This window comes from Phragmites australis, chromosome 3 (assembly GCF_958298935.1).
Source record: "Phragmites australis chromosome 3, lpPhrAust1.1, whole genome shotgun sequence".
NCBI lineage: Eukaryota > Viridiplantae > Streptophyta > Magnoliopsida > Poales > Poaceae > Phragmites > Phragmites australis.
This window is the reverse complement of record NC_084923.1, coordinates 13,280,930-13,352,701: the sequence shown is the minus strand read 5'-3', so window position 1 is coordinate 13,352,701 and position 71,772 is coordinate 13,280,930. Positions and strand designations below refer to the sequence as shown.

At 44.5% G+C, this 71,772-nt stretch overlaps 3 protein-coding genes and 1 pseudogene across 3 annotated transcripts; 1 reads left to right on the top strand and 3 right to left on the bottom strand.

Annotated features, from left to right (window-relative positions):
- Positions 1–42,162: 42,162 nt before the first annotated feature.
- Positions 42,163–45,891, top strand: LOC133912265 (asparagine synthetase [glutamine-hydrolyzing] 1-like). Its single transcript, XM_062354923.1, has 13 exons — positions 42,163–42,335; positions 42,708–42,846; positions 42,944–43,042; positions 43,164–43,305; positions 43,498–43,688; positions 43,774–43,935; positions 44,019–44,099; positions 44,277–44,498; positions 44,606–44,740; positions 44,837–44,917; positions 45,025–45,111; positions 45,204–45,311; positions 45,401–45,891. The coding sequence occupies exons 1-13, from the start codon at positions 42,256–42,258 to the stop codon at positions 45,644–45,646; spliced, it is 1,773 nt and encodes a 590-aa protein (XP_062210907.1). The 5' UTR covers positions 42,163–42,255; the 3' UTR covers positions 45,647–45,891.
- A 51-nt stretch (positions 45,892–45,942) lies between these two features.
- Positions 45,943–52,373, bottom strand: LOC133912266 (probable xylan O-acetyltransferase 8). Its single transcript, XM_062354925.1, has 6 exons — positions 52,032–52,373; positions 51,582–51,879; positions 46,873–47,044; positions 46,587–46,786; positions 46,365–46,517; positions 45,943–46,276 (listed from the first exon to the last, which is right to left on the bottom strand). The coding sequence occupies exons 1-6, from the start codon at positions 52,153–52,155 to the stop codon at positions 45,943–45,945; spliced, it is 1,281 nt and encodes a 426-aa protein (XP_062210909.1). The 5' UTR covers positions 52,156–52,373.
- Positions 52,374–53,938: 1,565 nt separating this feature from the next.
- On the bottom strand, positions 53,939–56,196 carry LOC133912264 (protein PMR5-like). The gene is made up of 5 exons (XM_062354922.1): positions 55,447–56,196; positions 55,186–55,357; positions 54,924–55,102; positions 54,686–54,844; positions 53,939–54,490 (listed from the first exon to the last, which is right to left on the bottom strand). The coding sequence occupies exons 1-5, from the start codon at positions 55,773–55,775 to the stop codon at positions 54,160–54,162; spliced, it is 1,170 nt and encodes a 389-aa protein (XP_062210906.1). The 5' UTR covers positions 55,776–56,196; the 3' UTR covers positions 53,939–54,159.
- Positions 56,197–61,100: 4,904 nt separating this feature from the next.
- On the bottom strand, positions 61,101–68,643 carry LOC133912263 (increased DNA methylation 1-like; annotated as a pseudogene).
- Between the last annotated feature and the right edge of the window lie 3,129 nt (positions 68,644–71,772).

Genomic DNA, 71,772 nt, shown 5'->3' with positions numbered 1-71,772 from the left:
GAGGCAACTGCCGCACGTGGAGGTGCGGTAGGTGTGGGCGCATAACTTTGACAGGGAGATGAAGCTGATCGAGTCACTCATGCCACCAGCTTGTACATGTTATCCTCTCCCCCATTTATTTTGTTACTTAGGCATATATTTGATACAATGTAAATTGTACTATTTCATTCCATGGAGTTCATACGTGATATGAAAGCAAAGTTCAATGCCAAACTCAGAGTTGAAACTAACATTATTACAATAGTTCAAGAACAGAGAACAAAAACAGTTTGACTTAAAAAAGGTAGAGAACTAATATTAATGCATGTATGAACTAAAATTCTCTAAATTGTACAATAATTTTTTATTCATAATTCTACTAAATTTTAACAGGCATATAACATGACAACTCAATTTCATAGTTAATTGTCACCTTCTGGAATTCATATGTTGGTGCCGGTATCTTTGTAATCTGGACTTCCTTTATCACGATTCAGTAGAGAGTTAACCAATATGACAGCTAGTTTGGCCTAAAATTGGTCATATCCTTCTACGCAGTAGGATTGAAAATGAATGTTAGTGAGAGACTCCATATGTGTGCCACTTTTTGTTGATAGGAAATTAATTATGTAGGAATACTTGTGTAAAAATGGTAGATAATCTATTTCCTATCCAATATTCGAAGAATTTAAGCATAAATAGACCAAATGATATGCTGCATGATAAGTGTATATTTATTAGGGCACAGAGTTGTCAAAAAAACATATTTTGTTCAGAAGTAATCATTTCCAATGTTAATTTGCATTCGCATATGTACATATTCATACTTTGGCCAATCCATAACCGGGTTGTCCTTCCACTTGGTGTCTGTAAACAAATTTAGCCGAATGACGATGTTCAAATGCTTCTGCAGTCCTTGCAATTGTTTAGTGACCAATATTAGCAGTAAATGTAAAACATGTAATAATGTTAGGGAAGGAGAAGTAGGAAGTAGTAATAGATCACCACACGAGTTAGGTCAACGCGTCTGCTTCCAGTACCCATTGAGTCGAGTACCTGTATCTCGTGTTTATGGGCGTTGAAAACCGCTAGATACCAATGGGATTCATGAATATTAATTGGATAGAAAATCTGAACAAAGCACAAGTAAGCTATATACATAGATAGAAAAAAGCTTAAATTTCATAAGGAAGGATGCAAGTTTTACCGTATCATGCTTCAAATGCCCGCCTTACAATGAAGTCATGTTGAGTTTTATCTTCTTCGCCTATTGAAAAGTTTACATCTTGTCCATCTCGTTTTAACATGTTGGCAATGTATGCTGTCTCTAAGTAGACTTGTCCATCTTCCCTATTCTATAAACTAGCTACATCATTTTAGAAGGTGGATGTATGCATTTGCGGTCTGTAGTTCGAAGAAACATGGTTGACATGTAAAAAGATGTACATATCTCATTGTTAGATAAGTTTATGTTGAATTAGGACTTTTTGTAAAGATGGGCGTAACTTGCTGTTGCCGTAAGCTTCTAAATCTAGGAGACATTGCAAATTGTACTTTGTTGCTTTGTAAGTAAAGTAGTCCACCAAAGTTTTTTTTCTAGCGCTGAGTGTATATATTGAACAATCGGTAAGTCTTCAGTGGAAACCATATAGTCTGCAATGGTCAAGTAAAAATAGAAAATAGTGACATAATGGACTTAATGTAGGAAAAGAAAATGACAATAGCCGCATAGCAAATAAGTGTACCATATGAGGTAATTTTCGTTGATTTTGGCTCCATTTGTTGGTTCTTTTCTTTGACGATTTTTGCTATATTTTGTGTTGGCTTGTCGTGGTACGCTTCGTATGCATACTGTAATAGGTAAATTTGGCGTTTGATTCATGGATTGGCTTGGGTTCGCTTCCTGATGGAGGCCACTTTTGCTCGATGATGTTTGCGTTGTTTCTTGGTGTCTTCTGTTTGGTCTGGTCAATTTGAGAGATGTTGTTAGCATACGATGCATTATGTTGCTGCACATACTTGATATGAACAAGATTATGAATAAATAAGAAAATTGTTATAGAGGTTATACGGTAACATATTAAAGTGCATATTGCAGCTCTCAACTAAATTTAACTTGGGATGTAACCAGAAGTTAATTTGCCATCCATGCTTTGTGGTATGGCCTCCACCTCTTCTTCAATGACGGTGCACCTTTCGAAACAATCTTCTTTTGATCGAGAACTTTGCTTGTAGAGGGTTGGTTGACCCCTGAAAAGTGCATCGGCAAAGGCCCAACATATGTCGCCTCTATGCTATCTTGGTTCTTCATGTCTTCGCAGATGACATCATCAAAGACCTTCATGAGCCTCTTCGTAACCTACACACTCCTCGAAGCCTTGAATAAAGCAAGATTACCCTTCTTGCGGAGGGCATGAAAACAGTTCATTTGCTCTGACCACACCTCTATTTTGCTACCTTTCTCATACGAGAATGCTCTGCTCCCTTGCATCACCCACCTACGACTAACACAACAAGGAGGAATGGTGTCTATATGGGCGGACCTCATAACACAACATATGTATCTGCATGGAATGCCTACAATGTCCATCATTCAGCAATTGCAGCTAGCATTAACCAAGGAAGAGCCATCAAAGGAACATGTCACATTAACTGGGATTTCACCCTTACCTTTTGATGCAACTTCATACCTTACACATCCATTGTTCCACGTCACCTCTGTAACCTCCCATTTATATAGTCTACACATCTGCTCCCTCACCTTTGGGAACATCGCCGATGTGAAAATACGTGCAATCCTTTTCTCAAACAGGTTGGTAGTTATATCAGTGAAGGGGATAGAAGTCAAGGCTTTTGCATCAAGCTCAACCTCATCCCTATGTATGCTTGACACATAGGACTGGTAATGCTCAACTAAGTCAATGAGCAACATCTTCCGGTCCAGATGGTTATGAAGCCTTGAGTTAAGACTCTCACTCCGTTAATTGCTTTGCATGCCCAAAAAATGTCTCCCTTTCGTGTATGTCGCAGACCACTTGTTTCTAAAGCTCTTACATCCTCCACATCCATAGCTTATTTTCTTCTTTGAAAATATGGTTTGCTTTATAATCCACCCAACATCTCTCAAATTCATCTACATTCATTATATGGTAGATGAACTTTCCGAAGTCTCTAAACTTTTGACCACAGAGACGTTTAATCATGTTCTACTCTATGTGCCAACGACACAAACGGTGATTGGCCTCGGGCATAACAATCTCAATTGCTTTCGCCATTGCAACGTCCCCATTTGTGATCAATGACTTTGGGTGTCTCTGGTGCATTGCCTCCAAAAATGCTTCAAGCAGCCACACATATGAGACAATTATCTCATTAGAAACAATACCACATCCAAATAGAACAGTATTGCGATGATGATCAACTCCAATAAAAGGGATAAATGGAAGATTGTACCGGTTCATGCGGTACGTACTATCGAATACCACAAGGTCACCAAAGTCTACCTGCGATGGTGAATCTGACCAGAAAAGATTTTGAAGACGCCCTTCTTCATCTACATTGTATTTGAAATAAAACTCTAAATCTTGGCCTTGCTAAACTTACATATAATTCAAAACATAATCTGCATCATTTCCTTCAATTATTTCCTTCTTCTCCCTTGCAAAAAAGTTGTACAAGTTTTGTAGTAGAAAAGCTATCTCTCCGGGACAACCATGGCTCTTCTCCATGACATCCATTATCTAACATGGACAAAGGCCACCCAGTTCCAGCTGGATTGCCTCGGCTTTTAAGCATCATTAAGCCCACGGTGTGATCGCAATACAAAAACATGATTCGGTTTTGCAAGCGGGTGATAAAGGACATCCACAAAATCCTTAATCCTTAACATACCATATGCCACTCTTCTCACTCATCTGGACATCGAGTCTAGCCGCGCATCCATAACAGATTACTAAGTGTGGCTACCTTTTTTGATCCGTCCTTACAAAGTACTCCAGTGACCTATATCCTTTACATGAGAAAACTAATCTCCATATCACCTCCTCTGTGCGACTGTGTCTGGTCTATTCCTCATATTGTCCTTTCTAACACTAAACCCTTTTCTGTGTGCATAATTATTATAGAACCCATTGAATTTGTGTTCGCTCCTAAACGTCTGGTTTGCAACAAAGTTATATTCCTCACTTTTCTCCAGGCTAACGTACCCTTTCACCTTATCAGCCATAACCTATTCAAAACAGCTACTCAAAACCATTTCACTATTTTTTTAGAAAAAAAAAACATCAAAGTAACATGATTTCAATACATTACATTAACAACCAAAAAATGTCATGCAATGTGCATTAATAAGATGATTTTCAATAGTTACATGCTTACAGTACAGTTAAAGCAACCAAAACAATCTAAATCATGTTGATCAAATTATTGCTAATTGTTCATTTGTATGAAGCAGTATTTTAAGACATAATTGAAAGACATTTATCTAGATGATAAAGTCTATATTATTCAGTCTGAAAATATGGAGCAACTAAAAACATGTCCACTCAGAAATGAGGGGATCATAGTCACAAGCAGATCACACTGAAAAAGGTGATTTGTTTGCTTGTCAGGCAAAAAAGGAAGACATGTAATCAGCAAACAGAAAAATGTGGTCACAAATCAATTAGGGAGATTAAGGCACTACATTTTAAGACATGATGAATGGGATCTTTACTTTATATACGGTCCATTCCTCAAAGGATATGGCTTTTTTTTTGTCATATTTTCTTTTCATACATGCACAACAGTAAATAACCTTTAGAATGGAAAATTAAAATGAGACAAAAATTTGTCCCTTTTTTTAATAACGACATACAAGATTGGCAAGTTAAATAGAAAAAGCTAACTATCAATTCATCGAACACCTTATGTGCACAAATATTGCATTGTATCTGTAGAAATTATTGAGCCCTCCTTCGCTGATGACAGCACCGAGACGTGATTGCCTGAGCAACCGTGCACCACTTCCCTCCCCTCCCCACCTATGGTCTGGCAAGGAACACGCCAGACGCCTGCAACCATCCGGTGGCGGCACTACTTAGCAATGAACAGCTGCGCCAAGATGCCATGGCCTCGCGAGGGAGGTGTCACATCGTCATGCGGTAATGTGCTATGGGGAACACAAAGGGGCCCATGGCGCCGCAGCCTGCTCATTAAGCCATGGAGTCGCTTAGGTGATGGTGCTGAAGGGTTTGGCGGCTTTACAGGATGGCAAAGGAGGACGGCTAGGCAGCGGCAAGAATCGGCGACTAGCAGATGATCTTGCATCGCGCGTCGCCACGGGATTGCGTGTCTCGTGTCGCCGATCAGTGCTGTCGCCCCTGATTTCCCCGACGGCCACACCTAGATTACTTCCCCGGCAGCGGTAGATGGAGCAGAGAGGCGCGGGCTGGGAGGCAGGGGGAATGGCCGACTGGCAGATGGTGCATAGGGACACGGGTCGGTAGACGCCAAGGGATCACACGTCTCACGTCACCGGTCTCTGCTGCTATCGCCTGAGATTGTGCTTCCGACAACAACTGCCCGATCGGAAATAAGTAAATTCCTAAAATCGTATGACAATTACAAAAATATCCATACATATCAACGCACGGATTTACTCCATACTAGTGCCTCACTAGTATCAGGCACCATAAAGGTCCTCTAATAATGTGGTATGAAACGTCCGGTCCGTTTTGCCGTGGCGCATAAGGGTCGGATACGATCTGCAGCGCCGTGCTGATAGCGACCATTTGAGATCAGTTCATGGAAGAGTATCGCATGCTAATGAATCTTAGTAGTACTAATTTTATTGTCAGGCGTGCATGCGTCTGATCAGTTTTCTTAGCCGCAACTAACTGTGTAACTCCACGATCTAGCTGGTTAAACACATGGGCGAGGCGAGACGATGTTTAGGAGGTGTTGAGGTGAGCTTGGGGAGTACATGATCAGCACTCAGTAGGGACATACGCATTTGGCATTTGGTACGGAGAGATTGTTTCGAGTACTAAGGAATGTGCTAGGTGATTTTGCTGCTTGGCTCGCAAGGCTACGACGGTACAGTTCCTGCGACCACACGCATGGCTATATTTACTCAAGTTGACAAGGCTTTGCTACGGCGGTTGGTATCGGTCCAGGAAATATATGTAGCTGCAGAAAGTCATGCGGAATGTGCGTGTACGGATACTGAAAACAACACCTGAATCGCTTGTCGAATGCGATATCTCGGATTTCCTGCACGTTTGCAGAGGACGAACGTCCCAACATAATTCGCAGCAGGGCAAACGTTGCTGACAGAATGGTGTGCTGCAACGGCCGAACTAAATGCAGAAGATAGAATCTTGTTTTCAGAGAAAACGAGAGGATAGAAAATAGTACTAGTGCCCTTTCTTTGTCAAGGATGACACCGTTTTTGCATGCATTCATGTGATGACACCGTTTTTTCAGTAAGTCTGTAAGTGCATTGCAGAGAACTGTTCGAAGAAATATTGATTCCTCTGTCAGCTCACCTACCCATCCGTGTATAAGTGCATGTTCTACGATCCAAGGGAAAGTAAGTTTCGGATGAGTGAAAAGAGCGCTGTTTCAATCCAAGGGAAACTAAGTTTCACCATGGTGCAGATCTAGAGCTTAAGATCAAACAACTGACACAAAAACACTCTGACAGTACGGGATGCAGAGAAGGAGTGATTAGCTTCACGTAACATAAACTGTAGTGGTGTCTTATCACGCTCAAAAGCCCGTACCAAAAGCATCAAGTTATTAATCCTACTACAACTAACATGTCACTAGCAGGTGGAAGCTTGGAGCATGTGCAGGTCAAAGCGCAACCTTCACAACTGCTGCACTTCCACTGGAAGCGGTAACCTAAGCCCACTAGATGCATCTCAGGTACGCTTGTAAATCGGGCCCAACTAAAGGGAATCCAGGATAAGGTGTTACCGTCCTGCTGCTGGTACAACCTGTATCTTGTGTAGCCGGTGAGCCATGATTCTGTTCCCGTGTAGCAGGTAACAATAGCACAAAATGATGCAAAGTGTGACCCCAAAGCCTAGAAAGCTTGCGCGAGCGTAAGGTTGCAGTCGTAATGCAGTCCAGCAAATCTGAATGCCGAAGGGATCATGGGCATCGAGAATTGTTACGAGAGGAGACAGAGGCGAAAGGCCTTGTGATTTCTCGGCCCGGCCTTTCCAGCGGCAACACACGCATGTAGCCCACTAGTGGATCTATTTTAATTCAACTCAATCAACTAACTAGTTATTTTAATTAAATTAAAATAATTAATTAGTTAATTAAATTGTACTTAATATAGATCCACATATACTATCTCCATTTTTGTTACTTGTCACCAGGTTTTTACTGTAGCAATTTTGATTTTCTGTTTTTTTTCTACGAAAAAATTATAAATATTTAAAAGTATACAATACTAATGAACTACATTCGACAAATCTAATGATACAAAATTCTAAATATCTAAATTTTTCGTAGAAAAAATATAAGGTCAAAATTGCTAAGTAAAAAATTGATTATAAATAAATGAAAACGGATGTAGTATGTATTAGTGCACGGCGGGCTGCTTTTGGAGCGAGCTTTTGCCTGTTAAGGCAATGCGGACACCCGTGGAGATTATGCCATGACGGCCCAGCCCAGGACGTGTAGGCTCGGCTGGCCGGCGGAAGCCTCCTCGCCTCCTCCGCCGAGTGGTGCGGGGACAGCCCGGCCGAGTGGGGGTCACAGCTGTCAGAGAAATAACAACACGTGAACACGATTTGTTCAAGTCATAGCTTGACAAAATGCCCATCATTCGCCGCCGGCAACCAAGAATCAACTGCGGATATGCTCGACGCCGCCGCATCGATTCCACTTTTGCCGTGTCAACGCAGCGGACTCCAATGGCTGCGCTGCCGAAGGTGAGAAGGGAAGCTGCTCCTCTTTCAGTTCCTTACCTTCCACCACAAAAGGACAATCGAGGCAAAAGCACAAGAGCTGGTTCTTTCGACGACCTTTGAGCGGTTTCGACGACCTTTGAGCGGTTTCGACGGCCTTTGAGCGCTTCCGAGTCTTCGTGGCCACCTGCACGTTCAAGTGTCAGTCAAGAAAAGGCTCTTTTTCTTGCACCGTCCCCTAATAAACTGACCTCTCGCTGCCGCAGAGTTGGCACTTCGCCGCGTCCACGGATAAGTTCGATTAATCTGAATCGCACGTCGTCCTACTGCACATGATCACTCGGTATTTCACTTGTTATACTTCGATCGGCCTGCAGGCTGCAGCTCAGCCTTTACAGATGAAGTTCACATCGACCACATGACGCATGTACGCTGAATAGTCACAAACATACACACATTGAAAAATCAAACTATTGCGTATGCAAATGGTGAAGCAACGAAGGAGACATGTTTTAGATCTTATTTGATAGAGTTTCAGTTTCAAAAATCTTTTGTGCTAAGTATTTTTAGCTCTAAGAATTTATGAAACTAGATCTTTAGATATACTAAGAATATTTAAACGAGCTATCTTGATTCTATTTTAATTAAAAATAATGATTTAAGTCACTTTATTATAATCTACAACCTTAAAATTTGATGTGGAGTTGGAAACCAGAGCTCTGAGAAATGGAGTCTTAATCTCTGCCATTCCTTCTTGGACCCAACAGTGACCGTTGAGATGCTGAAATGAGCCGTTTCGTCGGAGCAGACCTCTGTTGGCAAATCATGAACATGCCTTCAGTCGCATTGTCTGCACGTTTCTGGAAGAGGCATAGCATCAGCGTGGGACATTCCTCCAAACAGATGCCTGCTGCACATGCATGTACTGGCGCGAAACTAACCAGACACACCATGCATGCACAGAGCTCACTCTGCAAGTTGCAATTTTGTGTTTCAAAGAACTCTGCAAGTTGAATTGCTTGATTGTGTCAATTGCACCCAACATGACATTGTTGTACATTACTATATGCTTCCATTAGACCTAATACGCTATGAAAGGTGTAGTAATACGCTATGTTGTATCAATTGGGAACCTATCGTCCCCATCAGAGCTTGCTCTTTCGTTGTCAGGCTGATGCTACACCACCGCATGCCCATTTTCAGATGATGCTTATTCGTGCATTTTGCATTAATTTAGCAAGCTGAGCTAATTTCTTGACTTGGAATGTTTCTCCTCCCATTATTGTATCTGAGGAGCTGAAAGTAATAAACGTAGTGTGCGATGCCAACGATGTCTGATCCAAGGCTCGACCGGTTCGCCCCATCTGCGCTGTCAGCGATCAGTTTGATATACCAAATTAAGGGAAGCGACTTTGCACTTTGCTTGTGCGACTCATAACTCGCATTAGATTATACTGTCGACCTGAACTAGTTTTTCTCTTCTTCTTGCAGAAAATGGTCGAAGTGTCAGTCATTCAAAGAGGCTCATGCGTACAAAGGATCGACTTATGCGTACCTGTGTGAAGTTGAGACGAACGGTAACTTGTTAGTGGAGATGCAGTACTCGAATCAGTTACGGTACCAATTTAGTACTGTAGCGATTATACTTACTCTATCAAAATATAGTACGTGTTAGAATTTAAAAAAGACTTTAAAATATAATTTAATCATTAATTTATTTTGCAATATACTATTAATTGCTATAAAATCAATATCGTATTAAAAGATCTATGAAATATGAATCTTTTGATATAACTTATATACATTAAAATATATGTATAATCTGACTAATTATTGATTAAAATTTACAATTTTGATTTTTTAAAATCCGAATACGTCCTATATTTTAAGACAGAGAAATACTATTTATAAAAGTGTTGTATTATTAAATTTTATTCATCCATCTAGGATCCGATAGTTTATAACATTTTGAAGTCGGAGGATGTCAATTCCTACTTAGGACGACAAAGGGCTCTTGCCCTTTGCTTCAATTTAATGGTTAAAACCAACTCGGTGGCCTCCGAACGGAGATATCAAGTGGCAGCGGAGAATATCTCAGTACATATGTCAACCATGAACTGAAGGCAGAGATATTTTGTGCATCTCGATTTTTTTTCACCGATTAATGTTTTGAAGTACACTACTCCTTCCGGTGACGAAAGAGTGTCGCTTTGAAGGTAACAGCTGCATCCTGCAGTAAGTGTATTCGCCACGAATACGAGCTACCTAGCTACCGAGCATAATTCAAGTGGATCTCTGAGCCTCTGACCAATGGAGATTTATTAGGTTTGTTCTAACAATTTCAGCAAAAGATTAGTCGAATCAGTATATCGTGATGCATTGATCGATTATTGAGTTAGATGCTTTGTATAATACCTATGGTCCTCTTGCTAAAGATTATATACGATCATCACAGTTGATGTTTGATTGCATAAATAATGCACGCGCGAACCTCGTGATACATACCACACACAGAAGGACAGCAACCACATGTAGATAGTTCACACGAGGCATGATAATTGATAAACACATACGCCAGTTGTCGACAAACAAGTGGTAGGAGATCGAAATTATCCATCATCGCGTATAGGTGAATGCCACATTGCCACTCATGGCCACTTCAGAAATTTTGTGATCGTTGAAAAAACACCCAAGTTGTCGGATCATCGTCGGCACGCTGACACACGCTCACCTTAATTTGATTAGTTTGATTTTGTAAAAGTATTCGTAATTCTGAATGAAAACAAAGAAGTTTTAGCTGGTTGTTTGCACTATAACTGTACCCATATTGTCCAAATCTGAATGAAAGCTCTTGATCTAAAGGGAAAAGGTTTAGTTTGTGAGGAACTACGTGGAGAAGTGTTTTGATTTATATGTGATGAGGTATTGACAACAGTTGATATATCTTAAACTTGATTAGCATATGTTTGTTGATACTTGTTTTGGTTTATGTCTAGCTCGAGTTGGCGGTGTTTTGAATCGGTAGATTCTTCTCTGTACGCAGAAAAATTACATAGCAAAAGTTCTGGTGTGAACATCAGATGTTCTGGTGTTCATCGAAAGTTTCAATGTGGGCAGTATGTACTTGCTGGACTATTTCTTGCAGAGAGAAATTTTTCGGGTGAATTTGGAGATCAATGCACCGAAAGGTCCGGTGAATGCGGTGGCTACACTGAAGGGTACCACCGGAGCATTTTTAGCGCTGATGCAGAAATGAAATCAAATACCAGATGGTCCGGTGATGGACTTTAAGAGCACCGGAGTAATTCCTGCAGAGAGGTTGCAGAAGTGTGCTTCAGTGGATTGGCATACATCGGATTATCCGTGATGAATATGAGATCATCGGAAGCTTCCATCGGACTTTTCTTGCAGAGAGTAAATTTTCCTAAAACAAATAGTGTTACACTCACCGAATGGTCCGATGTTCAGGAGTAGAACACACCGGAATATCCAGTGTTCACATTTTCTATAGGATGTGCTCTGAGTTGAAGTTTTTAATTTTGTGCTAACCTGAAGATCTTTTGGAGTGTGAAAAAAATGTGTTTGCTTGTTTCAATGTGTGCAGGTGATGAATGCAACTTGGCGGTCGACAGTGGATGATCGGGGCTAAGCGGGTGCTTAGTATCGGACGATCAAGGAGGGCTAGACAGAGTCAAGAGTGATCCTAGTTGTACACAAGAAGGTCAAGCAAAACACGAAATGTAGGATGAAGATGGCGTGTTAATAAAATCAAGCGAATAGGATATCGATGCAAATGACAAGGCGGCCCGAGGGATCAAGAGCATGAGACTTGCCGGCAATTAAGATCGCAAGACGGAGGACACACATCATCATCGGAGCACTTGCTTCAAGTGAAAGCAAGTGGCGGCTAGTCATGCTTTGAGAAGCGTGCTAGGGTTTCGTGGTTTGGTCTCAAAATCATGGGAGAAATGGAGGAGTACGTGGCACATCGGAAAGCTTGCATCGAGGTGAAGCTAAGTCATAAAGACGGCCGTCCGATGAATGGAGAAGAAAATTGATTAAAATATTCTCAATAGTAGGTAGAAGTGTACTACAAGAGATGAGTATTTTGGAAAAAAGCTAGGCAAACACCCCAAGTTTCCTAGGCCTATAAATAGAGGGTAGAGCTATAAGAGAGGATGAACCAGCCATTTGAGCCCCTTGTGTCACCTATATGAGAGCATTGCGCTAGGATTTTAGTGGAAAAAAGGATGAGTGCTTAGCCTATGTAACATATGAGAGTTTTGAGAGAAAAATCTTTATAATCCACCTAAAATAGGGCTGATCTTTTTGAGTCATGAAGTTTATGCTTTAATTCCCCTCCTTCTAGTTTCGCTCTTTTAGTTCTCTTGCCTTATGTGTAAGTTTTTTTTTCCAGTTTTGATTTTTGTTTTTATTTTTTGGCTGAAATTTTAGCACCTTACGAGATCATTCTTCTATTTGCTAGAGATATAAATTACACACGGTTATGTGATGGGGTCTTAAATCCTCTTGCCTCTAGATAATCAACTTAGAGAGTTTCTTTGCTCGGTGTTCATCTTTCTTGTTTCTTTGCTAGTTGTGATCTTTTGAGTGCTAAGACGTATGGATTGATTTTAAATGAAATCTATGGTTCATATACCATATGTGGTATCATGTTATCTCGATTTTCTCTTGTTAAAACTTTTCTTGATTTTTGCTTCCGCTTGAGTTTTGAGGTTTGTTGGGTGATCCAAATAAGACCATCGATTTTGAAAGAAATTTGTTGATGTACCTATTCACCCCCTCTAGTCGATAATCTTGTTCTTACAATTGGTATCAGAGCCAGTTTGATTACTTGTTGACCTTAACCGGCTTTATGATCCGTAGGTGACATGGAGAGAAGTGAGAATATTTTGCTGTTTGATGGGTGTGATTTTTTGTACTGGAAGGTACGCATGGAGGCTTATCTTCTAAGCCAAGAAAGTGCAATATGGGAAGTAGTTGATTCCAACTACGAGATCCCTACTACTCGCACGACTCAGGTTCAAATCGTATAGTATGAGGCCAATAATAAGGCTAGAAATATTTTGTTCACTAGACTAAGTCGGAATGAGTTGTTAGGATCCAGCACCTCCATACTGCTTGGGAGATCTGACATACTCTGTCTTTCATGAAGGCACTAATCAGATTAAAGCTAGACGCTAAAGCATATACAACTAAGAATACCAAATATTTGTGCAAGGTACCGGAGAGTCTTTGGATGTGATGTTTGCTCGTTTTGATGAGATTGTTAGCGATCTTTGATCAACTGGTGTTTTTCCCTATTTTGACCATGAGAGAGCAATCAAGCTTTTCTATGCTCTTTACAGTAGCATATGGGAAGTGAAGATCTCCGACATTGGAGAGTCTACAAGTTATGACATGTTGACTTGTGATGAGCTCTTTAGTAAGCTCAAATCCACCGAGATAGCCAAGGAGGCTCGGATTGGTCTCGAAAATCCCATATCTTAGAACATGGTGTTGGTTTCCGGACCTAATGGTGGCAATTAGTCTGCAGCTGACTTTTCTTGGGCTAACACTTCATTGAGTGGATTTGCTTTGTCATCCTTGGTTTATGTCATAGAGGAGCAAGTGAATGCGCTGGATAATAAGGACATTGCGCTGATCGTAAAGAAGTTCACCCACTTCTACAATAATCATCGAGATCGGAGGAGGGGTGGTTCTCATGCCTTCTTTGGGTGCGGTGATACTACTCACTTCAAGGAGGACTACCCTAAGCTCAAGAAGAGGGAGGACAATGACTACGACTACAACAAGCACAAGAAGAAGAATAAAAAACCCTTCTTCGAGAAGAACCATGACAAGATGGCTAAGAAGATGGCCAAGGTGGCTTCTAGGGTGTTCATGGCAACTCTCAGTGACATTGACACTTCTTTCAGTGATGACGAGAGCTTGGAGGAGGATGAACTGTAAGCAAAGAACAAGAAGAAGGCCATGGAGTTCACTTGGATCTTCTTATGCTCGATCTTGGATTTGACTTCTTATGAGTTACGCTTTGGGAGGAAGCCAAAAGTTTCACATTTGAGAGTTTTCGGTTGTCGTTGCTTCATCCTAAAGCATGGTAACCTTGACAAGTTTGAGTCGTATTCTTTTGATGGTATTTTCTTAGGATATTCTCTTCATGGTCATTCTTACAAGGTCTTTAATCTTGACACTAACACCATCATAGAGTCCTGTGATGTAACCTTTGATGAATCAACCATCTGTGCTAATTCTGTCTTTAAGTGTGCAGATGATTAGGAGATGATCGAGAGCATCTTTGTAGATAACAACCTTTCAGCTCTCAGTGAGGATGAGGATGATTCACTATTTCTCTCGACCACACCTGCTTCTGAGCTGGCACCTGCTTCTTTTACTCCAATAGAGGGTTCTGCCGCGTCTACTTCCACTTAAGTTGCTTTCAGGCCTACATCAACAGTGTTTGAGGGGGAGGTACACTCACAACGTGAGGCCCCTCAACACATTCAGCGGCGACATCCTCCACAAATGATGATCGATGACATCAATTAGAGGGTAACGAGATCCAAATCTAGTTCTAGTTCTCATTTTACTGATTCTGCATTCGTTGCTTCTTTTGAGCTCCATGATGTTGGACATACTTTATCTGATTCAAGTTGAGTCAATGCTATATATGAAGAGCTTGAAAATTTTGAGAGAAGCCATGTTTGAGTCCTTGTAGATCCACCCCCTAATGTTCACACCATATGCATAAATTGGGTTCTAAAAAATAAACAGGGGGAGGATGGGTCTGTAGTGAGATACAAGGTTAGACTAATGGCTCAAGGTTTTTCTCAGGTAGCTAGACGATAAGCCATTAGGATCCTCCTGACATTTGCGGCATCCCGAGGTTTCAAGTTGTACCAAATGAATGTCAAGAGTGCTTTTCTTAATAGTTTGATTCAAGAAAAGATCTATTTTGGACAACCCCTGGGCTTTGAGCACCTCAAATACTCATATAGAGTTTACAAGCTTAGAAAGATTTTGTATAGGCTTAAGCAAGCACTTAGAGCTTAGTATGATAGGCTTAGATCTTTCTTTCTAAGCATGGGTATGTGATAGGGTCAGCGGATAAAACTTTGTTCACTCTCAAGCATAGCAAAGATTTCTTACTTGTTCATATATATGTGGATGATATCATTTCTTATGGCTCTTCTCATGCACTTGTGGTCAAGTTTGTAGAAATTATGAGCAGGGAGTTCGAGATGTCGATGATGGGCGAGCTCAACTTCTTCCTTGGACTGCAAATCAAGTAATGCAAGTAAGTTACATTCATCCACCAGACGAAGTACACTAAAGATTTGTTGTAGAAGTTTGACATGAATGATGCGAAGCCCTTGGCAACACCAATGGCTATATTGACCGTGCTTGATCCAGATGAAGATGGTGAGGAGGTCGACCAGCGGGAGTACATGAGCATGATCAGCTCTCTTCTGTACTGGATGGCGACAAGACCTGACATCCACTTTGCCGTCTGCTTGTGTGCTTGCTCCAGGCTTCACCAAGGATATCTCACTACCAAGCGGTGAAACACATTTTGAGGTACCTTAAGCACACTCTCGAGTTTGGGTTTTGTTTTTCTGCTTTCTCTTCGCATTCTCTTTGAGGTTTTTCGGATACAAATTTTGCTGGTTGTAGAATTCACAGGAAAAACACCTCTGGTACTTGTCACTTCTTGGGTACTTCTCTTATGTGTTGGTTTTCTCGTAAACAGTCTAGCATTGCGCAGTCTACTACTGAAACTGAATATGTAGCTGTTGCTTACAGATTTTATGGATAGTTGCTACTTTGAAGGATTTTGGGTTGAATTTCAGAAGTGTGCCACTTTTGTGTGACAACACCAGTGCTATAAGCTTAGCCAACAACCAAGTTCATGATTCCAGAACCAAACACATAGATATGAGATTCCATTTTCTAAGAGGCCAGAATGAGAAAGGAGACATTGAGTTAAGCTATATAGATACCCAACACCAACTAGCTGATATATTGATCAAGCTTCTAGATGCTACAAGATTCGCCTATTTGAGAGGAGAGCTTGTGTGTGCTATCCCTATGGCATTGTATGAGGGGGAGTTATCTTTTGTACATACTTTATCTTACTTTTGTTGCATTTGCATTACATTTTATTATGTAAGATAATCATAGTAGTTGAGTTTTGATTTGTATGTCTTTAGCATTTTCGATTGCTAGAGTTGAATTTAGACTAAGTTGAGTAATTATGTGGAGCAATATTTTAATCTTAGGCTCTTCTTGATGCTTTAACATGATACATTTCAAGCAAGCTAGCTTTTCTTTAGATAAAATTTAATAATTTTATGAATCATATAGACTATAAAATGCTACATTCTTGATTAGCATGTTCGTAATTACTTTGTCTCAATCAATACTTGTGTTAAGGCTAGCTTGATGGATATCTTGCTCACGCTTCTTGATTCAAGATTATGGATTGAGGAATATTGCACTATATTTTCTGTTTTTATCAAATGTTTAGCTCACGATAGAAATTTAGGGGAACATGTGTTCCTTGTGTCACAAAGGCACTACTTAACTTGATCTTGTGACCATCTTGATAACTTGTGCGAATCAAATAATCATGAAAAATCAAGTCTCTTGTGCTAAAATGTGATTCAGTATGGTTGTCTTGAGGCCTCAAGGTGTTTGTCGTACCTAGTCGCGCGACAGTTTGCTTGGATAAGAGGCAACTTGACGATAAAATGACATTTAAAGAAACATGCCTAACTGTTTAATTCTTTTTAATCGCTTAATCAATCTAAGTCTTGGTTTTATATGTGAGCGTTTGCAAAGCCTATTGTCATGAATACTTGTTTGCCTAGTTTAATATTGAAGTTGGCTAGTTCTTAATACTTTATTGACTCGGCACGAGTGGATGCTTATGTGGTGGTCACTTTTAACATGATTTAGCTATGTGAATTTCAATGCGCCAATCAATACTTCGGGTTTAGCTTGTAAAGCTTCATGTTCTTGTGTCACTGTCTCTTTTTGAGCCTCTATAAGAATGTGAGCTCCACTTTCTATTTTTCAGAGCCTTTTGACGTTTCTAGCTTTTACAAATATTTTGTGGTATACTTGTGAAAGCTCATTAGATTTGCATATTCATGCATTCCATAATATTTTATCCTTGATATTTGCATTGCTAAAGGGAGAGAGCATATGCACAAAGATGAGAATATGCACAAATATGCTACGAAGGAGGAGAAATAAGAAAATTTGCAACAAACCTCAATAAAAAATGAAAAAATGTGCATTTTGTTTTTAAATTTTTGAGCTTTTCTTGATCTTTTGAGGTTTTGACTTGTCTTTGTCTATCTTTGGCCTTTATGCAATCTATCTTATGCCAAGTGATTTTTGTTTACTCTTTCTCAAGTTTTTGGTCATTTGGATGTGCTTCACTTCTTCTATCCCAAATCTTTGTGCTTTAAGGGTTTTCAATGCACTCATCAAAGGGGAGATTGAGAAACCAAGCAGAGAAGTATCTTGGTTTGTATGTGATGAGGCATTGACAATAGTTAATGCGTCTTGAACTTGATTTGCATGTATTTGTGGATGCTTGTTCTTGTTCATATCTAACTCGAGTTGGTGGTATTTGAAATTGACAAATTCTTCTCTATACGTAGAAAAATTACACATATCAAAAGTTCCAGTATGAACATCGGATGTTTCGGTGTTCACCGGAAGTTTCGGTGTGGGCAGTGTGTACTCGCCGAACTATTTCTTGCAGAGAGCTTTTCAGGAGAAATTGGAGATCAATACACCGGAAGGTCCTATGAATGTGGTGGCTACATCAGAGGGTATCACCAAAGCATTTTCAGCGCTGAAGCAGAAATAAAAGCAAACACCGGATGATCCGGTGATGAACTTTAAGAGCACCAGAGTATTTTCTGCAGAGAGGTTATAGATGGGTATTTCGGTGGATTGGCACACACCGGATTATCCGGTGATAGACATGAGATCACCGGAAGCTTTCACCGGACCTTTTCTTACAGAGAGCAGAGTTTCTTCTAGAAAAGATAGTGTTACACTTACTGGATGGTCCGGTGTTCAGGAGCAAAACACACCGGAACATCCGGTATTCATGTTTTCTGCAGGATGTGCTATGAGTTGAAGTTTTTGATTTTATGATAACCTGGAGATGTTTTGGAGTGTGAAGAAATGTGTTTGCTTGTTTTAATGTGTGCAGGTGATAGATACAACTTGTCAGTCGACGACGGGTTATCGAGGCTAAGTGGGTGCTTGGTGCCGGACTATCAAGGAGGGTCAGATGGAATCAAGGGTGATCCTAGCTGTATACATAAAGATCAAACAAAGTATGGAATGGAGGATGAAGATGGTGTGTTGACAAAGTCAAGCGATGGGGATGCCAGTGCAAGTGACAAGGTGACCCGAGTGATCGAGAGCGGGAGAGACTTGCCGACGGTCAAGATCGTAAGACGGAGGACACGCGTCATCATCGGAGCGCTTGCTTCAGGTGGAAGAAAGTGGCGCTTGCTAGGGTTTCGCGGTTCGGCCTCAAAACTGTGGGAGGACTGATAGAGTATGTAGCACCATTACGAAGTTTGCATCGAGGTGAAGCTAAATCATAAAGGCGCCATGGTCGTCCAATGAATGGAGAAGAAAATTAATTAAAATACCCTCGGTGATAGGTTGAAGTGTACTATAAGAGAGAAGTATTTTGGAAAAAAGTTAAGACATTTAGGGTGTCAAGTTTCCTAGACTTATAAATAGAGGAGAGGGGTAGGACAATGAGAGAGGACGAACCAACCATTTGAGTCTCTTGTGCTACCCATATAAGAGCATTATGCTAGATTTTTAGTGGAGAGTAAGATGGGTACTTAATATATGTAATAGGTGAGAGTTTTGAGAGGAAAATATTTGTAATCCGTCTATAATATGGCTGGTCTTGAGTCATGAAGTTTATTTTATTTCATATGCTTGGATTCCACTCCCTTTAGTTTCTCTTTCTTGATTCCTTTGCCTTGTGTGTAAGTTTTTTCTTTCTAGTTTTAATTTTTGTTTTTTTATTTTTGGGCTGAAATTTCAGCACATTGTGAGGTTATTCTTCTAGTTGCTAGAGGCATAAGATTCACATACACATGTTTATGTGATGTGATTTTGATTTTTCTTACCTCTAGATAATTAAACTAGAGAGTTCCGTTGCTCGGTATTCATCTTTTCTTGTTTGTTTGCTAGTTGTGGTTTTTCGAGTGTTAAGACACATGAATTGATCTTAAATAGAACCTATGGTTCATATACCATCTGTGATGTCGTGTTATCTCGATTTTTTTATTAAAACTTATCTTATTTTTTATTTTTATTTAAATTTTGAGGTGCGTTAGGTGCTCTAAATAAAAAAAGTTATCAATTTCGTAAAAAAATGTTAAATTACCTATTTACACTTCTCTAATCACTTCCTACAGTTTGATAGGTTTTCGTAAAAGTATTCGTAATCGAACTATTTCAGTATTGAACTTTCACGCGGACGCAAGCGCTAACTTCTCGAGCGTTACGGCATTCGTCGCCGCTTCACTAGAAAGAAGCGCATTTTGATCGGTTATTTGTATCTGACCATGGTCACTTTGGCCCTGCCTGCTCAAAGTCTCGAACAAGCTTGCTGCACGCCCAATGGTGGAGGGCACAGCATATTATTGGGACGGCAGAGTTGGAAGAGTTGGACGGGCTTCCGCGATTGGGCGGGCCAGGTAGACTGGGCAACGTTGGTTCGCCGCGGGGCTCGGTGTCCACGTCGTCTTGGAGTGTGGTTCCGTGAAGGAATCGGCCGCTGCCAGAGCGCCAAGAGGTTGAACAACTCTGCCGTGTTGCTAGGTGCTACACGCGCTTGCTCGAGTCAAATAAATTAACCCTAGCTTCCTTTTCCTTCTTGACAATCAGGGTACAGAAATATTCATTTTTATCGTGGAATTCTACTAGTTGGATGTGATACATACCCTATTCCTACAGGGAATGAAATGCATTTCTGCGACGAAATTAATTGGAGATGAATATATATACACACACTTGGAGGTAGAGAGAGAATGAAAAGGACAATGAATCAATGTGTTTTGTCGTTATTGTACTCGGGGAGGACCAAGTAGCTATATATATGCGTGTCGATCAAGCCAGTGATCTTGCCATCCATGTACATGTACTGCTGCTAATACAAGCTCGTAACGTGTATATAAAGACGGCCAATGTACTGTGTACAACACGAGATGATGATTCCTGATTCGAGTATATTCCTGACAGGAAGGGATGTGGATCTCAATTATTCTCTGCCAATATAATGTGCATGGACCATCTATCATTGCTCAGTGGTCGGTCATGTATTGAGCTAGCTAGGGCTCCAAAGTATAGGATGGGCGCCACCTTCACCGTTTCGTCATTTTGTCGGGTTTATGCTAGCTGCTTAGCAGATCAAACTAGCCGGATATTCATCCTTAGCTATACGCTAACGAAGTCTAGCCGGATAGATTTTTTTATGGTGCAAACGGAGAGGCACTTTTCGCACGAAAAAGATGGTTAACTATACGAAATTTATCAGATGTTGACACTATTAGTTTTTTAATAAATTCATAACATGCCACCAAACAACTGTCTAATCTATAATATATCTTCAATTGTGATGATAACATGTAAGATCTGAATCTTTATATTATCGACACAATAATGACATATAATGTTATTCAATAACGGTTAGTTTATTGGAAGAAACACACTCTCTGAATCGAAAAGCTAAAGTTTCACGTATTAAGAGTAGGGTGTCCACGTATCATCAAACATATATCCCAATAAGTTTTTGGGTGTAGACATATTTCCAAACTCTCTCTCGCAAGTGGCTAAAGTTGATGATAACATTCATGTTTAGGTGGAAATCTCTGTACACCCATTTTATGATTTTTATTAATTTAGAAAAGAACCTTTTTTTGATAAAGCTAATGAGGACGATGATTCCATAATAAATTGCCTTAATTTCTATTGGAGCACGAAAGCGTGTACCAAACAGATACGATGAAAGCTCCGCTCATAAGAAGAGGCTCAAGCTTGGAGCTGAACAGTGAACCGAGATGAGAGAACGAGAGAGAAATGAAGCCAGTGTTATAGGGAAACTTCTGGGGGCCTCCTCTCCTACTCTTTGAGCGCTTATTTATAGAGGGAACAGGCAGAGAAAATTACCAACCTGCCACTAAGATATTATGTTACAATCATGTATATAGAGAGGTATTTCGGGTATTTCACCCTTTTACATACCACATCATGGTTATGATACTATGATAGATATAGTAATAACATAGTGCATCATCTAAATATCTCTAGGTTAGGACGTTCCCCCAATTGTACCCCCTTATCCGCTGGTTCCGAGGTTCTAAGGGGCGAGAGGATACACCATGAATTAGCTCCAACCCCTCGAAGTCTAGATATCTGGGGTGGTCTTCTGTTGTTGCAGCGTGAACATCCTTGCCCAAGAGCGAGCGTCATGAGGTCCTCCGAGGTCACGTGACAAGTGGTGACAGTGGCGTAGCCTGATGGAGTCATGCCACCTGAAGCATCGCTGCAGTGGGGTTTGACGGGGACTGACCACCAAGACTCCCTCAGTGACTCTAGAGGTGGAGCTCGATGGTGTTGCCGACTGAGGGTGACAGAGGGCTAGCCTGACGGAGTTGTAGAAGTGGTTAACCACAGCGACGCTAAACAGAGGCAGGACCGTCCGGAGTTCCCGACGACGGTAGCTAGAGATAGAGTCAGCGGCGATGTTGAGGTAGGTGGTGCACAACCCCCTCAGTTGTTAGCCGTTGTGAGGCTGAACGGAGCAGGGCCTTCCAGAGCCCCATGCAACAGTAGCTAGAGACAGAGTCGGCAGTGCTGAGGGAGGTGGTATGCAACCCCCTCAGCGGTTAGCCACAACGAGGCTGAATGGAGTAGGGCCCACCGCGGTGGTAGCCAGAGACGGAATCGGCAGCGATGCTGCGGGAGGTGGTACGTGACACCCTCATGGGTTAGCAATAGCAAGGCTCAACAGAGGCAGGACCGTCCGGAGACCCTGTGGTGATAGCTAGGGACGAAGTCGGCGGCAATGCTAAGGGAGACGGTACGCGACCCCCTCATCAGTTAGCAGCGGTGAGGCTCAATGGAGGTAGGGTCATTCCGAGCCCCCCGCGACGATAGCCGCGGACACAGTTGATGGTGATGCTAAGGGAGGCAGTACGTGACCCCCTCATCAGTTAGCAGCGGCGAGGCTTAATGGAGACAGGGCCGTCCTGAGCCCCTTGCGGCGATAGTCGGGGATGGAGCCAGCGACGATGCTGATGGAGGCGGTCCACCACCCCCTTAGCAGTATCCGCGTTGAGGCTCAGCAGAGATGGGGCTATCCAGAGCCCCCCGCGGTGATAGCCGGGGACGGAGTAAACGGTGATGTTGTGGGAGGTGGTCCGCCACCCCCTCAGTGATAGCAACAGTGGGGCTCGACGGAGGCAGGGCAGTTCGGAGCCCCCCACAACGGTAACCAAAAGCGAGGTCAACGACGATGCTAAGGGGGGGCAGTCTGCCACCTCATCAACGGTAACTGCGGTGGGGCCCGAAAGAGGCAGGGCCATCCAGAGCCCCACGTTGGAAGCCAGAGGAAGAGTCAATGGAGATGCTAAGGGGGACAGTCTGCCACCCCCTCAGCGGTGAATGCAGGAGGTGGAGTTGTTGGCGAGGCCGACGGGAAAGTACGCTACCCCCTTAGTGGTGGATGCCAGAGGTGGAGTCGTCGGTGAGGCCGAGGGAGAAATATGATACCCCCTCAGTGGTAGATCTAGGAGGCAGAGCCGTCCGGAGCCAACATATTCCGAGTCCCGCTTAAGTTTGTTGGAAACTCAGCTCATGCATTGTTTCTATAATTGTTATGAAAACAATGTGTTTCGATAGGGATAGTAAAATTCTTCAACTTGTGCAGGATCGACCAAGCATTTTGGCTCCCTGACTCTTCGGCCCCCCTCGCACTTTTCGGCCGCGAGCGGGCGAAGGGCATGTTCTATTAGCGCTATTGTTATGGCTTTAGCTAAGGCAGGGAAGCTTCTAAAGCGGTTATACCACTTGTGAGTGTATGTATATGTATGCAGGTATGTATGTATGTGTATGTACATGTATGTATGGATGTATGAGGTGTGAATGTATGAGTATATGTATGCATATACATATGTATGTACGTACATATGTATGTATGTATGTATGAATAATATATGAATATGTATGCATGAAACTGTACTATGTTGACTTTACCTTTTTGCCTTACAATTTTGGTCGCACCAACGTTTCGCCTATCTCCCCTTTCCCCAGCCCCCTTGCATCTTGCGGCCGCTTGTGGCTAGAGGGTGTGATTCTTTAGGGGTGCTTAGTTGCGTTGGTTAGAAGAAAAAATAGCTTCTACATTGGCTAGCGGTTTGCCATGACCTGCGTATTTTTTGGAGCATAAGGTGTAGATATCTCCAGCACGGAGGCTAGGCCTTCAAGATACCTGGGATTCATACTGCTCCGGCACGGAGGCTCGGTGGGTTCACACCTCACCGGCACGTAGGCTAGGCTTTAAAGATGCCGAAGGGTTTATGTCCTCGCTGGCACGAAGGCTAGGCCTTCAAGATGCTAGTGGGTTCATACCTCATCGACCTAGAGGCTCGACGAGTCCATACCTCTCCGACACGTAGGTTAGGTCTTAAAGATGCTGAAGGGTTCACACCTCTCTGGTACGTAGACTAGGCCTTAAAGATGTTGGAAGGTTTATGTCCTTGTTGGCACGGAGGCTAGGCCTTCAAGATGCCGTGGGTCCATACCTCACCGCCCCGGAGGCTCAGCGGGTTCACACCTCTCCGGCACATAGGCTAGGCCTTAAAGATGTCGAAGGGTTTATGTCCTCGCAGGCTCATAGGCTAGGGCTTCAAGATGCTGGTGGGTCCATACCTCACCGACTTGGAGGCTCGACGGGTTCACACCTCTCCGGCACATAGCCTAGGCCTTAAAGATGTCAAAGGGTTTATGTCCTCGCAGGCACAGAGGCTAGGCCTTCAAGATACTGGTGGGTCCATACCCTGTCAGCCCGAAGGCTCGGCGGGTTCACATCTCTCCAGCACGTAGGGTATACCTTTAAAGATGCTGGAGGGTTTCTTACCTCTTCGGCACAGGGGCTATCACCTTCAAGATGCCGGAGGGTTTTCTTAAGACATCTCCATATGTGGAGGTTTTTAGAGACATCTTTGTTTGAAGAGGTTTTCAGACATCTCTGTTTTGTGGAGGATTTTAAGACATCTCCATTTTGTGGTGGTTTTCAAGACATCTCCATTTGGCAGAGGTTTTCAAAACATCTCCGTGTTTCGGAGGTTTAATAAAACATCTCTGTTTTGCAGAGGTTTTCAAGTGTTGTGTGCCATTTAAGCAAAGGCGTGACTTAAGTTTTACTTTCTACTATTTGAATAGAGATATAACTTAGGTTTTACTATCTACTATTGTCAGTGAATAGCTAATTGCAGCATATGTTATATCTATGTTTGACGGTTACTCTTAGCACATGCCAAACTAAGGCCCTTAGTACTTCATGTAAGGGTCGAAAGCAAACTGCAGTTCTAAACTTGAAGAGGGCAGTGGTCGGGCGTACCTTTCACGAATTGGCTGTGTGAAGCCATCCCAGATGACCATGATAGAAGCCAGCACGCCCATGTGCGGTGACACGACTATGGGAGGCCTGCGTGCTCTAGACGATCGTGATAGGCTAATCGAAGTTCAAAGCCAGTTGGCCCTCGCCTCCTGCGTGGTTAGTCTATCGAAGGGGTTGCTCCACCAGGGCCTCTGTGGTGGAGCCAGAGCCCGGTGGGCCTCCACCATAGGGGGATCCATCTGAGCCTTCGGAGAGGCCACAGGGTCGCAAAGCTGCCTTTGGCTTGGGGTGCCAACTCCGGTGATGTGGACTGGAGCGCGGCGCTCCACCATAAGAAAGCAGCCTCCAGGTCAGTCGGTGTCTAGTGCGAAACTCGGCCTCCTACATGAAGGTGGGCCCCAGCACGAGGTGGCCAGAGCGTGGCCTCCAGCACGGTGAGCTTGGCTTGCTGAAGGGATCAACCACACAAAAGAGGTGGACTATACACGTGTGTTTGAGCAATGAGCGTGGCCTCTGATTTGTTCTAGCTTCAACTACAAAACACACGCGTGCTACTCATAGAGAATATAAGTGCATGGGCATGCACGTGGGAATGGTAAGACAATATATCACCTTGGGCACAAGCTCACATATGCCTTCATGCAAAGCCCCCATGCGAAGTATGTCTAGCAGAAGGCCCTTGCAGATGACGAGCGAGATGAGACAGTGGAGGGCAGCTGTCAGTGACTTGGGAACCAGGGGTCCCCGAGTCCCGAGGCCAGGACAACAAATTCCACGTGGCGACTTCTCTCGAGGACCGTCTCCCCGAGGCCCGAGAAGACCCAGTTCCGGGAGGGGTGCTCGGAGCCATGAACAGTGGTCCCCGACTACCCGTAGTTCCCCGAGGACCCAAGAAGACACAGTTCCAGGAGAGGACGCTCGGGGCCATGAACAGTGGTCCCCGAGTACCCGTAGTTCCCCGAGGACCCAAGAAGACATATTCGTGAGAGGGCTCTCAGGGCTATGAACAGTAGTCCCCGAGCACCCAGAGTTCCCCGAGGACCTGAGAAGCCCTTTGCCGATGGACCCCACAAGGGCTCAGTGGTGAGGTGTCAATTGGTGAAAGGCCCGATGCTGCATTTAAGAGGGAGCGTGGCTTGTCACTTCCAACCACTCCCCCCACGCCTGTCGTACTGAGTACGTCAGTCCCTGCCACCGCCTGGTAGAAAGGCGTGGGGACATTTAATGCGATAGGTCCCATCGCACGTCACCCTGCGCGGCTTGGAGATATCGTCGCTGGGCTCGAGGTATATCGCCTGCCGCCTGCTGTGTCAGACCTGCCCTGACCGGGCGGGCATGCAGGGTTGCTCGATGGCTGCCCGGTGGGCCCCCCTGCTACACCCGCTAAAAGGTGGCTGTCGGAGGATGAACTCCTGTCGCAGGGATCCCGAGAGACCCCTTTTTAGAGATTCGGCCGGGGGGATGATCCTGAACGAGCTTGTCCGGGAAATAAATGGAAACGGAAATAAATGCAACGGCTGGTGGTGGGGGATGATCGATCTAGTGCAAAAAAAGAGATAGATGCACTGGGTTTAGACAGGTTCGGGCCGCACGGGGGCGTAACACCCTACTCCTGTGTGAGCGCTATATTTTTCCTTGAAGGGAATTCTTCAAGGATGTATCTGGTTACAAGGGCGTGTCGCCTACAGAGAGCTTGAGGCTCCCGTGTTCTAGCTCTGTTCGAGCTTGTTTGAGATGTTCTTGTTCTATCGTGTTCGTCGCGCTTCTTCTAGGTCTCCTGTTTGTGCTGTCTCGTCTGATCTGGACTCGACTTCATGTGTTCTCCATCCTTTCCTTTTATAGGCGCGCCGACCTCGACTTATCCTGAATGGGAAAGAGGGGGCGCGAGTGCCAAGGTGCCACGGAGAAAGGCGCCATCATTCCGTCTTGGCGAAGTGACAGGGGCGGTGGAAAAATGCGGCGTGCATCCGACCACCCGCCACTGTGGATGTCCTTCGACGCTATTAAGAGGGCCCACCGGGCAGCCATAGAGGCGCCTGGTGCGCCCACCTTGTCTTGTTCTTCTGCCAGGGCAGGGTGGCAGGCGGAGCGTTTCGATCCTGGCAACGTTATCCCGAGGCACCCGGATAAAACGGGACGGGACCCATGCATTTAATGGACCCACGCCCCCCTGCCAAAGCTTGGCAGGGTCTGACACTAGGGCGTGAGCAGCTGAGAATGTCAGAATGTCAGGATGTCAGGCCGCACGTGCCTATTAAATGCGGCATTGGACCTTTGACTGGCTGACACCCCGCCGGTGGGACCCTTTGGGTCGTCGGGCGATCTTGTGCGAACCTTCGGGGAACCAGGAGCTCGGAGGCGGCCACGTGCAGCCCCGAGCACTCTCTCCCGAGCACTTCGGTGAGACCTTCAGGGCACCGAGTCCTCGGGGGCTGCCACGTGCAGCCCCGAGCACTCTCTCCCGAGCACTTCGGTGAGACCTTCGGGGCACCGAGTCCTCGGGGGCTGCCACGTGCAGCCCCGAGCACTCTCTCCCGAGCACTTCGGTAAGACCTTCGGGGAACCGAGTCCTCGGGGGCTGCCATGTGCAGCCCCGAGCACTCTCTCCCGAGCACTTCGGTAAGACCTTCGGGGAACCGAGTCCTCGGGGGATGCCACGTGCAGCCCCGAGCACTCTCTCCCGAGCACTTCGGTGAGACCTTCGGGGAACCGAGTCCTCGGGGGCTACCACGTGCAGCCCCGAGCACTCTCTCCCGAGCACTTCGGTGAGACCTTCGGGGAACCGAGTCCTCGGGGGCTGCCACGTGCAACCCCGAGCACTCTCTCCCGAGCACTTCGGTGAGACCTTCGGGGAACCGAGTCCTCGGGGGCTGCCACGTGCAGCCCCGAGCACTCTCTCCCGAGCACTTGGCTGTTTGGATCATCGGGGGACTACAGTACTCGGGGGTAAGTGAGAACCCTTCCGAGCACTTTCTTCCCGGAACTTGGTTTCTTCTCATCCTGCAGGGTGGACCTCGCGGGATGGTGACACGTGGCGGATGGCCGGCCCGGTCTCGGGACTCAGGGACCCCTGGTTCCTGATACACCGACAGTGGCATAATGGGCGACAAGACCAGCCGAGGGCGTATTTTCAACCTCCCGTAACATCAAGCTGCAACCCCATGATGGTTGCTTTCCATTTATGGCTCATGGGAACTCGTGCCCTCCTTTCTGGGCACGCCAAGCCTCCCCCGACGGGATAAAAGGGGGGTGCACTCTAGAGAAGAACAGGGTCGAACGAGTTCGGACAAGCTGAAGTACAAGCTTTGATGGGTCAAAGAAGAAGAAGCTCTAGCACACAGTTAGAGGTCGGCACTTGAAGACCGAAGCTCTAGACTTAGACAAAAAACCTTGTAACACAAGAGATCCAGAGAAAGGCATTCCCAAAGCATTAATAGCATACACACAGGAGTAGGGTATTACGCTCCGGCGGCCCAAACCTGTCTAAAATCCCTCGAGCATTTACTCCCACTAGTAGACGATCATCTGTCCTGCCTACATCTCTCATACTCGCATTAAATCCACGTACGAGGTAGATTCAGAATCATCCCCTGGCTGAATCTCAAAGGGGGTCCCTCAGGATCCCCGCTTGAGAAGTCCATCCTTTGACAGTAGTGATGGCGTCGGGGAATCCCAAGATGCTATGCTGGAGTGGGGTACTCAGTTGGAGAGTTCTGTGGCCCTATCTTGGCAGGGACGTGCAGCCAGGCGGAGTTGGTCGGAGGGTTACCTCCGACACAGGGTGGCCCATGGTGCGGTGAGCTGATGGTTTCTATCCCTGCTGTTTCGTCCACCTACGTGCTTGCAGCCGCTCACGTGTTGCTGCCCACTTGCATCTGCATGCTGTCCGCATGACTATTCATTGTGCGCTGCTGAGTACCTGTTCAAAGACAAGCTGGAGGGTCTGGTTCGGAGCGGTGCCATAGGAGCCTCTAGCTCGGGTGGCTAGCAACGGGGAGAGGCAGCCCAGAGGGGCCGCTCGAGGCACGGCGAGCCAGAGGATCCGACCGAAGAAGCAGCCGGTAGATGGCTTCCGGCATGGAGATAGTGGGGGTTGTTCCAGAGGGCGTTGTTCTGGAGCATTGATTATGGATCGTGCGCTTTACACGGAGGTGGCAGGAGCTATTTCGGAGCACGCAACATGAAGGAAGTGGACTCTGTCTTGGGGACGGTCTGTGACATAGAGGTGGGAGCTCAGGCTCCAGAGCACGGGGTGGGCCAGAGGCCAGAGAGGTGCGAAGCGGGGTCTGGGGGTACGACCAATGACAGCAGTGGCCGGAGCCGCTCGTTCGTCTCACCGGTGCCACCCATGTTCGCGATGCTGTTATTGCTACCGGTGACGTTGATGTGGCTTGGTCCGGCCTACGAGCTATCGTGCTCCTTCTGCGGCCTCTAGCCGTGGATCGACCACTGCACAGCGTTGCTTCTGGTCGAAAACCTGGATGAGCTCCTGTAGCCATCCTTGTCATTGTGTCGATGTGCCTCTCGTCGACCTGTAGCGCACAGCTGGACTCCTCGTGCTCGTCGCGGGACACCAGGAGCAGGCCATCAGGGACTACTGTGCGGCAGAGCGAGCAACTAACATTGTGGTGGAGGCGGTGTTTATGTAGTCTATGGGGAACGAGTGGGTGCTGCTAACCAGCTTCTTGAGTCGTCCCCCTAATGCGAACTCGGTGAGGTACACAGCGCACTCGAGCGCCACTGATGTTGAGCGGGCGTCATGGTAATCGATGACGGAGAGTGTGGCGACGACGCTTGGGTCGAGCCCGCTGGGCAGGTCGGCCCCATAGTATGTGAAGAATGTCATGGATACCCGCTCCACCAGCTCCTTGAGATGTGAGCGGTGGAGCAGCCTCGACCTCGGATCGCCGTTGCGGAGTCAAAAGGATTGGACGGAGGGGTGTGCGCGCGGTTGAAAGCTCCAGAGACTGAAGCTATGGAAGTCGGAGTCTCCAGTGGCCGGAGTAGGTGAGGCCGACGCTATGGAGGCTGGAGTAGGTGAGGCCGGAGGCTTCAATGGCCGGAGCTATGGAGGTTGGAGGCTCCGAAGATCGGAGATCGGAAGCTCCAAAGACGGAAGCTACAAAAGACGAAGGCTCCAATGTTCGGAGGTCGGAGGCTCCGAAGATCGGAGCTACAGGGGCCGGAGGCTTCAGTGGCTGGAGTAGGTGAGGCCAGAGCTACAGAGGGCGGAGGCTCCGGTGGCCGGACGACGGCCTTCGGATAGTAGGATCTGGCTGGGAGGTTAGAGCACGCGGAAGTAAGTTGGAGGCTCCACAGAGCAGCCTCCTCCCCATCTATTTCGAGCTGGAGTGTGTGCTGTGTGGATGTATTGATTTTGAGCAAGGAGCTGGAGCGAGGTGGCCAGAGCATGACCTTTAGCGCGAGGAGCGTGACCTCTAGCATGGAGGACAGTCGAAGCTTAGGCCTCCGGTTACTGTGCAGAGGGGTTGGAGGAGGCTTGTTGTGCAGAGGAGAGCTGAAGGCTAGGCCTGCTATGCGGAGGTATGATACCTCACCAAAAGGAGCCCCTTCTCATCTAATGTAGACACCCGCTCTTGGCTTTTCATCGTTTACATGCATGGTGGGCCAACAGAGACAAAACGAGATAGATGACACCTAGTAACAATAAATACTCATGCATGTGGAGCCTAGACACATGTTACTATGGCCTGTGAAGAGCAGAAAGACTACCCATGCAAACGCACGCTAGGCCTTATTAGTAAAAAAGCTACTGCAACACGACACTCATCTATTAAGGCACAGCAAGGTGAGCCCGAAGAACGTGGGCATGCTGGGTTGTCATACTCTTATGCGCGTGCCTCTGCAAGCTTTTGCGCTACCCGTCGACGAGCCACGTGACCAAAACTACCCTTTGCATAGCGTACGGAGGACATCAGGGGACACCCAACGAGAGGCATCCCTGGGCCTAACGCGCATGGCGGAGGGTCCAACGGGAGAAGCCGTGCTCGTATGAGTGGAGTCGTGCTGTTGCGACCTCCCTATACTCGTTGTAGAGGCCGCGAAAGTCTGGCGCGCCTAGCTGCGTAGTAGTCAACTCTGAACTCGAATATTGCAAGGGTGTTAGATTTTCCTATCGTGCTTGCTTAGCATGCTCTCAACTTCTCCCCTCTCATGGTTTCTTGTGTCGAAGTCCCCACATACAGTATACTGTTGGAGCATGAAGCGTACCCCGAATAGATACAACGAGAGCCCCGTTCATAAGAGGAGGCTCAAGCTTAGACCTGAACAGTGAGCTATGATGAGAGAACGAGAGAGAAATGAAGCCAATGTTATGGGGAAAACCTCAAGGGGTCTCTTCTCCTGCTTTTTGAGAGCTTATTTATAAAGAGAAATGATATGAGAAATTACCAGTCTGTCCCTAAGATATTATGTTACAATCATGTACATTAAGAGATATTTTGAGTATTTCACCCCTTTACATACCACGTGATGATTATGATACTATGATAGTTATAGTAATAACACAGCGTATCGTCTACATATTTTTAAGCTGGAGCCCCCCCCCCCCCCCCTCCCTCCCATTTCCTTTCTAAAAGCTCCTAGCAACAAAGAACTAAGTTGTGTTACTTCTCTCTTCTCAGCCAGGGAAAAATGGAGAGAAATCCACAGCCTTTTAAATCGAAGCATGTCGATCCAAACTGAAACCCAGCAGCTAGCGGTAGCCCCACACATCCCTTTCACCGGAAAGAGGGCGTATAGTACATGCATCATGTATGTAAATCTTGCACGCCTTTGTTATAAACCATACGCTTTGGCTATTTCGGCGTGGATGCTTGCTGCCTCCCCTTGTTCTTGCAGCAGTACAGTGCATCGATCGCATTCTCTAATCTGTGCGACCCTACGGCAGCAAGCACAGTGACAGTAACACCCCCCCCCCCCCCCCCTTCTGCTAGCTCCCATAAAGCAAGGCCTTGCTTGGCCTGCTTCTCTTCCTACACAACCGTCCACCATGTCATGACCCGGCGTCGACCTCATCCGATCGAGCACCACCGTGAAACACAAACGCCGATATGCATGCACCGTCCAGTCGTCCACCTCGGAGCATCGTCGATTGCCAGCATGTGTGAGGCCAAAGAGCTGTTCATGCGGTACAGGCTTACAGTGATGGCGATGGCCGGCCTAAAACAACGCTCTACCTAGCCAGCTACATGTACACATGTTTCGTGGTGAGGACCAGGCTAGCTAGTACGCGATCGATCGAGGAAATAGACGAGGTGCGGCTGTCATCGCCGCGTACGGGGGTTTTGTCCGATTGTTAAGGAGCAGACGCATCGATCGAAGTCCTAAGCTTCGCCGACGGGATCGGAGGTCCTCAGCCTCGTCCCCGCTGAGGATTCGGAAATCCTAAGCTGTTGCCATGATTGGAGTGGTCACGACGTCAGCTGATGCGTTCGTTTGTGCTAAAATTGACGAGGTTAATTTCGTGGTTAACTTGGACGGTCTTCCATGGTTAACTCATTGGTGACGACCAATACTCTACTGGGTTGCTAAATAAGCGTTTGGTGATGACTGCGTGCACAGTTTGATCGAGCAATCTTCAGTTGATTAAAGAACCTGTTGGCAACTGTTGCTCCACATATCTGTGTATTAAAGTCGTGACATGCACTTATAAGTTCAAAAACGTCATAACATGCACTTAGAAGGGGGGGGGGGCTTGGAATTAAACTATGCAACCAATAAATGTCTATTTACATGATCAACGGATGATCTGGATATATAACGACAGTTGAGAATGTTGCCATCAAGTTTTTGTACGCGCAAACATTAAATCCAATAGATCAATAACTCTAGTGACTCTAGAGATAGAAAGATTCAAAGATAGCTCGAGAGTCAAAAATAAGGAAAAAAATGTTAGTATAACATGGGGACCTATATGTCAAGATACATATAAGCTTACATTTTTTTAGGCAAACGACTGGGGGAGAGCTCCCCCATCTGATTTTACCAAAAAAAAAAAACAGTTTAGTTACATACTGTACAAGATAAGACGTAGTCACGCTCTAAACTTACGGTTACATTTGTCTTCACTTCCAATGCAGCATCAAGCATGCCAGGATAGAAAAATATATGAAGAGAGGAGCTACCAGCCGCGCGAACGGGTATGGAGCCCGATGGTAAAGCCATAGGATGTGGCAGAGCACGCCGGTATACGGTCTTTAATAAGCATGTTTAATTGTTATTTTTGATAACTATTTTTTGATAAAAGTTTATAAAAATTAGGTGATGTTAAAGTATTTTTTTATGATAAACTCACTACTCTCATTTTTATATGCTAAATTCTAATAGTTTTATGTATATTAGTGATCAAAAATTTTAAAGCTTAACTAGACATATTCTAAAACAATATCTATTTAAGAACAGATGTACTAAGTAGTAGTTAATAGTCCAAATATGCTCTTAAAATTTTTTAATGACCACAAAAATTTGGTCGTCCATGGCCATTAAAGGCTCCATCGTTAAAAGAATTAACTACTACATACAAATTCCTATTGTTAATTTTTTTAATTACGGAAAAGTATGTGGTCGTTAATAATGAGGAAACAACTTTCACTTCTCTAACTGTAACGACAACAGTTGTTATCGTCAATAATACTACGCTGGCAACTATGAAGCATTAACGATGACATAGTAGTACTATTAACGACCACTTTTTGGTCGTACTGTATTATTGTTACGACCACAATTTTTTATATTTGCAACCAAACCATTTTTATTATTACAGCAATGTCCTTTATTGGAGTATTAACGGCCATGACCACTTTACAGCATAAGCAAAACCACACGCTTCATACATTAGCTTGGAAGAATGTAATGCATTCTTTATTGGATTAAAATCACATTATTACTGTGGAATGGTAGCACTGTCGTGCTTATACATAGCCAACATTATGCAAAATTATTCCTACAAAGTTTGTGCTCCAGCTGAAAAGAATTGACAGATTGAACGCCATATAAGGAGAGAGAGAGAGAGAGAGAGAGAGAGAGAGAGAGAGAGAGAGAGAGAGAGAGAGAGATTGCAGCGCACTAATAAATTGTGTTCCTCGCAGCAACTGCCCACTGGATGACTTTGTTAAATGGCTCCCCATATGTTGAATGCATTAGAAGTTACATCGCACCCACGGCTGATCAATGAAGAATTCATATTGCAAACTACAATAAAGGGACACGCCTGACCGCTGCTCTTTAACTTATGTTTGCCATTGCAAATAGGTCGAACAGAAAGAAAAAAAATCAGTTAAGTTATAGTGTTGTCACCTGAAAAAAAAATCAGCAGATAAAGAGATGGCTGTTGATCAACTAAAAACAAAGATGGCTGCAGCTGCTAATTTGCTGAATAAAATAACCCAGACATTAATCTCGGCTTGAGTCAGACAACAAGCATCTCCATCTTACCTACAGCGACTCCTTGGAATTTGTTGTAACTACCATTATACGTAACCCGAAAATTTATCTGCAAACCACGAAGTCGGATCAACAACACAATAGAGCTCCAAGAATCTAAAGACAAGGGTGAGAGCAACAAACTTTAAAATCAGAGTGCCTGCATATATTCACTGTGTCCCAAATCTTGTGCTGTATTTTCAGGGTGCCCTGATTAAGTACGCAGTCCTGTCACAGTTCCTTCAACAGTACACAAAGAATTGCACATGTTAGCATATATCTCTTGTCACACGTTTGATTTCGTGGAAAGATGTTCCATGACTCCTTTTAACAGAAACCCTTGTTTAATCTAAGATCACAAGGTGCAATGAATATTAGTAGTTTTGAGATTTTTACTGATAATAATATAATAAAGATGATAACGCACATCTGTATTACGTAGACATACATAATGTTGGGGTTATCATCAAAGGCCCTTGACGTCCTTAGGCTCCACCGGTCTAGGCCTAAGGAACATTCATCTCAGGATCCCTATGGGGCTCCATGGCTCCAAAGTGGTTTTGGACGCCATGCTTCGGAGTCAGATTCCCAGAGCCATCGGAACTTCAAAAAGATCAACCAAAAGAGAGTCCGTAGGGTTGCCCCCAACTTGCAGTTAAGTGACTAGTATTTAATATCCGTTAAGTAGTGGTCGCCTGACACGCTAGTGCAAGTGGTGATTGCCTGACACGCTGGTGTAAGTAGTGGTCGCCTGACACGCTGGTGCAGTGGGACATCGGAATAGACGACCAATCATTGGGACAACCATCTCACTAGCTGTAGCGATGATTTACGAGGCTATCCCTATGTCATGCTGTAAAAAAAGAACTTGTATGTCTACCGGCCTCATATGGACACGTTTGTACTTTCACACTCTAAGTATAAATATTGACTTTTGACCACCCAACCAAGAAAGACAGATTTTTCCTAAGATCTCTAGACACTCTTATCATCTCTACTTCTCTTTCAAACTTAGGTCACTCTTGTGAGTTGATTCTCGCTGTACTTTATTTGTGAAAGACATTTTCTTTCATCAACCTATAACCTAAAAAGTTTTAATGCAATGATGCTCCTTCCTCAGAGACTCGCTGATTCCTCATCTTCCTTCCGATAGTTTAACTTGATACCAAAATGAAATAACCTTGAGTGCGTAAAGATCTGGCTTATCGAGGAAGTCTTTCAACCCTCTAGTGTAGATGCAAGAACCAAACCGAGGAAGTCTTTCAACCCTCTAGTGTAGATGCAAGAACCAAACAGCAGGGACTACGAGACATGAGAAGGTTCAAATCTTTGGTGCGAGAAACAATAGTATTGAAACGACAAGAGTATCTGGTGGGCGCTACAACCAAAGAGGACATGTAGCGAGGAATCCACGTCCAACAACTAATTATAGTGCATCGCCGTGAATTAGCTCCTAGTTCTATGGACAGGGGTGAACCTAGTGTTATAGGAGTGGAGGCACAAGTCCTCACTTATTTTTGCTGGTTTAGTGGACCGTAGACACTTTTTTACTACAACTTCAATGTTACTGTAGCTAGCAGGTCCCTGCTCGATTTCTAGGCTATGTCTGCTCCTGTCTATGGAGAAAAAAAATAGGGCATGTGAAGTGCAGACTGATGAAGATGAGGATTCGAGGAACATAGGGCACATGAGAGCTCTGCGAACTGCACCACCACCTCATAGCCCGAAGCTGCACTGCATCCATCACAGTGGCGGTACCAGGATCCAAATCCTTGTTATCACACTTTATGAGAAACCAAGTAAGAATATATCTTGGTTTATATGTGATGAGTGATTGATAAGTTTGTGTGAATTTGGTTCAATGATTTTTAGATTGTTTGATCATAAATATGTCCGGTGCTCAAGAGGTGTACACGCTGGACCATCCGGCGTGCATATTTTCTGCGGGATATGCTTTCCATTGAGTATTTTGGTTTTTATCTAACCCATAATGGAATTGAAGAAACATGTTTGCTTATCTAATATTGTGCATGTGATGGATGCAACTTGGCGGTTGACAATAGGATGATCGGGGTCAAGCAGGGAGTTTAGTGTTGGATGATCGAGGAGGCCAGACAGAGTCAAGAGTGATCCTAGCTATGCATTATGGAAGTCAAGCAAACAATGGAAGGAAGGATGAAGATGACGTGGTGACAAAATCAAGCGAAAAGGATGTCAGTGCAAGTGATAAGGCGGTCCAAGAGATCAGGAGCGGGAGAGATTTGCTGATGGTCAAGATCATAAGACAGAGTATGTGTGTCAATATTGGGATACTTGCTTAGGGTCAAAGCAAGCAGCAATAAGTCACACTTTGAGAAGCGTGCGAGGTGGATTCGCGGTTTGGCCTCAAAACTATGGAGGGATAGAGTGCACGTGGTATCATCGTAAAGCAAGCGTTGAGACGAAGCTAAGTCATGAAAGTGTCATAGCCTTTCGATGGACAGAGCGTAAAATGGACCAAAATGCCCTGGTGGTAGGTAGGAGGCTATTGTGAGTGAGAGGTATTTCGGGAATATGGAAATTTGTCTGCTCGCTTCCAGGCATCACCAAGGATGTCTCACCACCAAGCGATGAAACATATTCTAAGGTACCTCAAGCACACTCTAGAGTATGGCATTTGGTTTTCTACCTCTTCTTCTCTTTCTCTTCAAGGTTTTTCGGATGCGGATTTTGCTGGCTATAGAATTGACAGGAAGAGTACCTCCAGTACTTGTCATTTATTAGGTACTTCTCTTATGTGCTGATCTTCTTGCAAGCAGTCTAGCGTTGCGCAGTCTACTGTTGAAGTTGAATATACAGCTGCTACTAGTTGTTGCTCATAGATTTTGTGGATATTTGCTACTTTGAGAGACTATAGGTTAGATTTCAAAAGTGTGCCACTTTTTTTGACAACACCAGTGCCATAAGCCTTGAAAATAACCTAGTTCAACAATCCAGAACCAAACACATAGATGTGAGATTACATTTCTTACGAGACCACAATGAGAAGGGATGTATTAAGTTGAGCTACATAGATACTTAACACCAGCTAGCTGATATCTTTACCAAGTCTCTAGATACAACAAGATTTGTCTATTTAAGAGGAGAGCTTGGAGTGTGCCATCCCTATAGCATTGCGTGAAGGGAGTTGTTCTTATACATACTTTATTTTATTTTTGTTGCATTTGCTTTGAATATCATGTTATAAGATAATTATAGTAGTTGAACTTTGACTTGTATATCTTTAGTATTTTTTATTGCTACACTTGAATTTGGACTAAGTTGAGTAGCTGTGCGGAACAAGCTTTTAATCTTAGGCTCATCTTGATGCTTTGACATGAAACATTTCAAGCAAGCTAGCTTTTCTAAAGATGAAATTTAGCAATTTTACGAATCATGTAGACTATGAAATACTACATTTTTTATCACCATGTTCATAATTGCTTTGGCGTAATCAATGCTTGTATTAAGGCTAGTTTGATGAATATCTTGTTCTAGGTTTCTTGATTAAAGATAGTGGATTTGAGAATAATGCACTATATTTTCTGTCTTTGTCAAATATTTAGTTCATCATAGAACCTTGGGAGAACATGTGTTCATTGTATTGCAACGGCACTACTTGACTTGATCATGTGAACACTTGATAATGTATGCAAATTAGAATAATTATGAGAAACCAAATTGTGCTAAAATATAATCCAATACGATTGTCTTGAGGCCTTGAGGTATTTGCCATATCCAGTCGCATGATACTTCACTTGGATAAGAGGCAACTTGAGAATAAAAAGAAAAACAAAGAAATATGCTTCAATGTTAAAATTTTAATCACTTGATCTAACTAAGTATTGGTTTCATATGTGATCGTTTGCAAAGCCTATTATCATGAATGCTTGTTTGTCTAGTTTGAGATTAAAGTTTGCTAGTTTCTAATGCATGTATTGCCTCAGCACGAGTGGATGCTTATGCGGTGGTCACTTTTAATATGATTTTTCTATATGAACTTAAATGCGTCAATAATTCTTTAGTTTAGTTTGTATAGTTTCGTGTTCTTGTGACAATGTATCTTTTTTAGCCTTTGTGCGCTTGTGAGCTCCACATTCTATTGTTCATAGCCCTTTGACACTTCTAGCATTTGCAAATACTTTGTTGTATACTTGTGTAAACTTATTAGGATTACATGTTCATACATTATATAATATTTTATTCTTGATGTTTGCATTATCAAAGGGGGAGAAAAGTATGCACTAAGCTGCAAAGAAGAATCTTACATAATGAAATGTGGAGAAAATCTAAATTTCTGTGCATTCATCAAGGGGGACCATTTGTGCATTTTTGAGCTTTTGAGGTTCTTGGCTAAGTCTCTGCATTTGCAATCTCTCTTATGCCAAGTGACATATTTGGTTATTTCTCGAGTTTTTTATTCACTTGAATGAGCTTCCCTTGTTGGTGTTGTTCAATCCAAATTATTTGTGCTTTGAGAGTTGTCAATGCACTCATCAAATGGGAGATTGAGAAACCAAGTGAAAATGTGCATTGGTTCATGTGTGATGAGTGATTGGCAAATTTGTGTGAATTTGGTTCGATGATTTTTGGATTGCTTGATCATGTATATGTACTGCAATGATAATCATGACTAACCAAAGTTGAAAGTGTACTGCAATGATAATCATGTATATGTACTGCAATGATCATCATGTATATGTACTTCAATGATCATTGGAAGTGTGCATGCTGGAGAATACGCTGGAGCATTTAGTGCAAAGAGGTTGAAGAAGTTGTTGGCTTGATGGTTTGCACACACCGGATGGTTCGGCGCTCAGGAGGTGTGCACGCCAGACCATACGGCGTTCATGTTTTCTGTAGGATTTTCTTTCCATTGAGCATTTTGGTTTCTAGACTAACTCATAATGATTAGAGAAGCATGTTTGCTTGTCTGATATTGTGCATGTGATGGATGTAACTTGGCAGTCGACGACAGGATGATCAGGGCTAAGTAGGGTTTGGTGCCGAACGATCAAGAAGGCTACGCGGAGTCAAGGGTGGTCCTAGCTGTGCACATAGAAGTCAAGCAAAGCATGGAAAAAAGGATGAAGACGATGTGGTGACAAAGTCAAGCGAAAGGGATGTCAGTGCAAGTGATAAGGTGGTCCGAGAGATCAGAAGTGGGAGAGACTTGCCGACAGTCTCGCAAGATAGAGTACATGTGTCGACATCGAAATGCTTACTTAAGGTCAAAGCAAGCAATAATGAGTCATGTTTTGAGAAGTGTGCAAGGTGGATTCGCGGTTTGGTCTCAAAACCGTGAAGGGATGGAGTGCATATGGCATCATCGCAAAGCAAGCATCAAGACGAAGCTAAGTCGTGCAGCTGTCACGACCGTTCGATGGACGGAGCAAAAAATGACTAAAATGCCCCGGTGGTAGGTATGAGGCCATTGTAAGCGAGTGGTATTTTAGTAACAATGAAATTTAACGGGTAAGACACCTCTCTAGACCTATAAATAGAGGGGTAGAGCTATAAGGGGGCCTTGAGCTAGCTATTTGAGAGCCTAGTGATAGATTTTGGAGGAGATTAGATGATAGGCTTAGCTTTTGTAATAGGTTAGAGCTTTTGTGAGAGGAATATAATTTATAATATGCCTAAAATAGAGCTGACTTCTGTGCTTAATGAAGTTGATTTTCTCGCATAAGCTTGTATTTATCTACTTCTAGTCTCTTTCTATTGGTTCCCTTGCAAGTTTGCAAGTTTTTCGGATTTTGGTTGAGATTTTCGTTTTTTTTGCGCTTATGCTGAAGTTTCCCACCCTTTTGGAGTCATTCTTCTCATTGCTATAGGTATAAAATTTGTGTACAAATATACACAATTGGATATTGAATTCTCTTACCTCTAAATCATCACATTGGAGAGTTTCTTCCCTCTGAGTTTATCCTTTTGGATCAAAGTGTTTCTTACTTCAAATTGCAATCTTTTGTGGCTATGACTCGTGAAACTGGTTTTAATGGAACCCAAGGTTCATATACAACCATGAGAGCTATGATTTTATTTACATTCTTGATTGCAACTTGTTTCTTTTCAGATTTTGTTTCTGTTTAAGTTTTGAGGTGTGTTAGGTGAAACAAAGGAGAAGATCATCCGATTCGAAAGAATTTGGTAAGGTGCCTATTCATACCTCCTCCTCTAGTCGTCATTATCGGTCCTACACTTTACAAATAAAACATTTATGTTGGCAGATTATATAGAAACATAAAATGACATACATTATTACAATACCCTTTATGCCAGCAACCCTTTGCGCTCATGCATAACATGATAGGTATGCATAATAGCATCGGCATTAATAGACTAGAATACATCAGTTTCAACATAGGTAATCAGATAATGATACCAAAAAATCATCACCTATTCTATTGCACAAATTAGACTTGATATATTTCATTTTACAAAAAGCTCTCTCAACTATCGCTATCACTACCGATAAAATCAATGTTATCTTCACCAAAAGAAATACTAGAGGAAAAATAATATGCTTCTTTGTCTCAACTAGTTTCGGCAAAGATCATCAATCCTTTTCAAATTGGAGAGTCTTGAGTCATTACAAATATTTTCAACAAAATTATCAAGTTGACAGCTAAGTTCTTTAATCTTGCTTTCACTTTTAAAATCATGAGAATATAAGTGAGCCGTTGATAATATTTTGTCATTGTTAGAGAACAGAGACAGAAGGATCCAAATAAGCCATCCCAAGAAGGAAGGTGGTGCTGCTCTCACTAAAACCATCATTAAGCTCTACATGTAATAGATCAATAATTAGGTAGTAATTCTTATTTGATATGGCATCAATTTTTACTCTACGCTTTGATTTTTATCCTCGAGGAACATGCATGTCGCTTGACATCACAGGATGTACGTGGCTTCGCCAACTGTACATTGGCCTCGGCTACGGTCGAGTCCATAGCTGCGCTGCTGGTAGACCTCCACCGCTGCCTCGAATGCACTGGTTCAGGCCACCGCGCACTATCGCCGAAAGCCCTAAGCGCAAATCTGCTTTGGGGAATAAGGGTTGCGGTCTCGTATGCTGTTCGATTGGGTTAATGGACTAGTAATATAAAAAATATATTTCAGTATATCAACAACGATGTTAATTTAACCACGGAGAATTAGTTTGATCGCCGGGTGGATCCACCTAGCGCTCGATGGGCCTAAAAATGCAGCTAATGAACAAAATCTTCCACCGGTCGTTAATTTCTGTTCGTTACTAGAAGCTATTCTTTATACTGAGCCGGGGTATAGTTAACCATTATCGTCGAGCAATTATGCAAGGGCTACTCTCATTCAAGCATCCTCCAGACCTCCACCAGCCCCCACCCTTGCCAGCTATTCACATTACAATAGCTCTTTTCGTTATTAATGTTGGAGGCTAGCGTCGGATAACCCATCTCCATTTTGGGAAAATATTCGGTGGAGTCCACTTCTCGATGAAATCATGAAAAATCCTAAAGAAAACATGTTTAGAAGTCTTGAAAAGATACACAAATAATTTGTCCTCCATTTCGTTCATTAAGTCAAACAGTGAGGATGTTTGAATTTTGGCAAATGCGGATTCTAATTATCAGCGCTGAAGATTAGAAATTACATTGGCGGATTCATCGAATCTCCCCCGCATCTGAGCTTACGTCTCTGGGTATATTAATCATATCCAAGATGCTCACAATAATTGCGGTCGCTTGCATCATCATCCGCGACAATATCTCCGCGAAGGAAAAGAAGCTTAAAGTAACCTGGCATCCTCTTATCAAAAAACAAAAAAATGGCATCCGGCCATTGGTGAGTCCGGCGGGTCCCGTCCGCTTAGCCCCACCACCCGGGCCCGCCGCAGGCGCTGCACCAAGCCGTCGATCAGATCCGACGGCCGGCGTCGGTGCTGACGCTGGCGCGGGCCCCACGCTGACTCGGCCGCGCTGCATCCCGAGCGGATAAGCTCCCGCCGCGCACGGAGCTCACCGAACCGGCACCCGCCGCGTGTCGGAGGGAGCGCGCCGCTGGGTCGCAGACGCGAGGCCCCGGAGCCGCGCGCGCCCGCTATAAATAGAGGGCTCATCTTCTTCCTAGTCCCGCAGCAAAACGCCAGCGTTCACCGTCTCGCTCCCTCCTCCCACGCGGTAGCCTTGTCCCAGAGCTTGCTCGCGTTTCTCCTCCCTCCTCCGTGCCATCATGTGTGGGATCCTAGCCGTCCTGGGATGTGCTGACTGGTCGCAGGCCAAGAGGGCTCGCATCCTCACCTGCTCCAGAAGGCAAGCATGCACCCATTGAACCTGCCACCCTCCAATTAGTACACCTTGCGATTCTATACTCCGTTTTGTTATTGATTCCATCATTTGAGTGATCTTGAGGTTCTGAGTCTGTTCTTGAACTTCCCGGAAAGAGCTAGCCATGGGAATCAAGGACTGGTAGCTGTTGTTGTTTTGTCCTTGTTGGGCGCTTTGTCTCTTTGCTGGAGGCTCGTAGTAATCATAATAATAAACAAGGGCAGATATAAAAAAAGAACACGAGAATATTCATTTTTCCCTAAGCTCTGTTTATGCGTTATTGTTTACTCTTTTAGTTGCTGGCACGACGAGTTGGGTTGATTTTTGACCGGCGGACGTGATCCATGTGGTGTGCAGGATGAAGCACAGGGGTCCCGACTGGTCGGGGCTGTACCAGCACGAGGGCAACTTCCTCGCGCAGCAGCGGCTCGCCGTTGTCTCCCCGCTGTCCGGCGACCAGCCGCTGTTCAACGAGGACCGCACCGTCGTCGTGGTGGTAAGGAACATTGAACGATCAGCTATCATGTCACGTTTCGACGGCCGGCGCACGTACGCATGTTCTGATCCATCCATGTGTCATCTGCTGATTCTAGTCCAATGGAGAGATCTACAACCACAAGAAGATCCGGAAGCAGTTCGCCGGCAAGCACACCTTCATCACCGGCAGTGACTGCGAGGTCATCATCCCTCTGGTGAGACAGATCGCTTCAGTTTCAAAGACCGATTTAGCCTTGCACGTCTCTATATATGAGCGAAAGACTGCGAGTTGATGCTGACCTTATTTGTTCTTGTTGCTGTCATCGTCGTCTCTAGTACGAGGAGTACGGCGAGAACTTCATCGACAAGCTGGACGGCGTGTTCGCCTTCGTTCTGTACGACACCCGCAACAAGACGTACATGGCGGCACGCGACGCCATCGGCGTCAACCCGCTCTACATCGGGTGGGGCAGCGACGGTAGGTCCTGCATGTGCCAAACCGCTCGGTTCCCTGTTTTTTGCGCACTACCCGTTCACGTTTCTGTATCCGTCCGCATGTGCGGCGGTCAGATTCAGAGCCTCGCAGTGCGGCTGCCAAGCATCATATGGAAGCTGTGACACGCTGACCGATCGATCTTTTCCTTGTCGTCCTTGGGTGATGTCACTGCAGGCTCCGTCTGGATATCGTCCGAGATGAAGGCGCTGAACGAGGACTGCGTGAGGTTCGAGATCTTCCCGCCGGGCCACCTCTACTCCAGCGCCGCCGGCGGGTTCCGGCGGTGGTACAACCCGCAGTGGTTCCTGGAGCAGGTCCCGGCGACGCCGTACCAGCCGCTTGTCCTCAGAGAGGCATTTGAGAAGGTGCGTGTACGACCACATGGTTGTTTTGGTGAGATGGTGACTGACACTGACCTGGCCATGTGCTTGTTCTCTACTGCGTTTCTAGGCGGTTATCAAGAGGCTCATGACTGACGTGCCCTTCGGGGTTCTTCTCTCCGGCGGCCTCGACTCCTCCCTTGTCGCCTCCGTGACCAAACGCCACCTCATCGAGACCGAAGCCGCGGAGAAGTTCGGGACCGAGCTCCACTCCTTTGTCGTCGGCCTCGAGGTTTTGCTCGATTATTTGCAAGCGTTGTCTTCTTCGACAACCATGAGGCGCTAACGTTTTGAGTTTGTGGTTCGACGTTTCAGGACTCCCCTGACCTGAAGGCTGCAAGAGAGGTGGCCGACCACCTCGGAACCATCCATCACGAGTTCCATTTCACCGTCCAGGTAAATCACAGAAATGTACTGGCAACGACTGGCTTGATCAGACCAGCCATAACATAAAAATTCGAACAAATTTTTAGACGAAGTGACACTAAAACCTGAAGTCACAAGGCTTTCGGCCATGAACTTGGCGGGTCAGGATGCTGATGAGTGACGGATCATTTGGCCTTTCTCTCCTAGGACGGTATTGACGCGATCGAGGAAGTCATCTATCACGACGAGACGTACGACGTGACGACGATACGGGCTAGCACGCCGATGTTCCTGATGGCGCGCAAGATCAAGTCGCTTGGGGTGAAGATGGTGCTGTCAGGGGAAGGCTCGGACGAGCTTCTCGGCGGCTACCTCTACTTCCACTTCGCACCAAACAAAGACGAGTTCCACAAGGAAACGTGCCGCAAGGTATCTATACACTCGGTCACACTAGCACCGAACGATCACTGAACACCACCTGTCAATTCCTTTTGTATTTGGCGCAAAACTGTTCCTGATTCCGACATAATCCGCAGGTGAAAGCGCTGCACCAGTACGACTGCTTGCGCGCCAACAAGTCGACCTCAGCCTGGGGGCTGGAGGTCCGCGTGCCGTTCCTCGACAAGGAGTTCATCAACGTCGCAATGAGCATGGACCCTGAATCGAAAATGGTATGTTTCAACTCTGGCACCGTCAAGAAGAAATGTCCGTTTCAACTTCATTTTTGTTGCTCTGAGTTTGCTGATGCTTACTGGTTGCGCATGCAGTACGACCCTAAACTGGGGCGCATGGAGAAGTGGGTTCTGAGGAAGGCGTTCGACGACGAGGAGCAGCCTTACCTGCCAAAGGTACCAGCACCAGTTTCTGGAGCTTCCCTTTCTGATATGCCCTGCCCCTGCTTGCTCTCTGTTCATATTCTGAGCTAAGACTGAATCAATTTTTTTCCTATCCGCAGCATATTCTGTACAGGCAGAAAGAGCAGTTCAGTGATGGTGTTGGGTACAACTGGATCGATGGCCTCAAGGCTTTCACAGAGCAGCAGGTGATTTATAACCGTTTCAGCTGTTGTGCAGCAGTTTGCATGTCCTAAATCACCAAATTTGGCCAGTTAACACTCTGTTCCTCAACATTCAGGTCTCCGATGAAATGATGAAGAACGCTGCCCAAGTGTACCCAGACAACACGCCCATCAACAAAGAGGCGTACTACTACAGGATGATATTCGAGAGGCTCTTCCCTCAGGTGATTCAGCCAGATGCTGACGGATTCTACAACGGTCGTGCTATTTTATTTGGAATCGTGTATGACGCGCTGCCCGAATCTTGATGCAGGACTCGGCGAGGGAGACGGTGCCATGGGGCCCGAGCATCGCGTGCAGCACGCCGGCAGCCATCGAGTGGGTGGCGCAGTGGAAGGGCTCCAACGACCCCTCTGGCCGGTTCATCTCCTCCCACAACGACTCTAACTCCAACAACACCGGCGGCGACCATGCCAACGGCAATGGGGTGGCGGTGGCGAACGGGCACAGCACGGTGAACGGCAAAGTCAACGGCAACGAGGTTGCGGTTGCGGTGTAAGCTAAAGCATAAGATGGAGGCTAGTAGGTGTGACGTGCCAACCAATTTCAAGTGCCATCTCATTGTGAGGTGGCACGTGCTACTTGTTATATGTTGTACTGTCACTAGCATACGTGTCCATGTATGTGTATGTGTCTGTGTGTGTGTGTGTGTGAGCGAGCGAGACCGCGAGCGATTGAGGCATGTGTGCCGATTGATGACTTGAACTCGACCTTTGAATTAAGCTATGGACCGATCTAAAATTATTCTCGTTGTTCCTCATTTACGTCTATCTTCTCCTTGAGAGTCGTCACAACTCACAAATGCACGTAGAGGATTTGGTTGAAGGTGTCCGGCACACCGGGCACACACCAGTGGATGCAATCCGTGTACGTCCACGGGTCGGCCCTCTGCACGTCGGTGAGCAGCTCGCCGCCGGTCTCGGTGTACACGGAGACGTGGGCATCGACGCGGTGCTCCGTGAGCTGCGTGATGTTGAGCAGCGTCACGGGGACCTTCATCCGGCCCAGCACACTGGACATCACCTCCATCATCCGCCGGTCCGAGCCGCTACCCCAGTACCCCTTCCGCATGATCGGCCACGTCTCGTTGTAGCACCGGATGCCGCCCTCCCTGCCCCAATCTTCGCTCCTGAAAATTTCACAAGTCATCGGCGCATGCGTGTTAAACTAATTGATTAGTTGGATCACGAATGGAGTTGGTAGAGATGCTCACGTGCCTCATGTGCGTGGTGGAGATGGACATGAAGAAGACCCTGGTGGCATTAGAATCGATGTTGGAGTCGACCCAGTTGGCCCATGTCTTGAGGCCCAGGCGGAACGCGACCCAGGCGTCCAGCTCCTCGTACCCGTCGTCCCCGAACGAGCCCCACCTGAAAGTTCATCGGATTACGCCGGCTGTGTGTAGAATGTAGTTGCTGCACGCGGGTCGGTGAACTCACACTGTCTTGATCCTACTGCCGGTCATCCACCAGACGTAGCTGTCAAAAATGAGGATGTCGGCGCCCTTCCAGTGCCTGGCGTGCGCCTCGATGGCATCGACGTGCAGGACCCGGCCGTCGGCCCCCAGCCGAATGTTGCGGTCCGAGTTGGACTCCACCAGGAACGGCTCCCAGTAGAACTCGATTGTCGCGTTGTAGTCCTGCAACGTGGGTCGTTCGGCGTTAAGCGTGCTTAACATGGGGTGTACGTGTGACGTGCACCGTCGTGGTTGGTTGTGCTACTTACCTTGGCGGTGTAGACGGAGAGGGTGCGGCTGCGCTCCATGGACCTGGATGTGTGGGGCACGACGGAGTTGACGAGGCAGACGAAGGAGAGCCACTGGCCCAGCAGCAGCGAGTCACCCACGAACATCATCCGCTTCCCCCGCAGCTTCTCCAGCACGGCCACAGGGTCAAATCTGCACGCACCGCACGCACAATTTCAGCCCACCGGTTAGCAACTGTAGAGAATCTATTACTCCGTATTATATTACAAATCCAAAAAAAAGTCTTCTCATTCGCTCTTAAGCTTAAAAATTACTACGTTAATCAGAGAATAAAGAAAACAAAGAGTCTATATATATGCTTATAAATTATCCATCGCTGTAATTAAAAAATAAACCCAAAAAACCCACTTCTCTGCTTCACACCCATGCCATTATTAAAAAATCAAGTCAAGTGCCGATAAAAAAAATAACATAATTTGATTAATGTATAAGTTTATTGCACCATGCAAGCATTTAAGAGTTCAAAGTTACAATTTAAATGATCTTTTGATGTAAAATATAATAGGAAAAAACTAGAAATATAACTTAATACGAGAGGTGTAAAAAGAAACAATACAAGTGGATGACCGACCTATCCAGATCGTGGAAATAACAAATGTCTACTCAAAGAAAAAAGAACATTGTAACATATTCTCTCTTTCTCCCGAACAACATAGATGGACTATCGGTTCAGTTGGCTAACGATGTTGCCCGCACTGCAGTAGCGAAAGAGAATGAATTGGACCTGTAGCATGAGGTCACGGTGTGTCAGCTATGTGACAAAGCAAGACATAGCCCGTAGATCACTGATGGTGAAATTACAACCTCTGCCAACGACAAGAAATGTAGACAAAGTCGTTGATCTGCAAAGCAGGATACTGGAGTGAAACGGTACAAGAGGATATGAGCTTCACTATATTAGGCTTGAACCGTGTAGTTCAAGATCTCAACGTTAGGAAAGCAAGTAGAAAAGACGTGATCTACAGAGCACGTAGTTAATAGAGCATGACCTCCTAACCCAAACAAAAGATAATCAATTAGAATAACAAAAGTGATTGCAGTGTGTAATCTACATGAAATAGAGCAAAAAGACGATATAGTGACCGAACAGATGAAAACATTTTTATGGTAGATCCAAATTCGAATTATGTCAAACAGGAGCATGCACAATAGTGTTAGAAAGAAAGAGGATGGTAAGTTAAAGCACAATTGATGATAAAAGCTAGGATGATACAATAATACATGCACAATTGATGATAAGGCCACGACGATACCCCGCTAATTGCAATTTGGCATGACTCATAAAGTAGCTCAGTTAGGGGTGTAAATGAGTTAGATATTTTCGACCGTCCAAAGGGGTTCGTATAACATTTCGGAGAAAAAAAAATAGATATCTGATAATTTTTCAAATATTAGAGTCGAAGTTGGATAGTTATATCGGATATCAGATTTGAATGTAGGGAGATAGGTATCCGTCGGATATCAGATATCCGAGAATAAAATCGAATATATCCGAAGATTATCCGAGTCTACCTTCTAGAGATTGTAACTTTTTTCATACGGAATTGGATGTAGACGAATCTTATATAAAAATTGTAGCTATTGGCGAGATCTACAACTTTAAAGTTAGGACTTTTTTATTTAAAATCGTTAATGTGTCTAAATAATTAGAAGAAGTTTCAACCAGCATATTAGGTACTAGTAACTTCTCCAAGTTCACTCAAATATGACTCTAATATTACTAATTTACATGTTGAACCGCTAATGTACTTGAGTTTTTGACATGTAGAATGGTCAAATGACCATAACATATGTGATTCGTATCAATCTGTATTCGTGACTAAGATTATCTGCATCCATATTTGTATTTGACACTATCCGTATATGGCTTTAACTTAAAAAATACGTGATAAGATATAGGATAAAATATACCCATCCGTATCCGGTTGCACCCATAAGCTCAGTTCATTGCATGAAACAGGAGGCTTTAATAAGAACACAATTGTGAGGACAATGCGCGGGCCGCCCTGCAAGTTGAAATTTGGTACAACTCAGAAAGTTGCCCAATCCATTCCAGGAAACGGGAGGCTTTAATCAGAACCTAATTGTGAGAACAAATTCGGCCCACTTCTTCAAAGTAACCCACCAGCATCACCCATAAGATCTAATACACAACCCGCAACAAAATCAACACATTCTCTATACATTATTAGGTCAACGTTTCTAGAGAGGTGAAACACTGAATCTTCATCAGTGTTAGTATAAGCAATTGCTTTTGCCGATGGCCTAAAGCTACAAATTTGTTTAATATAAGCGCCTGTGACAGTGAGTTTGTTTAACCTCTTTGCATTAGCTTCGTGCCTTGATCACAGGATAATCAAATCTATTCGGTCAGTATTCACGAAAAAATTGTATTCGGTCAGTATTCAGTTATTCACGACGGCGCAGACCTCGTCGGACGGGCAGCTCCGAGCCGCCGCGGTCGAGCCACTTGACTAGGTGCGGCATCTTGAATCCGATGTAGGAGTTAAAGATGGCGAGGAAGACGAGGTTGTGGAGGAGCTCGTCGTGCGAAATGGCTTGTGACCGGTCGATTCCAGCCAGGAAGGCCGTACTTCGGCGAGATTCGAGATGGCGCATAGTGCGTGGCTGGAGCCGGTCGGCTGTTCCTTCTCCTGCTGTTGCCTCTCTACGCTGTACTGTGGGGTGTCAGATTTGGGCGATGAGGCCGATGGCCATGGGCGCAGCGAGAGGTCAAAATGTAGTGTCGGCTATGGGCACGATGAACTCAGGTTGGGGTAGCAGCCATGGGCGAAGTGATCTTGAAATGCAACGTAGTCCATGGGTTCGGCGAGCTCTGGTTGTAGCTGATGCCATGGGCATGACGGGGAAATGGCCACTTACCAAACGTCGATCATTTGACTAGAGGAGGAAGACGACGAAGATAGGAGACTGGCGAGTGGGTCCCACTGCAATGTTTGATGACTGTTTTGCTACATCAGTTAAAAACCAGTCCACGTGTCAAAATCATTGACAAATCAACCTCACCTAGGAGCAAAACCACCTTTGAGTGAGATAAGGAATATTTTGACGAGTTGAGAGGGTTAATGCATGCACAATAGTTGAAGAAGACAGAATGAATTTTTCCATGCTTTAATAAGAACCCAATTGTAAGGTCAAATTCAGGCCACTTATTCATAGAAACCCACTAGCGTCACCCATAAGATCCAATACATAAGTCGAAACAAAGTCAAATGTGTTAAGTTAGTATTCACGAAAAAGATATATTCGGTCAGAAAATTATATACTACTAGTACATCGTTTAATCTATTTTTTAATAAAAGAATAAGATTATCTCAGCCTCTGTATTCTAAGATGGCATCATTTAATCTGTTATTTTTAATTCCCTAAAAATTATCTTCAGAAATTATATGCTACCAGTACATCGTTTAATCTGTTTTTTAATAAAAGAATAAGATTATCCCGGTCTCTGTATTCTAAGATGACATTGTTCAATCTGTTATTTTTTATTCCCTAAAAATCATTTTCACCCGAAATATATACTATAATTGAGCAGGAAAACAAAGCTAGAAACGCAGCCCATTAATTGCATTGTTAATGCCCCGTGCCTAGCTAACTAAGATGCTAATTTGCCGGCTTACATTTCACTACTCGATGAACAATTGAACGCCCTTGGAACCATAGGCGGTGACAGGGTAGTCCATGTAGGCCAGGACTACCCTGCATTTTAGGGGATTTTTGGGTTAGTTTGTTTCGGTCTTAGGGAGAACAACGGCAGGAGGTTGAAGCTGAGACCGGTGCCTGGTCCTGCGCTGCAGAGAGAAAAGAAAAGGGAGGCGCATGCCGGCCTGTGAGGCGGACGCGCGGTCGGACGTGGGCCAGCCCAGAAGGAGGAGGCAAGACGTGCGCAGGCCGGCGAGGAGGAGGGCATGCGCACGGGCCAGCCCCAGTGCCTGATGGGAAAACGCGCATGGACCGACGGGAAAGACGCACGCGGGGCCGGGGGAGGATGTTCCTGGGCTGGTGAGAATGCGTGCGGGCTGGCGGGGAGAAACCGTCAAGAACGCGCGTGGGCTTGCAGGTAGGAACTGATGGCCCATAGGGTGAAATAAAGACGGGCTGGGAAATTCGTTGCTTATTTCATCATCATTATTTTTCTTGTTGCTCTGATGAATGTTACGAAATCGCATCGTACAATGGCCACATGCAGCTAGTTAACTCCAATTCCAGCTCTTGTTCTCTTCAAAGATCACATCATGGCTGATGCAAACTTTGCCGCAACATGGATCATATAGTTTGTGTGCTTGCTCCTGCTTCGGTCACATCGTCAGCGGCTAAGAGATGCTAATGAGGGAAACGATGCCATCCAAGATGGTGTTATGAGGGAATGATGCCATTGTCAGTGTAATGTTTTGTTTTAACATGAATCTATGTAATAGTTTATTTTATATTTTGACTATTTATGTGTATTTTTTGTAAATTTCAAACTTATTTATTGCACTTACGATGTAATAATACTTTTAAATACATTTATATTGTATTTTTGGCAAATTTTATACTCCTGTATTGAATTTGCAGTCTTATAAAATGTTAGAGTGCACACCGACACAAAAATTATAGGTCCGCCGCTGCTTGGAACTGAAAGCACGACTGAGAACTGAGTGCTGACCTTGGGAGACTGCAGTCGTCGAGGTGCCAATCCCAGTACAGGTAGTCACTGTCCGGCCTGCCGTTCCTCTGGCAGGAGTCCTGCCTGTCGATGTACGGGCACGTCTGGTCCGTGTAAGGCAGCTTCTTGGACCTGTTGTACGCCCAGTACCCCTCCGTCACGCTGCACCTGCTCGGGTCGAACGCCATCTTCGCCGGCGGCGGCGTCACCTTCTCGCCCGGTCGCGTCAACGTCGACCTCGTCACGGCTGGTAGAGACGTCCTCCCCTTCTCCTTACCCTTCTTCTTCTCCATGATATCTGAGGAGAGCACCATTTAAAGTTCAAAAGCATACATCGTTACACAGAGCGCAGATGACGCTAGGCACAGGCGCAAGTGCAACGCAACGCAGTTCAGTACCGCACTGCAGCTGGACTAGAAGCGTTAGTACTACTTGTATATACTCGTGTACCAGTGAGTGAGCGGACGTCCTCGGTGAAGATGATGCCCGCCAGAGCCAGGCCGCCGATGATCGCCACCACCACTGACAGCGGGGCCCGCCCCTTCACCCGCTTCATCGCTGGTACCTGGACCATGAAGTACCTACGTGCATGCAGGCCGGCAGCAAAGCTTGTTGCAGATTGCAGCAGAGTGAGATGCTGCAGCTATTTTTAGTAGTAGCAGTGCATGCAGTTGCAGAGAACATATAGTCAGGGAGGGAATCATATGACTGCACTGTGGGGACAGGGCAGGTGCATTTGGCACTTGATTTTAACTGTTTGGTCTACTAACTTGAGTAGGAGTGAAGCAAAAGCAACGTTTGGGGGTTCAGCTGAGGCAGCCAATCTGAGCATCTTTTTTCACTTGTTGTCTAAAGTGCTATAGCCTAGGCTCCATGGGTATCCATTCAAAAGAACAAAGTGCAAAAGCTAGATACTGTTCCAACAAATTGTGTGCTCCACACTTGCATCAGGAACTGCCGATTGGGGGTCTGGGTGTCTGCCTTTTGCAGTGGGAAGCATCGATCATTTCAAGATGGAATGCTGTGAAAGCTGCAGCTGATCAGCTCATCGAATCATGCATGCACTCATACAGTAGTATGAATGTATGATCGTTCATTTGAACTGTATCATTGTTCAACTCGCTATGGAAGGCAACATATACTCTCCCGAATTTGGGTAGCGTCATCTGTCCTGTGCAGGCTAACCAGTAGTAATTAACATGTTGTCTTTTTGTACACTTCGTTGAGCTTATGTTAACTGAGAGCTTACTCATTTTCTTAGATCCCAATTTCAGAGCAAGGCAAAGGTTTCTCAAAAAGTACAGTGTGTTATCTGTAAACATGACTGACAGTTGCAACATGCATGAGCAGGAGATAGAAAAGAATACATGTAGTTTTGAGTTTTGATAAGATGTTTGACCAGTTTATTGGTTATGCTGTTTGTTTCGATGCTTTACTGAGAGGCCCCATTTTATATTCTATCGATCTTATGGAGCATTAATTATAATATGACAGATGGTGCATTGCATTACGTCGTAAGTATTTCTTTAATGTTATGGGATTGTTGGCAAACCAAAGTCCGGACAACAACACTTCACTGGCAAAGTGGCAAGCAGTTCGCGTTCATCATTAGAACCATCAATCTGGAGAAACTAGTGCTTAGGTTGCCAATCTGCAATTCTCACCAGATTATGCACACCTGCCATATAGCCATTCGCATGAAATTCGCTACATGCATCCATTTTCATTTTCTTCAAGAATCTTAAACGCTAGAGAACATGTGTCGTGCATCAGAACACTGAATAACTTGATCTTGACATGTCAGAGGTGAAATGGGTGCAGGTATATACTTGATGGGACTATGTTGGCCGGCCAATTGCTGGCGAGATTCTTGAAATGATGCCAGTCACACTGCACTTCAACGAGAGGTAAGTTGAGAGAATTATGGAAACCTAGGACAATATTGCACATGAATAATACTTCCACTGCAAGTAATGGATGATCACGACAAAGAAATTAGAACTGCCCGGCACCTAATCAAAGAAATCATTTGCCTTTTGTTACTCCTGCAACAGAAATTCAGCCCATGGATGATGGCATAAACAACGCTAACCGCAAGAATCTGTGCACACTTGGTACGGAATAGCTTCAAACCCAAGGCAACCACTAATCACTAAAGCTAACAAAACAAGTACTCCCTGTCGGTAACAAAAGAAGCACCCAAAAATTGTCATGTTAACACCTGCACCCACTACTGCAGCCATAAAAAAATATGCCAACTCCTCGATGATCACCGGTAACTATAAAAGTTGTAGGAGTAGTGCGTATATGACGTTCTTTGATTACCAGAATCACATTTATCACAAGCTAATCCAGCATTTGCAACAATTAAAATCATTAAGTGTAAACGTGCGTTCCGCAATTTGTCATTGCAAGATCAACAGGCATACACATTCTTCCCAGCCACTTATATACGCTACGCCTACGATCACCACGTCACACTAGAGGCAGTTTACACGCACCGAAAAGAAAACAAATAAATAGGCAGTGCAACAATATAGCTAGCTATCTGAATGGTGAATGAATCGTTGTATCACTACTATTTGTAGAAGAGCAGGGTGTAGAAGAGCTGGTTCCAGGTGTCCGGGAGGCCGGGGAGGCACCAGTGGCTGCAGTCCACCGAGCCGCTGGCGCCGGGGTTGGCGCGCTGCGCCGGCGAGAGGTCGCCGCTGTACACCGACGGGTGCGCGTCCTTGCGCAGCGCCGAGAGCGCCGAGATGTCGAGTAGACGGACCGGGCTCTTCATGCCCCGCAGCACGCCCTGGATCGCCTGGTCCTGGCCCGAGGCCTGACTGGTCGTGTTGAGCCCAGTGACCGGTGCCGTCTCGCCGTAGCAGTTCTTGGACACTGGGTTGGGCCACTCCTTCGAACTGATCGAGCCCATGGAAATAAAGCCCAAAACAAATTGATCAATTGGATGCCAAAAACGGCACGCGCGCACACGTGCCTGCACGTGCTTCCGAGGGTCGGACAGGGAGTGTGGAGTGCTCAGAGAGAGATGGGTCACGGAGTCATGGAGTCACGGGTGAGTGAACGAGGCCGGTGCACAGATAGCCAGAGCTTACCTGTAGTGAGTGGGCGACATGGATTGTAAGAAGACACGGGTCTTGGCTGGATCGACGTTGAGGTCCACCCAGTTGGCCCAGGTGGTGAGGCCGCGCTGGAACGCCACCATCCGGTCCATGTCCTCGTAGTACCGCCCGGACTCCCCCATGTAATCCCACCTGCATGCACGCAGATTCTCAGAGCACATTGACAAGAATCAATTCTACAAACCGGAGGAATTAACACGAATGTGCGTACCCCTGCAGCGCGCCGGTGTGCGTCCACCAGTGGCCGGAGTTGAAGGAGAGCACGTCGGCGTCGCGCCACGCCTCGGCGTTCTCGGAGATGTCGTCCAGCATCAGCACCCGTTTCCCCTGAACCACGTCGATGTCCACCAGGTACGGCGAGCGGTAGAAGGATACCGTCACCTCGTACTCCTGCTCGTACCAATGCAAGAACAGATGGATACGAATGTAAGTGATGAAACTTTTTTGACGTAATTGCGCACGTAAATACATACCAGGAACTTGTAGGTGTAGAGAGGGTCCTCCGAGACGAGCTGCGCCGGCGACTGCGGCGCGGCGGCGTGCAGCAGGCAGATGAGCGACTCCCACTGGTTGCGGCCCAGCGAGTCCCCCACGAACATCACCGTCTTCCCCTTCATCCGCGTCAAGAAGTCCGCTCCATTGAACCTAGTAGAATTACCAATTTAAGCATGCACGCACGACATGGCGAGCGCCATGGTTTCATGGCATGGGCCACGCTCACGTACGGTACGCACCTTGGTAGCTCGCAGCCGGCCGGCTTCCACCGGTACCGGAGGTACTCGGAGTCCGGCCGGCCGTAGAGCTGGCAGTTGAACTCCGCGTCGATGACCGGGCAGTTGTACCCGGTGTACGACGCTGCCGCCACCGAGTCGCCGTCGAGGACCCATCTGCCGCTGAAGACGTCACAGGCCGCCAGGCCGGACGTGGCGTCGCGCCGGTGGCGCGCCGCGAGCCCGACGGCGAGCGCGGAGGCGGGCAGCGAGAAGGCGTGGAGCAGGAGGACGGAGGAAGACAACGCAACGGCGGCAAGGACGGCACTCTTCCAGCAGAACGGTAGCATCATGGCGAGAAGGGAAGGAAAGGTGGAGCAAAGGCACCTCTTTGATGGCTCCTTTATACCACTGATCAATCAATCGATCACGAGGCCAGCTACGAGTAATCCGCCGCTATTGCAAGCAATTTAGCTGCGCTAATTATCCTGCTGTGCGAGGAATCAAGCGGCTTGTGGACAGGAAAGCATTATCACGAAGCCGATCCAGTAGGAAGTGTGCATCTGAGGGCAGAGTTGCCGATCAATCGATTGGAGTTCACGTGAGGGGTTGGAGATCATCTTATGATCGTAGTAGTTTGTGCGACTGGTATGGAATCTATGGATTCGTTGCCTTTGCCGGTTTGCCCTTTGGAGTACGCCGTCTTTGGTATATGGAAAGATTTTCAGCCTTGGAATTCGTGCGTTCGTAGAAATGGAATCTTGACGTTCGCACTCGGCTTTGGTTATGATAGTTCTGTCTGTTCGAGACAGCATGTCTGAGAGCTTCAAAAACAGGACGCGATCAGCCTGGCAAATCTGGCATATATGCACGCCTGCAAAAGGAAAAATCAGTAGCGTGTAAGACATGTTAGGCTGGATCGAGGTTGATAGGGGTACACATGTTGGATGCCGGATCGGGGACTGGCCGAAACAGAGAGGATATTGTTGCTTATTCCTTTGTCCTGCTATGGCCGTACTGGTGACTGGTGTTGGCGCGGTAACAATGCCGAGCACGAGCCACTAACCGCAGTAACGATTGATCGACGAGCTTCTTGATTCTACCGGGGCACCTGTAACAAGTGACAAGTTAGTCTTCTGATTTTGGAGAATAAAGAGGGGTCACACTATTTTGATTCTTCCTTTAAGGGTATGTCTTCATGAGGAAGATAGAACATATGCTATATTTTACAAAGGCGATAAGGACATCTGTGCTTTTCTTGCGGCAGGCAGGAAAATGGATGGGCTATCTGCTTATCTCCTCCATCCACAACTTTATAAAATCTCTGATCCCAATTCCATCAAAATCTGCTTCAAATGGGTCCGTCCATTGTTCTTTCAAAATTATTTGAGAAGTACAACAGGCATAGAGGTAATCTGGAGGCCCCTATTAACCATACTTGGAGTCTCGGATACACTAGAACAAGCCAAACTTTTTAAACTAGTACAATATTTTGCGGTTTACCCTTGCAAGCCCTTCCAACGGGTGACATGACGACGTGGTTGCCACCATGGCGGATCCGCGGATCCACCAGGGAGCAAGGAGGGCTCAGGTCTACCCTGAGAGCATTTGGGAGCCTTCCCTTCCCTTTCAATTTTTTGGCATGGAAAAAGAAGAAAAAGAGAAGAAAAGGAAGAAGAGGGAGAGCTCCTCTACTTAGTAGTTCTAGATCCACCATCGGTTGTCCATTTTTTTTACCGTTCGACCATAGACTCGCCACCCATTCTCCTCGTAGCGGGCGACAAAAGGCTATTCTTATGTTTTTTTTAAACGAATGCCTATTGCTCTAAAATTTGAAAAATGGAAATATATATAAAAAAAAGGCTATTCTTAGCGCGGGAAGCCCAAAATCTCGCACTTCCCAGCCCGCAGGCCCAAGATGGGAGCTGAAGGCCCATGGAAAGGCAATGAAACGCAAAGCGCTTAGTAGTTGGGTGGAGTGGAAACCTGAAATCCTCCACCTGGCGGTAGGTGTCGCGGCTACGCATTTGCGCAAAAGGAAAGAAAGCATTCCCTCCACCTGATTGATCAGGGATTGGATTAGGATTTCAATCACCCTCGCCAAAAAGGCAGAAACTGACCACCGGCCATGTTTATTCCCTCTAAGTGACCGAGTGTAAGGCTCCTCTGCTGCTCAATGAAATTAAATGCTGAGAATCAGGCAAGCTCAGGCTGAGCTCGATTGTACGATGAATAAAAATAAGTGCATGCAACCTATGAAAATAGATCGCGAGTCGAGACAAAGACATCGTAACGAGAAAATGGAAACAAGAGATTAGCGCTAGCGCGGCACATGAAGTAACAGAACCGAGAGTACCACGGAAAGAGGCTTCGCGAGACACCTTTCCCAGCTACAGTAGTCCAAGGCGAACTCAAGGGATCTTCAAATCCCGGCACCGATCCGGCCAATCCTCTCTCGTCCGGTTGCCTCTCCGACGCCAGTGAGAGAGGGGTATTGGTAGTTCGACGCGTGGGGTACCTAGTATGACAGCTTTGGAAACTGAAGGTATTTTTTAAGGATAGAATCTTTCTCTTATGCTTACGCTAAGGTGTGATATCTATAAAGGATAATCTGATTAAGCGTAATTGGTAAGAGAATAAGAAGTGTTGTTTTTGTCATCATGAGAAAACGATTAAATATCTTTTCTTTGAATGCTGTTTTGCCTGCGCCGTGTGATCTATTATACAGCGGCTTTATGACTCTTCCGGCCTCGTAGTGTATCACATATGCTTGGTACTTTGTTATGGGGTATTAGAAGGGACTTGAAACTGGAAGTCTTGTTGAGGGTAGCTGGTACTCGTTGGTCGCTTTGGTTATGCAGAAATGATATGATATTTGATAAAAAGATATTTCATCTCCTTTGCAGGTTATCTTCCTCTGTATTCACTAGGTCTTTACCTGGGTTATATTATAGAAACCAAATTATCGGAATACGATTACAACGATATGTCTGCATTTGGAGAGGATGGTCATGGAGTGTTTTACCAAGGTGTATTGATGGCAACCTAGTCTAAGGATTGGAGCGCCTTAACAGCATCTTCTGTTTTCACCTATGTAAAACTTTTATTTGCGTTCTCTTTTCTTTTCTTTTTGGTTGTGTGCATCTTGGCTATGCAGAGGCTCGGAGTGTTCTCAGTACGATTGTATCATATTGATGTAATTGTCCGAGTTCAATAAAAGCTTCCTTTTTCAAAAAAAGGGGGTGTAGTTTTGCTAGGTTTGGGATCCAATGGTGCCTACGTAGTGGAGGTACCACGCCGGATTTTGCTCTTCATGGTGGTTTCTGGCAACAACATCCTTGTTGATTTCGTCTCCGGCGACCCCTAGAGAGGTATGTGTGTGCGAGCTGGTTAAGATGTGGAGGGGGATGGGTTTTTGTGCTTGTAAGGTTGCCAGATTTCGATCCGGTAACGATGATTTTGGTTTTTTGGGCCTCTGTCTTCGACGCTGTTGGGGATGGTGGTGCCAGATGTTGTTTCCCTCTACTGATGTTGGCGTTAGAGTTGCTGATATTCTTTCACAGCGAAAGATGTGCCATGGAAGTGTTTCGATGGTGCGGGATGTTGCGGCTTCTGTTTGGGCTTCTTCGTTCCCATCAGCAGGAGGGGTGATTTGAGCCTTCATCATTTCGCCTTGCTTTGCGTCAGCTGTAGCATCTAGGCCCCTATGTAAGTTATAAGTGTTTTAATGATTAATTATAACCATATCATTGTGACTAACAAATTTGTTTTGAAGGGTATAAAAAATTTTAGTTCACAATGATGATTGGGTATTCTTGATCCCTAAGGCGATTATATGGACGATCAAAAGAGATATGCATCGAGATTAAGGATTTTCTAGTTCTAAGTGTCATAAGGGAGATGAATGACACTTAAAGTAGTATAGGTCTTCTTTTTTAGTCTTTTTGATTGTACTATAAAGAGAGGCTAAAAGTAGTAGTTTAACCTATATGAGTCTAGACTTGATTTCATGCACACTTGTGAATCTTTAGCGTTAGGTAGTTTATAGAAGTCCGTGGTTGAGATGTTGTGAAGTTAGAGCTTAAGAAAAGACTGAATTGGACTGGTTCAGTGAAGTTAGCCTCACCGGATAGTCCGATGGTGTGACTCTAGTTCTCACCGGAGCATTTCTCTTGGTTCGGATAGAAAACAAATGAAAAGTTCGGATGGTCCGGTGGTTAACTTGTAGGTATCACCGGAACCTTTTTTCTTTATGACATGTGTCCTGAATTTTTCAAAGTGTTGCATCAGATGGTCCGGTGTTACCCCCGTGAGGGCACCAGAGCTTTTTTTTCCGTAAAAGTAAATTTTCCAGGTGAAATTGAAGTTAAACTCACCGGATTATCTGGTGATGAAAAGATGGGAGCACCGGAGCATTCCTTGCAGAAAAGAATTTTTGGTTCCAGAAGAAGCTACACTCATCATATGGTTCAGTAAAGGTAAAGAGGAACCATCTGACTAATTTTTGTAGAGAATGTTGCAACGAGTTATCTGGGTTGGTTCTTCTGATCAGATAGTCCAGTGATGAACTAAGTCGCACCGGATGAATCCACTAGATTATTTTTCTACAGTAACGGCTAATAGCAGCTGGCACAGTGGGGCTCTGAAGTTTGTTCTCATCGGATTGTCCGGTGATTATAAGAGGATACTCACTAGATCATCGGGTGTTAACAGAAAAAATGGGTTATTAGGTAACAACTAAATTTGGATCTCTAGCATATAAATACCCCATCACTTGATTTTAGTTGGCTATCTTGCGACCCAAAAGAGCTTATACACTGTGTATGTCATCAAGAAGCAAAAGAGTGCACTTAAGTAAATTCCAAAGTTCTTAATTGAAGGTTAATGACATCTTTAGTGCTTGAAGAGTAGCAAGTGTGCATTTAGCTGTAGTTTAGGCTTGATTTTGATCATGTGAAGTTATTAGCTTGTTACTCTTGATGGTTGACAACACATAGTCGATCATTGGTGGTTAGAGGTGTCTCAGTAAACTCTTAGAGTTCTTATGGGAGCCTTGAAAAGAACTATGTGTTTGATTTGATACCCACTGATCTGAAGATGAAGAAACGATAATCATGAGTAAACACTTTAGACTTCATGACTCAAAAGAGTGCTTCAACGAGGACCAAAGAAAGTGCCAATTTGTCGATACCCAAAAAATAATAATTGTTCTCTTGTCAATCTCCTTATTTTCCCGTATTTACATTTAAGCTTTTTGTCAATCTCCTTATTTTCCCGTATTTACATTTAAGCTTTTTGTCAATCTCCTTATTTTCCCATATTTACATTTAAGCTTTTACTTACTTGTAAGTTTTACTTTTCGTATTTACTTTATATCATAACTTGCTTATTTTTATGCTTTGTTTGATCGTGTAGTCGTATTTCAATTCATCTAAGCTAAATATATTGTTTGTTATAGAATTCGATAGGAGTAAATTTTTAATAGTCCAATTAATTCCCTCTTGGACCTTTTGATCGTTTCATCAGCACAGCAAGAGGATGTATGGCTGATGGCATCCGACGTGAAGATGCCTCTAGGAGCCTCAATGTATTTCTTTTCTTATTATGCTTGTGTAGGCCTATTTGTAAAAGGGGTTGTACTGCTCATCCAATTTTAATATAAGCCCACCCCTTTCGCCAAAAAAGGAAAAAAAAACAGAGAGTACCTAAGCTTACGGGTAAAAGTATCTACAGATAGTATGCTAACAGCTTGATACTATTTTACACTATGAAGCAACGTACCATACAAAGTCACTACTTCCGTAGGTTAGTTTCAACTTTCAACTGACGCGCTGACGAGGCTAAGTCGATGGCTGAAAGTTTATTGCACAAAATTATAGCATCGTCCATCCAAAAATCCGCTGGATCCACCCTTGGTTACTTTCTGGAGACTCTAAGCCAGACATTCCTACGGCGAGCGCCGTTCTTGACCTGCTCGTAGCATTTTCCTGAAAACTGAGTTTATATTTCAATCCTGGAGCTGAGTTTTGCTGCAAAACATAGAGAGGATATGATTAGCTACAAGCAGCTACCTAAATAGTCGGGGAACTAGTCAGAGCATATATACGTACTGTTACAGGCTTAACCTCAGACGAAGTACAATTCTCGCTGCACTGATCTGCACAGGCACTAGAAATGGAGCACCATCAGTACCCAATAAGGGGAGAATGCTTATGTTTATGTAAAGATTGCGAGAACGAATTATTTTAGTCAAGTTACAGAGAAATTGGTGTAAAAGTTCCAGTGAAACTGTAAGTTGATATAAACAAGATACTGGCTCACCCTAGTGACTATAGATAGTAACGCAGATAGCAACTAGGAGAATGGGATGTCTGACAGGTTACTGTAGGTTTTGTTTTTTCCCATATACAATCATTAACTGGTTATTTGTCAGGACCAGCCAGGAGCAGTATGTCCTAAAAATGTCCTGATTGCAACACAGTTAGATTTAACGTTAAAAACACCTCGCAATGTAACAAAGTGATTGCAAAATCTTCAATGTTCACTCTTTGAGTTCAGTCAAACAAGCACGAGTGGACTTCTTTTTATAAGCCAATATCAATTGACCTTAATAGAAGAAACCATACCTGCCATATTGTTGCTCATGCCTGACCCCTGTAAAACTAACTTGACGGTCTGGCGTACTAGTCGGAGCATCAATGGAACAGACGCCCTCTTCACCGCTGTTATTCTGAATTTTCAGTAGCAGCTCAGGCTCCAGTTGCTCTGTGTCTTCCATTGGTACTGAAGTGTTTTCTTGGCCATCACTTTCCATTTTCTCACCAATCATGCTAGTATCTTCGAGGTGGTAGTCAAACCCTAAAAATTGTCAATAAGAACTGTATCAAAAAATGCAAACTGTAGGCACGTTTGTAGCAATTACTAGTTCATCAAATCATTTTTTTTGCATATCCAAATGCAGAGAAAGCATTAACAATGCAGAATGCTGTTTTTTTTTTTTGAAAAAATGAATACTTGTTTCAGAACTATTTTTCTGCTTAAAGATTCCAGAGACTAAAGTCCTCTAGAAGTGTGCTCAGATAACCAAGTAGCAAGTGCTCAATCAACAGAAAAAAAGTGGGAGAGAGACCATTTAATCCTTCTGGATGACTGTGCTCGTTGATTGAAACCGTCTGACATATATTGGTTCCCGGAGAACAGAGAATGGAGTTTTCAGCAAACTCTCTGTCAGAGCTAGACATCATTGCTGCATTCAACACTTCTGAATGATCGGATGCATTATTTACAACCTTGTCACCTATAGTGGTTCTGTCGAAACTAACAACGTTGTTCTCTGCCAACCCTATTCTCTCAGAGTTAGGCATCCAAGGAACACAATAGTCTTGTGGATTGTTGCATGCAACATTTAAAACTTTCTGACACATGGTGGTTCCCTGGAAACTAAGAATGCCGTTCTCTGCCAACTCAATCCTGTCAGAGTTCGACATCACTGTGAAACCAAATGATCCTGTCCATGTTTCCAGAAGCTGAGGAACTGCCGGTAAGAGAAGCCTTTCTACCCCTAAGTCCGAAAGCAACTGGTAAGTGAAAAAGGAAGTGAATTAATCAGCACACACCAAGAAAATGGCAGGAGTATTTGTGAAGCAAATGGGAACGTCTTTGTTACAATATCCAAAGTCAAATATGACTGCCGATGGTTTTAAATATATTTAACAAGTACAAACCTTTTCCAGTTCATTCATCAGAAGTCGGCACATTCCTTGTCGACGATACGGAACTCTTGTACCAATCAGAGGCAGCTCAGCAAACTTCTGGCCACATACCCTAATCAGAAGAAAAAAAGTAATTGAAATGGAGAAAAATGCTTCACAAAAGGATTCAATTACTGTGGAGGGCCACTGTGAAGGCTATAATACCTAAAAGTGCCGACAGATACTAGTTCACCACCTTTCTGTAGAAGTATTGTGTAGAATCCCCTAAAATTTAGACGTCTGAGCTCCGATCTGTGGAGAATAGATACAAAAATTACTCAGAGCAGTCTCCATTATATCAATAAATAATGGCCAAAGAAACATCAAACGTACATATATGTATAATCCGGACATAGATGTATAGACTAAAAACAACAGGTATTTCAGACAAGGTTCCCAGACTGTGGGAGGTGAAAAAAGGGAAAGAAAATAAGTCAACAGAGAATCAGGGGTTGCTGACTAGCCATTGCAAAACTGCAGTGAGTGTAGCTCTATTTGAGCAGTTCAGTAAAATATTGAGAAGCAGGGCAGGAGCTCTACCAATCATTAATAGAAGGAAAGAGTAGCAAAATACAATCACGCACGATGCATAACCACAGCTTGCATTACCTTTAGTTTTTTATCCAGTGAAATATGTAGCATTTAATAAATGGTATACTGTTTTGACTCTTTGCAAATTAAAATTCTTTGCAACTGTGCAAATAAAGTATCTGCTAATGCTTTCCAGAATACTTTCAAGTCGATACACAAAGAGTAGTGAAAACAAGCATAATGGAAAGTAAAATAAAAAGAGACACGGAAATGATTCAATAGCAGCTCTTACTCTCTGTTGAAGACAATATCTTCAGAAAGATCACTCTGTGTGCGAGGCTCAATAATAGTAACAAAGCATTCATGAAGAACATCAAGCCCAATGCACAATTTGCCATAATGTTCGGCCATTGTCACATCATCATAATCACCATGGTTGCCCCCATTTTCTCTATAAAATCTCAAGATAGTACATGATAAGCCTTCAATTGGAGTTGGAACTGATTTCCCAATGAGCTTTTGTAAATGTTGAAATATCTGCATAATAGAATGGGACATCAGAATCAACCATTTGGTGTCCAAAAGACAGCATAACAAGCATGAATCGAGTTCAAATTTAATCAAGTAATATCGTACCTTTGAGCATCCCCTACTGCAAAGCCAACATCCTTCCGGTCGGCAGATAAGCTGATGGTCCCTATTTCGAATGCAACCAACATGATCTACCAAAATAAGATGAACAAGAAATCAGCTATCTAGAAAAAAAATTGGCATATTGTATTAATAAGTGTTGAAACAAGCATACATTCCCGTTCACATTGATCACAGTACACTATAGTCTTCTCAGTGAATTGGCTGGTATCAGGATCATAATCACTCAAGTTACAAACACCGCATCTGCAGGATGGGCAGTACCAACTTCCTTCTGGAATGGCCTGCAAAAGCAGAATGTAACTGAAATATCATTCTTCAAACTAGTGCGTATGAAAATGAAAACTTATGGAAAAATAAGAACCGAGGAAACCCAGCAGTGGTATCAGGTAACTATGATGCTCAAACCACATGCTCCTCATTCTCAAAAGAGAGAAGGAACAGTTATTGCAAGTTCTCACTAACTATAATAGGGTTATCACTTGAGCAAAAAAATATTCATAAAAGCACTCTTTGATCAAATAATAATTAAAGGAAATGGCATATTAAATGTATGACCGCTGAAACTGTCATGCTACAATACTTACTGGATGCTTACAACAATATAGGCACGAGAAGATATAAACTCTAGACAAAGAAACTAGGTTCACTTACCTCCAAACCAACACAATCATGATGATAAGATGCTGGACAATTGTCACACAGTAATATTTCCCCACCATCATGGCACACGGAGCATATAGAATCGCTTTCCAGATCAGAATATCTTCCCTTCAAGCGCACATGCAGTGAATCTCTGGGCTTGTTTCCTCCCATAAACTCAACTAAACACTGTGATAGGGACCTTCCATCCTTTAAAAACATATGAGTGGAAGGTAATGGAGTGCTGTTCCCAGCATGAACCTCGAAATTCTCCAGAGTGAATATTTCATTGCAACACATGCATTTTATCCCATCTCTGCTAATGGAACCTTCCTTTATCCCAGGCCCATCACTTCTTTGCTTATAAGTAAGCTTATCTCTTGGTAATAGAATATTTTTCTCTATCAACAAAGATAACACTGTCTTAGCACGATGCTGACATGAAAGAACCCGCCCATGTCTTGAACAAAGAACTCGTGCATTGTTCACAGGAACTGAAGACAATTTTCTTTTCTTATATTTACCATGACGTGTAGACAAGGCAAACATGTCACTACATCTGTCCACGACCCGTGCATCATTGGTCTCTTGATATCCTTTTTCTAGGTATCCTTTACACGCTTCCAGCAGAGAGTTGTAGGACTTGCCATGTGGAGCATTATACCTCAACTCCAGTTTGTTTCTAGACTTTTGCTTAAGCCACAATTTCCATCCAGCAGATTTGAGAAACTTCTTAGCATTTGACCTCAACAGTTTCCTTGTTCCAGAATTATGCTTATCAGCTTCCATATAGTATATGTATTTCCCAAGGGCATCAGATTTATTCCCTTGTTTACGTTTACTGAGCCTTGCCAGACCTGTTGACACTGTCATATGAACATCTTTTTTTGGTGCTGCCAAATAATTGTGCTTGTCAGTTATATTTTCAACTCTGTTTCCATCAACTTGTTTAACACCTCCAACTATCAAGCTGCAGATTACCTGAATGATAGAAAAATAAGTCTTCCCATCAGGTGACTCGTACCGGTGCCTCTTAATATTTTTATGATTGCCATTTTCTTTCGTACTTTCATCAATTCTGAACTTGATACCCCAACCCAATGCCAATAGATGCTTCTTCAGCTTTAAACTCAGAGTTCTGTTAATGCGCCTCTGGAGAAGAGTAGTGTCATTTTGGTAACTAGCAAGAAGTGACACTATCTGCGTGGAGAAATGTGCATCTAATTGAACCGATTCCCAAGACCTTGATGAAGTTGCAGTCCATTTATTGTTGTACTCTTTCTCTCTCAAGGCAAGATCCATGCTGGTCGGACTGCAATGTGCATTCTTGTGCAACACACTAACGCTGTCTAGAAGCAAATTATTTGTATGATCATCTTGGTGGTCATTTGCTTCTTTTTGAGCCAAACAAGCCTTGCATGCTCCTATCAAAGATGTGAACCGCTTCCCATCAGGTGAGACATAATACTTGTTCTTAGGTCTGTCATCAACAATGGTCCATCCTAAAGATTTAAGATAGTGCTTTGCCGACTCCTTTTTGACAAAAGCACTTTTCCTATTATTGTTGCGATAACATGAGATGAATTCTGACATGGTTTGGGAGATAACAGCTGGAATGGAATCCAGCTTATACAAGGCAATGGTCTCAACTTTGTCCTTTTGAAAAGACGCTGAGTTTGAACCTTCTGCCAATCTAGAATAAGCTTCCACTTGATATCCATCTAGGGTAGGCCTGCCACATAGAGACCACAATTCAGCAATGAGGTCTGCAAGTGATCTCTCCCAAAAAGCTTCTGTTCCACACATCCACATTTTGGCATCTGTCTTAAAAGAAGGTTTAGATCTCAAGTCAAACCATATCTGCCTGACCGATACAGGTAAACCATCTCTCTCTTCAAGTGACATAAGCATCTGGAGAAACAACCAGATTCCACGTGGTTTCCATTTCCCAGTAACTTCATCCCAATCTTGAGTAAGACGTAGCTGATCGACCACTATAATGCATTCATCACCTTCATCAGGAAAAAAGACCTTCCTTTCCATGGAGCCTTCAGCATGATCAACGATAACACCTTCCCAGTAGGATCCTTCCAAGAGAGCATCAACACAGAGTCCATAGCTTGCATCAAATACGTGCAGTGATTGATGTGGACACATAGGCCTTACATTCCCACGAATGAATTCCTCAGGCGGCATCCCTGACTTGCCATCAATAGCATCTGACACTTTGACATTCTCAACAAGAGGCAATCCACTACCGTTTTCATCAATGAAATCAGTATATCTTACAGTGCGAGCATTCTCCCAAATACCAATGACTACAGCCTGATGCCACGAGCCATATAGGCCTGGATCACAACTAAACACCTACAGAACAGAAAGATATCACTGTATAACGGTTAGGCATTTCCAACCACAATATGAGGGCAAACATAGTGACAGTGCCAGTGCGAAAGAGAAATAGGGGTTGACATTTCCAATAACCATCAGTGTGTTGCAACAATAATGAGTCCATTGGGAAATTTTAAAGGAAGAAACAGGGGTGTTTTAAAAAGGATAGTAACATGTTAGTGGCTCATTGACAGGTCAAATTAAATCCATACATGCAACAACTGTATCAAATAATAAAGAGCGCTGGGTCATTTCCTATTTCGTTGCGGTTCCTATCAAACTAACACAACGTTGCACAAATGTCAGGGCGTCAGGCACTGATAGACAACATGCAAAGGCAATTGGTGTCCACAACGCAGCAAATCACTCAAGAACTACAGCTACTGCAATTTTGACATTTAGCTCAGAGGTCAATAATACTATCCGAACTCATTGGTGTTAGAAACAAGAACCAAAGATTCTGAACTATTCGCACGTGCATACAAACAGGGCTCCCTGCCGTACTGTTGTTGCTAAACTGATCCAAAAGATACAATCTTTTATCGCATTTCCACATCAGGAAGATGAGGTCACTCCAACCACCCAAGAAAAAACTCCGCAGCCCAATTAAACACATGTAATTAAGTATAAGCATCCACTTTACCGCAGATTAACAAAAACATGCTATTTCTAACCATTAACCACCCATTAAATCATTCAGATGCCGACGCTATCATTCCCGTACGCGCCGAATCGCCGTGCTAAACGACAATGACCGACGCGCTGTACCAAGATTACCCAAGACTCATCTGATCACGACCTTGATCGTGGCGGCCAGCGATAGTAAACATCGGAAATCACAAGAAACCGTAAACCCAGGCACCCAGCCCAGCACCCGCGAGCCATCACCCCTAACCCAACCGCAATGCGGCGGGCCTCATCGGTAATGACGGCGCCGATGGCGCTCACCTCGACGTGCTCGCCGGGGAGGAGCTTCCTCTCGCCGCGCGACGCGGCGGCAGGGGGCGAAGGCTCGCGCCGCCGCTTCGTCTCGGTCCCGCGCGCCATTGCGGGGAGCGGCCGCCGATTGCTGGGGTAGGGCTTGGGAGTTGGATGGCGAAGGCGGTGGTGATAGTTGGGTGTACGACAAGGAGGCGGAGGAGGAAGCTAGGAAGGGGGAGGAGAGAGAGGGAGGGTTAATGCCTCGGTGAGGTTTCCTATTGGGCGGCGGTGCCGTTGTTATGGGTTCATTACGGGCTGATTGACGAGGGCGTTAAGTCCGGCGATTTAGCTCGATCGCCAACATTTGTGGGTTTTCCTGTGATTAGTGCGATGTTTGTCATTTTCTATACGAATTTCTTTTCATCTCTTCTAAATTTCTTTTTCGCTATTTGAGTGATGATATTGGGCATGCATTGCCCGTGCTGTACTGCATCATTGCTGTTTTGCTGAACCGCTCCAGACTTGCAGGGTTGGCGATTTTTGCGTGAAGGAAAAAGTTTGTTGGTTCCTCTAGATACAAATTCAGAATGTTGCAAATCATCCTGCGTTGCACGCATAGCCTCACTCCTTGCCTCATCACCGTCACCACCTGTTACCTAAATGTCACCCCGCCGCGGGCACAGATCATTGCCCTCCTATCAGACTCGTGGCTTCGGGGGCACATGGCCGCCTTGTCACCATACCCTGATGCAGGCTAGTACGAAGGCATATGCAGGATGTGCTCGTGGACAGAGCCCCGAATTATTTAAGTAGTATATTTAGTAGTTTAATTATCAAATTAGATAAGTAATCTATTGTATTAGCAGTAAAGAATACAATTTATTATCTCCTGGGAAGTTGGGTTGATCTCCGTTGGGGTTTGAGGATTGCATTACGTGTTATATCAACTTTAAATTCATGATTAAGGTGTGATTGACATCAATCATGCAATCCATTAGTGTAATTTTAGGAGAACAACTTTGTATCTCAAGCCCTCCTATAAGAAGTGATGGGCAGTCAAAATCAAAAGTTCCCCACCCAACTTGCACTATTTAAATTATATAGATATAGATTGAAACTGTTGAAGTCCTATGTGCATTCTACAATGACACAAGAACACTCGAAAATGATATTATAGAGAAGGATTCTTATAAAGATCTTTAAATATTTTGTATCAAGGAATGCTAGAAGGATGGCATGTTTCAACTAAAAGATAGTTTAGTAGTTAAGAGTTCAAAGATTTACCTTTTAGCAAGTTGTTGTTCTTGGAGAAAATTGTATTACCATTATGATTAATAAAATTGTTTTTTCAATTAGCTTTTCTTATACTAGGACCTAATTACGGAATTCACACAAGGACCAGCCAAATTTCTTATGTACGACCCTGCCCTGACGCCGCCCCTTCCTCCATCTAACCCTCCAACCTTGAACCCTAACCCATATGGGCCACATCGCAAAACTCGACACTTCAGACGATTGAGCATTAGAGTTTATGAATTTTTCTATCTGTCTTTGTTCTATCTTTTGTTTATAGGGTTTCTAACATAAGTATTCTATATTTTCTTTTGCAAAGATTAAGTCTATGCACCTGCTAAGAAATGCTTATCATGGTGAGTGTCCAGATGAAATCAAACTTCAGATCCATGTCAAGGTTCATGCTCCAATGGAGAGTAGCTTCGTCTTTGAAGAGATGCTTCTTAACCTGCAAGTTGTAAGATCAAGAGGATCAAAGTTATAATGGTTTTAATATCGGGATGGCTAGAGATTATGGTTCAGAGTTCACATGCTCCTAACGCTAGCTAGAATTACCTGGGTGATGATGTTGCCCTAGAGAATAGCGAGGCTATGGCGATGTTGCCAAGGAATGGGTAGAGGAGGATAGTGCGCGGTGGAGATCGGTGGGGGCAACAAGCATGTTGTGTTAGGAGACAACAAGAGATGATGATGGATCTAATAGTGACAAGCACCAAAGACAATGAAGGATGGCGACACATGAGGAGAGGAAGTGTTGAGGGATCGTCAACATGACAAAAAAGATAGTGGGGGGGGGGGGGAGATAGACATGATGCAATTGGAGGAGGGCGGCATGGGGAGGGTTGCGATAGCAAAGGAGGTGTTTGCTGTGTTGAGGTGACATCGGTGAGGTGGAGGGGAGAAGGTACACATGTTGGGAGGATTAGGTGTAGCAACAACTTGAAGTGAGTTGTTGATGCGGATCTAACCTCAATAGGAGATCAACCAATCTTAGATGTCCAATTTTCCGTGAAGGACAATGAACAAAAAAAATTATTCTCAAGTTGTAAAATGCAAATCTAGAATGAGGATAACTAGGGGATGATGTGTAGCAACAACATGAAGGGAGTTAGTGATGTGGATATTTTGGGATAAGATCGATCAGCGTCGGATTTCTAATCTTCCAAGGCAGACAAAGAACGAAGAAAACCATTCTCAAGTTGTAGATTACAAATCAAGAAGGAGGATAACTAGCATCACTCACAATCTGAACTAGCAGATGTGATGGTTGACATTGGTGAGGTAGAGGAGAAGAGGGACACTGGTGAGGAGGATGAGTTGTTAGTGATAAATCCAAAGCACAAATTGTCACTAATTTAATTCCCTTCAATATCATTTGCAAAGTAAAGTTGCACACATGAACTAGTATCAGTATATCGCAAGAGATTAGAACCACGATAGCCAAACTATAAGACCATGCACTAGTAGAACAATATTGATTAGCCTTGCATTAACAAAAAAATCTAGTACTACTAATCATGCATGTAATGGTCTAGGCTAACAGGCTGATCATATACGACTAAACTAGTCATGATCTCAAACTAGTAGACAAGCAATTCTTGCATATATATTAGTACATGACTAGGACCAAGCAATATACTAGTCAATCACTATCAGTGAGACCCAAAGAAAAGGATGGACTCACTGTTTTATCTCGATGATGATCTCATGCATGATGCGGTGCAACATCTCGATCAGCGGTGACAAGTCGATGACATAGTTGAACCAGTCGTGTTCACCGAATGATTCCATCGACATCGAGTGATGTTCGTGGATGATTTAATGAGGATGTCAAGTGGTCGCACACTCGGTGTGTTGCCCAGAAACCTCTATGCCACCCCCGTGCAGGAACTCACACAGTTAGGGCTCAGAGATACACCGATCGCCGAATTGCCATTGCGCAATGCGCAGCACGACCAGCTTGGAATGAAAAGCAGAGCAGCTATGTGACAATGGACTAGAGACAAATGAAGAAGATGAGTTATGGGTCTTGTTCTATTCCTGCTAGGGATGTCTCCCTCCCTTTCAAAGGGCTTTTGACCGAACGTGCCACTCCAAGATGCTCCAACAACTTGGTTCTCCATTGCTTGATCCACATATCGTATCTGCGAAGAAAGTTATCACCGAACGT

Bases quoted from the DNA above. Each gene is read 5' to 3' on its own strand.
- LOC133912265 (XM_062354923.1), top strand. From the start codon at position 42,256: ATGTGTGGGATCCTAGCCGTCCTGGGATGTGCTGACTGGTCGCAGGCC. The intron at 42,847-42,943 runs GTAAGGAACATT...TGCTGATTCTAG, and splicing joins ACCGCACCGTCGTCGTGGTG to TCCAATGGAGAGATCTACAA. The intron at 45,112-45,203 runs GTGATTTATAAC...CTCAACATTCAG, and splicing joins AGGCTTTCACAGAGCAGCAG to GTCTCCGATGAAATGATGAA.
- LOC133912266 (XM_062354925.1), bottom strand. From the start codon at position 52,155: ATGGTCCAGGTACCAGCGATGAAGCGGGTGAAGGGGCGGGCCCCGCTG. The intron at 47,045-51,581 runs GTCAGCACTCAG...CGGTGCGTGCAG, and splicing joins GACGACTGCAGTCTCCCAAG to ATTTGACCCTGTGGCCGTGC. The intron at 46,277-46,364 runs GCACGTGAGCAT...TGAAATTTTCAG, and splicing joins ATCTCCACCACGCACATGAG to GAGCGAAGATTGGGGCAGGG.
- LOC133912264 (XM_062354922.1), bottom strand. From the start codon at position 55,775: ATGATGCTACCGTTCTGCTGGAAGAGTGCCGTCCTTGCCGCCGTTGCG. The intron at 55,358-55,446 runs GTGCGTACCGTA...TAATTCTACTAG, and splicing joins GCCGGCTGCGAGCTACCAAG to GTTCAATGGAGCGGACTTCT. The intron at 54,845-54,923 runs GTACGCACATTC...GCGTGCATGCAG, and splicing joins CACACCGGCGCGCTGCAGGG to GTGGGATTACATGGGGGAGT.